Genomic DNA, 69,552 nt, shown 5'->3' on the forward strand with positions numbered 1-69,552 from the left:
TTTGAACCCTCGCTTACAGGCATCTAAGCATATGTATATTTTGTCGAAAACAGGGGGAGCTTCTGGGATTGTCATAAGTTCCAACCTTGCATTAGATCCTGGATTAGTACTTAAAATTTGCTCACAATAGTCCCTTGTCCCTTGTATTATTCCTTCTCGTTTCCCATAATCTTATCCCTGGCCTCAACCACTGCTCTATACACCATCTTAGGATGGGGAGCTAAAGAAAATTCTTCCTTCAGGAATTCAGTTGCCTCCCTAGTGGTCATGTGTGGTTGGGTAGCCATCCTCTTCACAATTTTCCTGCTGATCCAATGCTGGTCAGCTGCGTTACTCCCTAAATCCCTTGCACAACTATGCTTTGGTTGGTATGTCTTAATTTGGTAACATTGCAGAGTTTTGTTATAAGAAAGATGAACCAAGAAATTGCACTCTTCATCCTTGCAGCCCACTCTCACTCTCTCCCTATCATTCTTGATCCACTTAACCTCCCTACCTTCAGTAATGAAGGAGTCCTTCACCACATCTTTAAACCGTTCAACAGTTGCAAACCTCATCCCTAACTCAAATCTGCCCTGACCATGAGCATAGTCATCATCAAACTCTGGAAACTTGTGGCCTTCACCTTCATCCTCTGATCCCATAGGTGTGTGTAATTCTTCGGACTCGTACTCAAACATGATTTCCTCAGGCTCTGTGAGGACTTCACTTACATAGTATCTCCCTACATTATCCATTCCAGGCCTATTGCCACCACCTCCTCCATCACTAGGCCCAGCAGCAGACCCTAAACCACCTTCACCAGCTGCCCCTTTTTTAGTCTGACCGCTATCTTCTCCACTTGGATTCTCCCTTTTACCATCTTGCACATTCTTCTTACCTTTCTTATACTTATCCTTCATCCCTTGTCTCTTTGTGACTTTCTTCTTGGGGGTTATCACCTTCTTTTTTTGGCTCCGTTACTCTTTTCCTCTTACCACCAACAGCCCCTATACTACTGTCAAAATCACTTCCATCACTCTCCAACCCAGCTGGTGGAGGTTTATATAATACATCTTCGGTGCTCTCATACCTATCATCCGATGAAGAGGATGTCTTTAATTCCTTTAATATTTCATCCACATCCACTTCATCGTCACCATCCTTGCCAGCATCATCTACTACCTCCGGAGCATCAACGGGGTGGTCAAAGTAAATGTGGAACTCGAGAGACTGTTGGTCCTTCACTAAGTTATCCCGCATTGCATTGATCCCTGCGTCCCCGGTTAACTCGTTCAGCCCAGACTCAAGCAACCCACTTGTTCGATCATACCAGTATACTGCCTTGTACGACTGGTATCCCAAACCCTTAAATAAGGTTACAAGGTCCCCGAAGTTCACAAAATCTAGGTCCATCTCCGAGAACCTCTCTTCTTTATCATTCTGATAAACAAGAACACCATCACTACCTCTCACAAAGCTACCTCCGTGGTGAAAAACTGGCACCACAAAAACATCCACCATCTGAAATTTACCAACAAACAACTATGTGTCAATACTACATTACATTCAAAATTTATTACATAACCCCCCATTGCCCTAACACAATACCTCCTACGACTACTACACATCATGCTCTAAAAACTATTTTTTGCCCTCATTACACCACTGTTACACACACTGTCAACATGCACGCATGATCACTTCACCCTTAGTACAAACTACAGAAACTTCAGGAGTAAGGAAGGCGATCTTACCTTGAAAGGAAGACGGCAGTGCTAACCTCCACAGTAACCTTCTTTCTTGCCTTCGACAGCTAATTTACCGAACGCCGATTGCTCTTTCACGTAGTGCAATTTTTGGAAGGAGAAACAGGGGGAGGAATTTTGATCGTTTTGGTGTTATGTGTATTGCGTGTGTGAGTTATGCTTAGTTTCGAAAGGTTGGGGAGAAACGGCTGCGTTTTGGGCTCTGAGGACATATTTGTCCTCTTTTGGAAAGCCCAGCCGATGTGGCAGCCCGTTACGGCCAGCTCAGCGCCACGGAGCCACGTCACCATTTTCCGTCAGGGCTAAACGGAGACACTCTAACGGAGGGGTAAAAATGTCTAGTTTTCTGGGGGGTCAGGGACATTAACGTATTTCCCAACCATCGAGGACGAAAAAGTCCGCGGTAAAAAAGGTCAGGGACGAATTTGTCATTTACTCTATTATTATTAATTCATAGTTAGCTTCGAATTCCTCTTCACTGTCATTATTATTTTCTTCCCAATCTATATCCCTGAGCTCATCAACATTGACCTCCTCTCCAACCTCGCCCAACTCTGACTGCTGTTCGAACTCAACGTACAGCTCTATCATCGGCACATGAAATTGAGTTTGTTGATAAATACATAACATCTGCTGCATACTGGCATCGTCAGTGATGGGCATCATTTGAAACTGTATCAGCCCACCAAATACTTGTACAGGATTCTTGTATAAAATATTGCTCACCTTTTTTGAAATGTGGCTTTGAATGTTATTACAAAGTCCATTTTGCAACTCTACAAAACTCATGGTACATGGAATAGCAAATGACAACGGACATTCACAAACAAAAGTTATTCCTCATGTGTGTTTAGTATAACCTCACCGTTATAATATACTCGTAAATTTGCAATATTTTCCATAACTGCAATCTCACCTAATCCGATTTTTTTGACACACCTGACTGCCAAAAAAACTCAGCACTACGACATATGTGTAAGAAAGAAGAATACAATGAGTAAAAATGGAGTAAGGCAAGCTGAATGAGAGTGTTGCTTCGTATTTATAGGCCGGACCCTTGTTTAAAATATTTTTTTAAAACAAAACGCAACATACGTTTTTAGTTTCTCCAAAAAAAAAAGCTGACAGCCCATAAAACGCAACCTGCGTTTATGAAAAAGCTGACACCAAAAAATAAAACACAAGATGCGTTTTGTTACTTCAAAAAAACTTTTTTTTATGCCCACATCAAAACGTAGCCTACGATTAGGTTAAAAGGAAATTTAAAAAAAAAATTAAAATGTTTTGAAAAAACAAAACGCATGCTGCGTTTGTCTTTTTCTCTCAAAAAATAAAATAAAATAAATAAAAACAAAGCTAAGCGTAACCCACGTTTTGAGTAACTTCCATAGCAGTGGAAATATTGGTCATGCATCCATTTTATTGGACAACACCAATACCAAACCCATAATGAAAAAAATGAGCCCTTTCAATTCCCTTCCACAATGAATAATCAATATTTCAATTTAGTTCAAGATCCAACCAAGCCCTATTATATCCATCCAAGTGAAAATCTACCTTAGTCTTGATTATCCCTATTCTCACATAAAACAACTACCATTCATGGAATAAATCATTCACTGTGACTATAATTTTCAAAAATAAATATGAATTTCTTATCGGCAGTTTCGTCTGTACTTCCTTCCGGCAGTTCCGTCCGCGCTTCCTTCCGGTAGTTCCGTCTGCGCCTTCTTCCGGCAGTTCCGTCTGCGCCTTCTCCCCGCAGTTGCCTTCATTCCGGTAGTTCCGTCCGTGCTTTCTTTCAGCAGTTCCGTCTGCACTTCTTTCTGACAATTCTGTCTGCATTTTGTTTCAGCAGTTCCATCTACACTTTTATTGCGCTCTACGTGCGCTCTCTAAAGATTATTCTTATCACACTCTATGCGTTCTCTTTGAAGATCACTCTTACTCTTATCGTGCTCTTTGAAAATCACTCTTCATCTTTTTTTTTTTTCATAGTTTTATTATATATAATAACAACAACAATAATCAATAAAGTCTTATTCTATTAAATAATATCAGGTATATAAATTAAAAAAAAAACTTTAATTGCCATTGAGTTTTTTTTTATTTCTACAATAACTATCTATACAAAAATCTCTTTTAACTATTTTGTATATAATTTTATTTTAACCTTTTTTTATCTTTCAACATTTGTCGTCTTCTATCACATTCATGTTCTTGATTGAATATTCAATTGATTTTTTCTTTATCCAAACTAGATGATTAGATCCTGCTTCATATAACATGTTTTCTGGTCATATTCATTAAAATTTAGATACAATAATGGTCATTGGAGTGAGTGAGATTTTGAAAAATGAAAATATCTCAGAAGCCTACTTTGGTTTGAGTGTTTGACATAAGCAAACACACAAGCAAAACAGTTACACAAAGATATTTATATTTTTAATCACAAAATTGGAAAAGGGAACTGAAACTTGGAGCATTCTGGAGCTGCCACGTTGCTACTTGAGCCAACAAAAATATTTGGTTCCTACTTCCGACACAAAAAAATCTAAACTTTTTACAAATTACTATTTTTTTATCCTCTTTTGTTGGATCAAAAACGATGTTGTGGTGCTTCAAGCACACGCCATATTACGAAAATGACCTTCCCCTTATTACGCTAACGCCACGTGCACACGCTTATATTACCAAATTAAACTCGCTCTGTAAGAGCGACACGTGCCCCTTCCTTGGTTTACGAAAATGACCTTTCAGTTGGTACGCGAATGACACGTCATGGATAATGGACCCCACAGAACCAAAATCCACAATGCCACATCACTATGATGACGTGTCATTGGACAGGTGTCTCTTTTTAACTGGGCCTTGTTTCTTAAGGCGATTCTACCAACACCGTGCACTCTATGATTGAAAAAAATGGATATATTTACAGTTATCGTTGCAAATTGAAATCGTAGCTAGAAAACTATCTTCTTCGTTTTGAAGTTTGAACTCTCTGTTTCTCTCTGCATTTGAAAGTAACTACCTTGTTACCTTTATTTAATTCTTCTATGAAGTTTTTGTTTGACCAAATTGACCCTGCTGTTAGGTGAGTTACTCAACTAACTTGCTTCTTCTTCCTTGGAAGTTCTTATATTTATGTGTGTTGATCTTTGGTGTTTTTCTTAGCTTTGTGTTCTTTTCCGAATGGTTCCGGTGGTGGGTTTTTTCTGGGGTTATAAGGTTTGGAGGCTACGCTGAAAGCAGGGTGAATTGAACTGAGGTGACGGGAATTCTTTTCTTTTATGATTCAAGTTTTTATCTTTTTGATATTTTTGAAGTTGCTGTCACCAATTCCTCTCCTAAGTTCAATGCTTGGGTTTTGGGTTGATTTTTCATCATCTGGGGCTTGAAGGGTTTTGGAAATCTCTAATTTTGCCTGAATTGTAGTAGGAATTCACTTTTGTTTTGTCTCTAAGAGGAACCGTGTTGAAGTTTCTGTGATCCTTTCTTGGCTTTTTTCATGTGTTTGGTTGAGAACTTGAGAAAATGTAGTACTCCTCCATCCATGAATAATTGTTGGGGTGAGAAAATAAACAAAACTGAATGCTATACATTAAGTTTTGGTTGTACCAAATTTCTCTCTTGAATAGTTCATGGATGGACGTTCTAGAATATTCCGTTTTCAAGTTAGGGGTTTAGCATCGTTCGGTATTGGTTTCATTAGTTGATATTTACTTGATTCCATGAAGTAACTTGGTGTGTAGGCTTTCTCATATTCGTTGATATTTGATACCATAAAGTTTTTCAACAAAGAGTTGTTATAACTTATAATAATTTATTGAGAATTTTTCTTGCCAGGTGATGAAAAAATGATCCTCAATAAGCAGTACCGATGCATACACTCGGCTAGCTGCCAATGCACTAAAGGGCATATAAGTGAAGATGTGATATTCTTATTGTTTCATAATTTGAATTGGAATCCCAAGCTAATTGCAACTTTTTCATGTGTGTGCAAATGGTTTGATGATCTTGCCAAGAGAGTTCTATGGAAAGAGTTTTGTCGAACGAGGGCTCCAAGGATGATCCGTGATCTGCAATCCGGTGTGAGCCACATTGTTGATGGGAATTGGAGGGCCCTAGGAAAGCTGCTTATATACTGTACAGGATGCACACATGGTACCTTGTTCGGTCAAATTGGTATCCCCGGTCACTTTGTTTATCAGACTCGGTTTTCTAGAACTTCAGGGAAGAGCTTTCTTTTGCGACGATGCAGAACCGATGTTCTGTATGTGTCCTATCCTTGTGAGCATCCAGACCAAGGTGAAGATAAAAATATAGGATTTTTCCGTGGCGTGTTTAAGTCGTTCGGAACTTCCAAGGTCAGAAAGATGCTTATTAACAAGGCTGCAGAACTCCATCCTACACAAGTTTGCATTTATTGCAAGGCGAAGTTGTGGAACATGCGGCAGGCCAGAATGATCCCTCAAAGTGCTAGTTCCTGGTTGGGTTCCTATGAAGATGGTGTTGAGTATTATGTGTGCCTCAACGGCCACATGCTTGGGACATGCACCTTGTTACCATTGTCTGATTCAGAAGAGGTATCCTCATCAGAGGAGGAATAGTTAACTGATTCTTAGGTACTTTCTCTCTGCTTATTTATGTTTACATATATATATATATATCCATAAGAGTTCTTCATGATAGAAGTATAAAAGGATACTGTGGAAGATTTAGTTGGACAGTGGCATCCTCATTTCAACATATAATCCCTAAATACAATTTGTATTATTAGCACTTCCTCACCCAAGATTTTGTTGTTTCTCTTCTAATGCTAGAACTTGGCCTCACTTTAGGCTCAATTATCATGCTATTTGGTGGGTTTGTTAAATTTTATTTTTATTTTGGATCATTATCATGTTTAGTGCTGACTTTGATGATTGAATTTGAAGGATTTCCTTGCACTAAATTTATACATTTGGTAAAATTAGGCCTTTTTGCTATACCGTATAAGGTCTGATAGTATTGGTCAATATTAATAAACAAATTTTTATAGTTATATGGTCTTATCCATTCTTGAAGGTATATGTGATAACTGCTGTATTGCTCATAGCATCTCTCGTTGTCTTTGAACAGATTGGCAGCAAGTCCTGACAAGAAGGTTGAACTTCTGTGTCAGATTTCTCTTCAAGTGCACCATTACCATTTAGCTTTGAGCTTTAGGTTGTGGTGTGTCAAATCATGCCAGCATTTCCCAGGAAGGACCATGATGCTGAGAACCAACATTTCTTGTGAATTTTGGCATGGATGGTTGTTAGTCATTACTGCTAACTATGTGATATACCATGTATCGAGTGAGATTTTGTTGATGTAACACTTTCTCAGTATACCATGAGGATTCATTAGCATGTTATCAGAATCGCCACAAAATCTTTTCACTAGTTTTGTAGACTTTTATCGAGTTAAAATTAGTTTAGACTGAAAAGTACAAACCTAATCTACTTTCCTAAATGCTCCTTCCATTTCTTTTTATTTGTTGGTGCATTCTTAAATTATTTAAGTTTGTCTTATAAGTTTGTTAAAAATTTTAAAAGTATTTCTAAGAATTTCAAAAATATCTCTAAATAAGTAGGAGGGTTTGAGGTCAGAGAAAAACATATTTTGAAAATGATTATGATGGTGAATAGTTTTTTAAAGGGTAACATTGGAAAAAATGTTGACTATTTTGACCAGAAGAATTTGGATATAGAGATAAGATTGATGCAAATTGAAAACATTAAAAACAAAATTAAAATAAATTAAATTTTAAGAGTAATTTTGAAATTTTGAATAAATTTTAAAAACAAAAAGTATACTTTCTTTATTTATTAATTAAAGATATATTAATCTCACTAGATAAAGCTTTGTTGTTGTTATTAATTGAAAGATATATTAAAAAGTGTAACAAATAAAGAGAATAAGAAAGGACACATCTCAGAAAATGAATATGTTGACAGAAGAACGGGATTAAAAGTAAAGCTGATTATTGCGTAACGGAGTTCTGCAGTCGGGAAAATTTTGACCAAAACCGTGATTTAACATCCAAGTTCGGCACAGCTTAAAAACAAACTAAGCCTTGTTCATATTTAGCACTGTTAACATCACGAATTATGATGGGTTAATTTACTAATCTCACAGTAGATATGTTATTAGATAATATTTACAATACTTTTTGGAAGACAAATGTGAATTATGAAGTGTTGTATTTGTATTGATCATTGGTCACTAAGCAATTTTGTTACTATATATTTGATGCAAACTATACCAGGATCATTATTCAATCGGTTTAACAAAACCAATATACACTCAAATTTATGACACTTAGCATGTGATGCAATAAGGAACTATAAAGCCTTTCAAGATGTCTGTGGAAAAGGTTCCAAGCTGTCTTGAGTGGAAGGTTCTGCTGAATCAGGTTCAATCTTCCTAAAAGTAAGCTTTTGTTGGGGAAGTTGGCCGTTGGAAAATGCTGTGACCTCTGTGTCTATTAAGATTGTGTCTTCATCCTTGAATTCTCCTCTAAGAATGCCCTTGGCAAGTTCATTCTCTACATTCTGCTGAATCACTCGCTTTACTGGCCTTGCACCATAGTTTGGATCATACCCTAGACTTCCAAGAAGTTCAATAGCAGCATCTGTCACCTTGATTTTCATCTTCTTGTCCGAAATTCTCTTCTGCACGCGCTCCAACTGTAATTGACAAGAGGAGGAGTGTGTTAGACCATCGACTGTAACATGAAACTTCGAATTTTAACAGGTCAAGAATGTAGTTAGCATCAATCATAGACTGATCAAGCACGCTAATCCTAATGAGAATCATCAATTAATTTGGATATTAGAGAAATTTTCAAGTGTAGCTGAGAATGTACTTGGTAGTTAAATTACCTGTAACCTCACAATGCTACTAATTTGTTCACGATCTAGAGGCTGGAAAACAATATACTCATCAACTCTGTTCATGAACTCTGGGCGGAAAACAGCTCTTGCTGCGTCCAGTACGCGCTGCTTTATGGTTTCATAAGTTGATTCTTTCGACTCGGTCTCATCATCAGTGTTGATTATGTATTGGGATCCAACATTCGAGGTCATAATGATAACTGTGTTAGTAAAACTCACTGTGCGGCCCTGCGAGTCGGTCACTCTTCCATCATCCAAGATTTGAAGGAATACATTGAAAACATCCGCATGTGCCTTCTCGATCTCGTCAAACAGAATAACAGCATAAGGTCTGCGGCGAACCGTCTCAGTAAGTTGACCTCCCTCTTCATACCCAACATATCCAGGTGGAGCTCCAATCAATCTTGAAACTGCATGCTTTTCCATGTACTCACTCATATCGATTCTTACAAGTGCTTCTTCTGTGTTGAACAAGTAGGAAGCAAGTGCCTTAGCCAGTTCTGTCTTTCCCACACCCGTTGGTCCCATAAACATGAAACTAGCAATTGGACGATGAGGATCCGAAAGACCTGCTCTTGACCGTTGGATTGCCTCGGCTACTGCCCTAACAGCAGGGTCTTGACCGACCACACGCTTATGGAGCACATCTTCCAAATACAACAACTTCTCCCTCTCTGATTGTTGTAGTTTTGAAACAGGTATACCTGTCCACTTGCTTACAATTTCGGCAATATCATTTCCTGTAACTTCCTCCCTCAGCATAGACTGGCCGGAGCTCATGTATTCATCCAACTCCTTCTCTGCAGTTTCCAGTTGCCGTTGCAAGGAGTTCAGACTGCCATACTTTAATTCAGCAGCACGGTTAAGATCATACTCCCTCTCAGCCTGTTGGATCTCAAGATTCACCCTGTCTATCTGCATATGTAGAGATTAACCAACGATGAGTATCTGCTATTGATGTTCAATTACAAGAAAGTAATCTTTTTACATGATTAAATTTATATTCAATTATAATCAACAACACCACCTGTTTACTAACATGTTATTTAAGTTGATATAGACACAAGTACAAAACAAATTTCACATACATTTCATCAATCTATTTTAAACAAGAGAGTGAACACTTGAATAAAAATAACACACCTCTTCTTTGATTGATTGAATTCGAGTCATTACTGACTTTTCATGCTCCCACTGTTCAGTGAGCTCAGCCTGTTTCTCTTTCAAAAGAGAGAGCTCTGTCTCGAGACGATTTAGCCTGTCTCTTGAGGCCTTATCTGTATCATTTGTTAGAGAGAGTCGCTCCATCTCTAGTTTCAAGACTGACCGGTTGATCTCGTCAAGTGCAGTAGGTTTAGAAGTAATTTCCATTTTCAGTTTGGCAGCGGCTTCATCAACCAGATCAATAGCTGCAATTTGACAGTAGCTAGGAGTGAGCGTCTAACGTCTTATACATTATAAGCATCATTGATGCCAGAAAAGAAAATTGACTTAGAAGTGTAATAAAGGAGGATAAGCCAGAAGCATATATTGCTCATATAAAACTAATCTTTTGCGAATGCATAGACTATTATTACCTTTGTCAGGCAAAAATCTTCCACTGATATATCGATCTGAGAGAATTGCAGCTTCCACAAGTGCACTGTCCGAAATTCGGACCCCATGATGAAGCTCATACCTTTCCCGCAGCCCCCTCAGTATTGAAATAGTATCTTCAACTGTAGGTTGGTCGACATAAACTTGCTGAAAACGACGCTCTAGAGCTGGGTCCTTCTCAATATACTTGCGATACTCATCTAATGTTGTAGCGCCAATACAACGCAGCTCTCCCCGACCAAGCATAGGCTTTAAAAGATTACCAGCATCCATAGCACCATTTGTGGCACCTATAATATGATGGATTAAAATTGCAATCAAATCCAACGTTCTACATGTTAATTTCAAAATCACACCACTTGGCATAAACTGGGAATATAAGTAATATATTAGGAAGAGAACATCATCTAATATCATAACCTCCACTAATCTAAAGTCTTGGAAGATAAAACAATTTGTGATTAGGGGTCTACTATAGACCTTTCAAGCAACTTTAAGCATACCTAAAAATCAGCTATCTGAAAGAGGAAAGTTGAAGCTTATTACCTGCCCCAACAACTGTGTGGATCTCATCAATAAAAAGGATTGTCTGACCCTCAGATTCTGTTACTTCTTTAAGGACAGCTTTTAGCCTGTCCTCAAATTCTCCCCGGTACTTTGCTCCAGCAATAAGTGCACCCATATCAAGTGATATAAGCTGAAACAAGAAAAGCAAATAAGATCAACTTTACAACTCCAAGAAATTATGCAAACTTAAACGAGGAGGATTAGGGGGGAAAACATTAATGTTCCTTTTAAAAATGAATTAAACCAATGATGGTAGAGGATACAATAGTGATCATGACATATTGACATCAACATTTTAAACCGAATTAGAAACATAAATGCATTGTTCGGTTCCTTTCCTTCCCCCTTCTTACCGACTCTCAAGAATAGCCCCAGAATTTGGATAAAGCACATACCCTACGGTTCATTAAAGCCTGAGGAACATCTCCTTGCACAATTCTCTGAGCAAGCCTGTTACCAAGGAAGGATTAGGTCAATATGTAGAAGGTAGTAAGTAATATTAACAAGCGCATCCAGACCAAGATCAAAGTGAGAACAGAATCACTTGAATCAATCACAGATGCCAACCTCTTAAACACAGTAACACACACCCTATTTTTAAGAAGTATTTTCACAAGTATTGTGAACTTATAGCCAAGTTTAATTTATTTTCTTAATTTTCAAAATGAATATATACCATCATAAGTTTAAATAAAATTATGTCATTTTCAACGTGATTCACAGGTTCCATTGCCAGTATTTATGAACTATGCTGGACAGTAAAATGAAGGCCTTCAAATATAGCAACTCATTAAAAATATAATTCATTTTCCAGCCAAAGTGACAGCAAAGATGAGACCTAGCACTCACCCTTCAGAAATTGCAGTCTTTCCTACACCAGGCTCACCAATTAGCACAGGATTGTTCTTTGTCCTCCTGGAGAGAATCTGGATGCACCGACGTATTTCGTCATCTCTTCCTATGACTGGGTCAAGTTTTCCCGCTTTAGCCATTGCTGTCAAATCTTTCCCATATTTTTCCAAGGCTTCATACTTCCCCTCCGGATCTACAACAAATAAAAAATTATGCTCGAACAAGATGAAATGCTGACAAGGGTATGTAACGTACAGATCCTAACACCTTAGAGAGACATACATTGTACATTAGCATTTGTCATATGTAAAAGACAAATGGAAAATAGCATTACCTTGGTCAATAACTGACTGGCGTCCCCTAACAGACTCTATTGCAGATTTTAGCGTCTGCTGCGATATTTGGAAATCTCTAAATAACTGCTTCCCGAAACGTTGATCTTGGGTAAAACCAAGAAGGAAGTGTTCAACTGAAACAAATGAATCCCCATATTCTTTCTTGTAGTCCCTGGCTCTCTGAATCAATGCCTCCAAATCACGCCCCAACATTGAACCAGCTGATTCCCCTAGAACCTAACATATTTTGACACAGGTTAAACAACTAAATTCCCAGTATTCAGATAACAGAACCATAAACAATGAACAACTATCTTATCCTCTAATGAGTAGCAAAAACCAGCCAACAAAATGCAACAATACAAGCTATCATATTATAGTTCAAACTTGCTCTACTTTAGTCAATTACCTTGGGTTGCCTCTGAATGTACTTGTCAGTAGCTTCTAGAAGCCGAGTGTTATCAACTCCAGCCTTGGAAAAAATCCTGCGAGCAAGACCATTCTTTTGCTCCAACAAAGCCTTCATCAAGTGCTCAGTCTCCACAATCTGATGCTTGTTCTCCTTCGCCACCTCCGGCGAGGAAACTATCGCCTGCCACGCCATTTCGGTGAACTCTTGCTGCGTAATCTGCCATTACATAAAAGCCAAAAACATCATCCCCTGCATCCCACAAGCTTCAACCAAAGTACCAAATCCCAAATACCATAAAAAAAACAAGATATAACCAAGATTCCACATTAATTTTGATTGCAAAGAAGCTGAGAAAATCACCGACGTGATTAGTTTGTTGAGCTAGGTTAGTTGGTTAGTTAGTTATATTACTATAATTAGCTACACAAGTAGCTCCATTACAATCAATTGCAAGGTTATACACTGAAACTGAATGAAATTTGAAGCAAATATGAAATGTTACCCTTCCACTTGAAGCTTCACAGCGAACAGAGAAACGTTGGGGATTGCTATGAGTTGTTGTCCGAAACCCATTTGCAAAATGGTTCCTTTTGGTGATGGGAAGCGATCTCAGGAAGTTGAAGGGCTTTGAAGGGAAAGCAAGGGAGGAGTAGCGAGGATTAGAAAGAAGAGCACGGTGGTTCCTGCTGCATGAAATTGGAACAGAGTGGGAAAGTGAAGAGAGACCCGGAAACGACGTCGTAGAAGCCATGGGTAGAAAAAAAAGATAGTGTTGGTTAGCAGTTAGTAGCAGCTGAAATGAAGAGTGAAGAGTGAGAGAATTAATTGATTAAAGAAGCTGAGAACTTTAACGTTGCTTGCGCAGTGAGGAGAAGAAAAGAAGAATTAAAAGAGAAAAAGAAGAGAGTTGGAGTGAGTGTGGAGCATTCGGGGAGGTTCCATCACATTCCAAATTTTGGAAGCGTTCTTGTCTCTCTCTTTCACAGTTGAGTCCCGTCGTGAAAATGACGTCAACACTCGCCGAGGATTTCATCCTTTCTGGAATCAGACACGTGGATTCGTGTTTAAGATATCCCGGGCCCAATTTCCCCGCCAAATAAAAGGTCCATGTCATGTGTTTATTTAAAAAAAAAAAAATTGGTAGTCTAATAAAATGGCTCATTTTTTTTTCATATAAAAATATTATTGGTGTTTTTAACGGGAACAGTAGCATATAGGTTCAGTTTAGATACAGTTTAATTAATTTTTTTTAAAAAAATAGTTTAAATAATAAATAACTATATTAAAAGTAGCTTATAAATAAGTTATTTTGTATTTGAATTTTTAGTTTTAAAAGTGCTTATTTTATAGAAATGTGATAACAAATAGTAGTATTAGGAAAAAAGTCATTTTTAAGTCAAAAGCTCAAAAAAATCACTTTTAAAACTTCTCAAACGGACCCTTAGTATATTTGTAGATCACTAAACTTGTCAGTTGGGCAGCTGCAATACATGAAAGATGTGACTCAACACGTAGAGGCGTGTTGTCAACAGTCAACACGTGGAAGGCATGCTGACTCAGCACGTGGGAGCGTGATGTCGACTTGTTGCACTCTGATTAGTTGGCAATGCAACACGTAGTCTGCGTGTTGAGTGTTCTTCCTATATAAGGCAAACTCTCAGTACCATTTCATTGCAAAAAGGAGAGCTGTTTAAATGTGTTTCTGGTGTAATGGAGAGTACCACAAATTTGATAGTGTATCACAACAGTAAAATTATACGGATCGAAATACTCATAAGGAAGTGAGTTTTGTGAGTGAGACTCCATTTTCGTTTGTGGTTCCATGCACCATGACATTCATAGAACTTTAGAACGGTCTTTGTCAAAGTATGGAGAATGATATGTTGAAGAGAGTGAGCAATATTCTGTACCGGAATCCCATTATAATTTTTGGTGGTCTAAATCAATTTGATATTATGCCGATCATTAACGAAGCAAGAATGCAAAATATGTTCCATATCCACCGACTGACTCAAGTACGATAGCCAAAGATTGAGTTGTATGTTGATTTTGAAAATGTAGAAAAAAATGGGATTGAACATGATTCAGATATAGAGGATGATCGAGTTGAAGTGTACGAAGGAATGAACAGTGATAGCGAAGAGGATTTCGAAGCTATTTATGAAGCCGGCAACGAAGACGAGAATGGTGATATGTGGAAAGTGAGGTAGTAATGGAGAATGTAGTGGAGCCGCCCGCAGTTAGTCAACTAATGGACGTTCCACCTTTTATGCGTAACTTAGATCTTAACGCCATGCATGCATCAAAATTTTTTGAATATGCAAACATAGATAGTAAAGTGTGAGTCTCTGACCACCACCTTTCCACGAGAGCAGATAGCAAAGGATAATAACCTTTAATCACTCCAATTCTCGAAACGTGGTAGAATTCTGTTGCTCATAAGGCGTCTTCTACCATCGAATTTTATGTCTCCGGTACATCAAATTTACGGACCATAAGATTCTTATTAAACTGGTGCAACAAAATATATTTATTTATTAAATATATTTATTAGTTTAAAGGAACGAAGATTATAACAAACAATTATTTATTATACTAAAATAAAAATATTATATCATACTATTTATTTACTAGTGTAAATACTTTATTAAAAAATTTATTTATTAATAATTATATTATTTATTATTTTTAATAAACAGAAAATAAAATATAATAATATTATTATCCTCAAATAATTATTGTAACAAATAATCGAAGAAAAATATTTTTTATATTTATATTATTTATTTATTTTCAAAAATAAAAAAATATTTATTAATATTTTTATTAATAATCATAAATAAAAAAATATTTATTTATTAAAATATTAAAAATAAATAAAATATTTATTTTCATAAATAAAAAATATAAATATTTATTAAATAAATACAAGAACAAAAATTTGAAAAATAATAATATTTATTTATTTATTAATATTTAAATTATTTATTAAATCTACAAAAAATAATCACATTATAACAAAAAAATTCAAAAAAATATATACTCATATTTATATTATTTTTTATTTATTAATTATAAATATAAAATAAAATAATATTATACTAGAAAAATAAAAATATTATTCGAAAATAGTTTAATATTTATATTATTTATTAAATTTAATAAATAATACTAAATACAAATAAAAATAATAATACTAGAATAGTAATGCTATATTATCATATGATATTAACACTAAAAAAATAATATTAAATAAAATTAAAAGATTTTAAATACATAAAAAGTAAAATTTATGAAGTAATTATCCAAATAATTGCTAATATGTTATTTGGGTACCATATAATTACGTACTATTTTTAATTAATACAAACTTATAATATTTTTTTTATGTATAATCATTCTTTTTTTTCAACATATTACTAACTCTCTTCCTCTTCTTCGCAGAACCTCCACTGCCAAATCCCTATCTTCTCCTACTTCGAATTTTGTTGAATGCTGAAGGAGGGTTGAGCTCAATTTAAAGAGTTTCAACTCTGCGTTGCTTGTTTCTGGAGAAATGAGATGTCCCCTGTATGCAGACACAGTTCCAACACACCCTCTTCATGTTAAAAAAAAACCTCTACGATTCTTTGTAAACGTGCGAGAATCTCTGCGAAAATTGCGTGGAATCTCTGAGTAGCATGCCTCCGTGTGTTGTTCGATAGTGACGAATTTTGGCTCACACTGACGGCGTTGTGTTAACACGCCTCTGCATGTTGAGTTCACCCACAAATATGTAAAACACCCCAATTATTAATATTGGGCAAATACATCATTTTTGTTCCCTTTCTATATGAAAAGTAAATTCCGTAATAAAATCTATCATTATTAATTTAAATATGGAAAAGTATATGGAACCAAAAGGTTATCAGTCAAAAACTAAACAAAACCACATTAATTTATATTAATAATTAATTTTAAATATTTTAAATTCAAAAAATTTAAAATTAATTAAGTAAACCTAATTAAAACCTATAAAAGCCTTCCTCTTCTCTCTCACATTAACCTAATTAAAACTTATAAAAGCCTTCCTCGCCGGTACATCTTTCGCCGTCGTCGTCGCCGCCACCACAGCCACAGCAACAAATCATGATATCGGTTTTGTCACCTACATTATCACCAATGCACAACCAACACATTAATTCTTCACGTTCTTCATCTTATTCTTCTTCGCTTTGTTCTTCAGCATGTGCAACACCAGAGAGAGATTTTGTTGAAGAAGAAGAAGATACTCATGGTAATGCTGTTACTGAATCACCTTTACTTTCGCCACTTTCATTGCCACCCAATAGAGCTCTGGAGGAGAAAACCCTAATTGCAAATTTGGACTCATCTTCTTCATCACCACAAAGGGTTTCGGAAACATACGAAGCTGCATCACCAAGGAATTCTAATGTCTTCAATGGAAGTAGAAAGTCTTCCTCATCTCAGCATCAGCAAGGGTTTCTAATGGTTCCAATGGAAGTAGAAAATCTTTGTCACGATCAGCATCGTTAGATAGGGTTTTGAAGTAGAAAGTCTTCCTCATTCATTCTCATCAATCCAATCCATTCTCACATGCATTGTGTGTGTTTTTCTTAATATAATACAATATGGATCTTGATGATGATGCAGGTATATTTGTACGGAGGTCAGGTTACATCTTGGAAGAATGAACTTGGGGAAGAATTGCTATTTGTCAGTATTAATTATATAAAAACATTCATTTAATATGAAAAAAACATCCTAATACTTAACAAAAGAAACCTCTAATTATATTTTAACAAAAATAATTAAATATCTATAAAATTTAAAAAAAATAAAAAAAGAAACATTCAATTATATTTTAGCAAAAAATAATTAAATATCTATAAAATTTAAAAAAAATATATGAAATTCTTAAAGAAATAGAGACATTCACATTTGCAATACAAAAAAATTCGAAAAATATATAAAAGAACATCCATTTAGTATGAAAAAGAAACATTCTGATATTTAGCAGAAGAAACATCGATATATATTAACTCGTAGAGATTTTGGATTCACCCAAAGGTATTTGGCTGGTTTTTGGCTAATACCCTTTTGGTTCCCTAGCATTGCTCTTTAAATATAACAAAAATGAGGATTTGTTTAATGAGTGATGCTACATGTACAAATTTTTTTTTACAGTTAAATCCAATTAAGTTGGCTCAACTACAATAAAAATCACTTTCAAAATAAAAAATGAAATGCGTGATACACGTTATGCAGTACTCCACTAGCGCACAATTTAAAGAACTTGCACTACATGTACAAGTTTTTCTACACTTTTTGCAGCACACAAATTTTTGTTGTGAGCACACAAATTTGAAAGCATAACACAATAATTTTTGAAGTATAGCACACAAAAATTGGCATGTAACATAAACTTATCGATATAACACACACATTTTTGCACATAGTATACAAATTTTTGAATTATAACACATTTTTAAAGCACAGCACACAAGTTTTTACTACACTAAAATTTATATGTATATTCTTTTATTGAATTTTGTTATACATTTATTTTTTTCTCTTTTTTTTTCATAGTGTGTAAACCAGTCACCATTCATTGCAAACTAATGTTATTACAGGTTCTATTTTTCAAAAAAAAACACACACACACACAAAAAGGTGTTGTTGACATTCTTTTTAAGTATGTCATCATGACTCATGGTTATTAACTCTGATGTGCAGTTCTAACATTTTTTTGTGGTTAGGATTCATAGAGTGCGGCACGACAATCTTTTAGTGCACCCAACACCTCTCCTTTGTATTTATGGAATGCTACCCTTAAATGCAAGATGTGAAATTTAGCTTTGAATGTAATGGCTCTTGAAAAGTTTAACGATCGCCTCGTCTTTCTTGCAATTGTCTATCAACACTGCAAACACCATATTACATCACATGTGTAAATCAAAATAAAGCGAAACAACACATATCCCTTCATTTTCACAGCACACAAGTGATCGAAGTTAATAGCTTGGTAGCTCACACTAACTTGACAAATATCATTAAATAAATTCTGGTTTATCATAGCACACAAATTTTTAAACGTAACACACATTTTTGTTCAATATAGCACACACACAAATTCACATATATAACACAAAAATCAGAATTATAGAATAACACTAATTTTTCAAACAATTCAATTAAAAAAACACTAAGAACATCATAAATAACCATAATCAAGAAAAAAAAATATATACAATAACACATAAATATTGAGTATAGAAAAATAATACAAGTAATCAAAACTAATAGCCTAGTAACTCACTAATTTATCACAAATCATTAAACAAATTTTGGTTTATTACATCACACAAATATTTAAGCACAGTACACATTTTTATTCAACATAGCACATAAATTCATACATATAGTACACAAATATTGAACATAGAAAAATAATGTAAAATGTAATCATACCTTTTCAATTTCACTTAATAAAGAAGATACATTCGATTCACAAAGAAAATGAAATACAACAACAACAAGAAGACAACCTTAAGAAAAGAAAAAAGAAAAAAACGAAGGCAACGGTGATAATGACAGCAGCGACGACGACGATAATGGTAGTGACAGACTAACAGCAGCAACAATAATGACATTGAATTTTGAGAAAAGGATGAATGCTATGAGAGTTTCAAGAACTCTAGAATAAAAATGAAAGAGAAGCTATTTAGAAAAGTAACGAATGAAAGAAGAACAGAAAAAAAAAACTTATAAACGTAGAAAACTAAAATTACTGCATTGATCATTATGCAGTTCTGTGTTATGAGAGTTTTAGACTAGCACATATATAGTAGTATAGATAACATACAGGAGCCATTAGAGAGTGCACAACATAATAACTAACTCTCATAACTAACTAACTAGTTTTCCTAATTAAATCCCCCCTAAAAATGAGGTACGATTTGGTACGTACCCTCAGTTTGGATCTGAATTTGTCTAATAAGCTTAAAGATGGTGGCTTTGTAAGAAGGTATGTGAGTTGATCATAGGAGAGAATGTGCATCACATAGATATTTTTTTATTGATAAGGTCACAAAGAAAATGCAAATCAAGTTCTAGATGCTTGCAACGTGATGGGGTTGTCTGTTAAGAGACACACTAATTGATTGTCACAGTAGATGGTAGGGGAAATAATTTGAAGAATATAGAGCTCTGCTAGTAGTTACTGAAGAGACATAAATTTCAGTTTTAGCAGCACACACACTGCTTGATATTCTGTCTTTGTAATACTTCTGCTAACTTTTGTCTATTTGTTGTTTCTCCATGATATGAGATTGTCACCAAAATAAATACAGAAGCTCATGATGCTCTTACGTAATCAATATTGCCATCCCAGTTAGCATTTGCGAAGGATATAAGACGAAAATTAGCAGATTTAGTGAATAACAGACCATGATCAAGAGTACCTTTGAGATAACAAAAAATACGCTTAATGCATTTCCAGTGATAAAGAGAGCGATGATGCATGAACTGCACCATTCTATTAACGGCAAAGGTTAAATCAGGGCGAGTTAAGGTCAAATATTGTAGATCACCAATAATTAAGTGATATTCTTTTGGGTTACCAAAAGAAGGAAGAAAAGAAATTTGAATGAAAAAAGAAGAAAGAAGAGGAGGAGGAGGAGGAGGAGGTGATCATGGTGATGACAACGGCGACGATAACGAAAGAGAAATATGAGGAAAAAGGAAAAAGAGGAGGAGAAGAAGAAGAAACAACAACGATATAAGAAGAAGCCTATGAAAAAGAAGAAGAAAAACAACCCGCGTAGATGTGAACCACGTTTAATCAACTTGGTTGGTCTTAGTTAGCTATTTTGCTTAGTTTTACAGCTTTATTATTTGGTAAAGAAGAGACAGAGAGAGCACTAAAAGAAAAATTATTTTTAATGGCCATTTATTTTTTCTTTTAACGGCAATAAAAATAGCCGCTAATACATTTATCGGCAATTATAACATTTGCCGGTAAAGACTTTTTTAATGGCCGCAAAAAGTATATAACTTTTAGCGGCCATTTTCTTAGCAATTTATATGGTTACCAAAAGTAATTCTAAAATTGCAATGTTATTCACTTTTAGTAACCATTACTATTGCCGCCAAAACCTATTTTATTGGCAATTTATATGGCCACTAAAAATTATTCTAAAATTGTAATATTATTCACTTTTAGTTGTCATTACTATTACCGCTAAAATCTTAAGACTTTTTTTAGTTATATCATACTCATTTTCTTAGAAGTAACAAACTATCTTTTTTTTTTCTAGAATCTCAATTATTTTTGCTAACAATTATTATCATTATGCATATATAAATATACTGAAATTAATTAATACAAAATGAGATATTTCATTAAACTCAAATATTGATACATAAATTTCTCTTAAAAAGTAATAAATCATGTTACAAATCTAAACAACAAAAAATGCTACGAGCCTATAATTATGTTAAAAGTAATATTATGAACATTATAGTCACCAAACACATTAACAGAGTAACAATGTTAACTTGAAACTGAAATATTATGCTACAAAGTGGTAAACTTAGCATCTTTAGACTCGAGGGAAGGCCAAAGCTTCACTAGGTTTAGAATCAACAGCCATGTCCATGCGAGCAACAAAGAAGTGTTGATGAACTGGAGCATATAGACTTGGAGCAATCATGGTTCCATATTTTCGAAGCTCTCCAGGCATTATTGCTCCTAAGCTGGGAATTCCAATAAGCTTAACTATTTGGCTTCAATCTTTCCGTCCTGGAGCAACAAAAACCATCACTTTCAACAATGTTTAAAGAGTGATCACTTGATATTAGTGAATTTGTGCAACAAGAAAAAGGCAAATTAAACTGTGATATTCTACTTACCTGATAAAAATGCCAAAAAAAATGCATGCTTATAGTTAGCCACCATGCATATAAACAATACCGAAAGCTTTCTAGACCTTCGAACTTTTGCTAAGCCAGTTTTTCAGTCTTGATGCTTCTAAAGAATTTCATGATCCTCTTCATGCAAACATACACAAAGATAAGAATGAAAGAAGTGTCAACATAAACTTATAAGTTTTTGAGTCTGCAATAAACACCAATAAATTATACTAAAAAGGTAGGAATGAAAGAAGTGCCAACATACACAAAGATGTTTTCAAGAGAATAAATGTGAAGCTTAGATATAACGAAACAATAAGATTCCCAATAAGTTCTTCTGAGATATTTCAATAATCTTTTTCTCCTCTGAACCATCGCTATCAAACCTTTACGAGAATGCACATCCTAAATCATGATAGAATGAATCAAGTAAGGTATATGAGAGTACTATGCTAAGAAAGATTTTCACCATGTAATCCAAGATAAAAATCGAAGGGTCAAGAGACGGGTTGAAATAAAAATAGTGGTGACATTGCACAAGAGGGATCTCAAGGGTGAACTAATAAGATGGATCATGGCAAGACTGCAAAAGTGCAAATTGAATTAAGAAGCAATCTTATGACTAGCAATAATAATACACTATTTTTCATTCATTTGATATACTGGTAGTAAGAATGCATATTTGGACCATTGGTTTTTATCTATAACTTTACATACATACAGCTTAATAGAAGTCCAACCAAACAGATGAAACATGTCTCCATAGCTGAAGATGAAACATGTGGAAGAGCTGAGAGCCACAAAAGAATTCACCTATGCTATGATCCTATGCTAAATCACATTTTATGTTTGAATTGTTTCAATCTATAATGAAGAGTTCACCTATTAGCAAAATCAATAGCCTAAAGAACAGTGAGGATGAGAGTCCTAATGTGAAGTACAGGGCTATTAATTTATGCACGACAGCATATACAACATATTAATGATTGGTTTTATGCCTTAACCATTGTTCTCAAAATGACCAATTCTATAACATATTAACCAAAAAGCACTACCATTACCAATTGAATTTAATTTTTATGCATGTGAGCATGGTCACCGTAGCAAAAATAACTAATTTTCAAAACCGTCATTTAAAAAGTCGTCTAAATACGCGAATATAATTGGATGAATGTGTAAGTTTTTTTAGACTGTCAGTGCATGCATCAAAAATTAACCTTCATTACTATAGAGTGAAAATTAGCAACATTAGCATTTTTTCTTCACAAGAATAAGCTGAATGGTAGCAACATTCACTCTTGCTAGCACTCCCCACAATGACTAAAATATTTGTAAAACTAAAAACATTTGTATAATTCAAAACACGCTGAATTAAGTAAAACAGAAAGGAACTACCAAAGAAAAATGGACACACTAATTAAATTTTCTAAAAGCACAGGTGACTACAAGAAGGAAAATAAATAAATAAAATAAAATAAAATAAAAATACCAGAGGGAGGAGGCTCTTGAATGGGGCATAAATTTCCTCTCCTTGGTAAGATCCCACTCTGATAGCAGAGGCTTGAGTCAGAGACCCAAAGTGATTCGCTTGTTGGATCTTGTCCTTCGTTGCCCATGAAATTCCCCTGAACACAATACACACAATTTCCACACCATTATTTCTCAATAATCATAAAAAAATAAAACAAAAAACTGCTGGGAAATGAAACTAACTATCGATTTGCAATAACGCCACCAGTGAGTTTGATGCCATTGTTTCCACCCCACCCAACAAGCATTACACTGAGCATTAAAAAAAAAATCAGAAATGAAACAAAAAAGTGAAAATAAAATGTTTTGGAATTTGGATCTTGATTATGTGTACCCCAATTTTAGTGTTGTTGAGCATCCATTGAGTCAGGGTTAAGGAGCATGGTGAGCCCATAATCAGTAAGACAGGATTCGAAGTCCGAACCCAGCAAGACATTAGAAGATTTAAGGTTTCCATGAGTTAAGCCAGGGTTTTGGTGGATGTAGAGTAGGGCGGTCGCGAGATCTTGGCGATTTTGAGGCAGGATGTCCAATGAAGAGGCTTTCCTCCACCGGATGTTTTTGATCCTACATTGTTACATTCATCAGAAGATTAACAGAGGAAGAGAACAAAGTAATTATCAGAAATCTAGAGATGAAGTTTACTAATAACACTGCAGTATTAGAAGTATAACTTGCCTTAATTTATCCTAAGTAATCACAATTATAAGCTTAAATAGTCCTTATTTTTCCATTGTACATAGTATGATGGTGTTGTCTATGGTGTCTAGTTGTGTTCGGTACTAAGTGTGGTTATACCAAGTTGACCTGTAATGATGCAACACATGGTGAATTGACTAACAAATATGTGGCTATTATTGAGGCATGGTAACTCTGCTAATTAAGAATGGTAACTTTGAGTGTGCGTAGAAAATTTCACTTTTCACTTTTGTGGGATGTTAAAATAATATTTTTTTTTATTTATAAAATATAATTTTTTTATAACTTTTTAAAAAAAATTAATTTATTTTAAATTTTTGTGTTAATTAATGTTAAATTTATTAATTTTTTAAAAAAAATAAATTATTTTTTACAAAAATATCTTCTAACAAAAATTTTATTTTTTTTGTCATTAAATTTTGGACAATTTACGTAAATAAATTGTTATATCTTCAAAATTATGTAAATGCATTGTTTCCAAAATGAAAATGCAAATACATTTTTTTATGTATCTATAGAAACCGTTACTGGCAGTAGCGGTTTAGGGTTACACAAAATTCGCTGCTGCCAACCGCAGATTATTTTGAAATGTGGCAGCATGGAAACTGCTGAAGCATATTGGGACACGTGAATAAACCGCTGGAGACAGCAGCGGTTTACGTTAAGTATGAGTTGTGTTTTTTACTATTGATTTGCATTTGAGGTTCTAGCTAAATGAATTTTTTTTTATTTGTGCAATTTTGTTGTCTTATACCAAAAGCTAATGTAATGAAAAAATAAAAGTTATAGCTAGTGCCTGCTTAATTTTGGTATGAGCTATTTGGTGCACTTAAAGTTTGGAGGAGGATAATTTATTGAGCAAGTTCAACAGTATTAAGATCAACTTTTCACCTTTATCGACTCAATAATAGTTTGATTTGTCACAAAAAAAATACTACTTTAAAAAAAATAATAGTTTTAATATATTTTCAATAATTTTTAAATTATTAAATTGTGATTTTACCAAAATTTTTGTTAACAATTATAGTTATATTTTACTATTAATTTTCTGATATCAATATATATTATTTTAACATTAAATAAAAAAATTGGTAAGATTATTTTTTGATATCAGTATATATTAATTGTTATACATATTAACCATGGTAATTTTTTTTTTATTTAATGTTAAAAGAATATATATTGATATCGAAAATTAATAGTAAAATATAAAAATAATTCTTAATTAAAATTTTGATAAAATTATAATTTAATAATTAAAAAATTATTGAAGAATATCTTAGAGAAAAATAATTTAATTATTAAATTTTTTTAAAAATATTTTAGTAAAAATACAATTTAATTAATAAAAAAATTTATTAAAAAATATTTTGATAAGTAAAATTTAATAAAAATAAAATAAAATTTTTACTAAAGAATATTTTTATAAAAATAATTTATTTTTTTTAAAAATAAATAAAGTTAACACAAAAATTTAAAATTAATTAAAAATAATATTTTTTAAAAATTATAAGAGAAGATAACGTATATTTTACAAATAATTACTGTGTTTAGATATTTAAATGCAAATAAGAACAACAACATATATTTTACCTGTCACTATTTTATTAGTTAGTCAACCCATAATCACTGCTAGCCGCCACTATCGCGGCCACCGGAATCGCAGCCTAGTATGATATCTTGATTTAGAATTCTAGTTCTTTAAAAGGATCAAAATGACATATAGAAATAGGCACGTGGCTGGTTTCTAATAAGAGGGCACGTGGCTGGTTTCTACATAACATGTTTTAGAAGGGACAATGACAGAACTAAGGTTCTTAATTAATTTACTATATATCATGCTCAACAATACTAATGGTTTAACAATCCATTGATAAGAACCATTCCTGTTCTCATGAACAAGCTCCGTGGTTTCGTAGTTGTACACGGACTGAATCTCATCCTCACTGCTAATAATCTTCACATTTTTTTACCGTATTCATCTTCACTATTAAGATGCAAATAGGCTAAAGAATTAAAAAGATACACCAAATCAATAAATCAATCAAATTTAAAGAAATAGGAGTCCAATGCTAACAATGGTTACAAGGTTAATGACAGTTCAGACATATCATCAATCATTTTGTCTTTTGAAAAAGTAAGTTACTTTGCTCAAATCCAAAATGGAACAAATATTAGAAAAAATAAATTACCTGCAATATAACTAGGATGCAATTGAAAAAAAAAAAGGGATTTTAAAAGTAGCATAAGGTAAAATGAAAGAGACTAATAACCTGTGAAGAGATAATTTTACATTCGTCTTTTTGTTGGCTTAATAGAAAAAAGGAGTATTACATAAATTGATTATTAACTAAAGTACAGTTACAAATAATGCACTTAAAAACTTAAAATTTTACTATAAATTAAACAGAACAAACGACAAATTTTTTTATCTCAATACAAACTATGACTCAATATGATATTCTATTTAGTACCAAGTTATTACAACAAAATATTTTATCAATTCTGCACTTAATTTTCGGATGACACTAACTTTATGAATATTTTGCAGGATAAAGTAAGTACAGAAAAAATAATGAACAACCAAATAAAATTCCATCAAATCTAAAGCTATTTCATTAAATCAAAAGGACTTTTGGTAGGTGATCTCATATACTCATAACCAAAACTAATGACACCAACTTCAAATTTTACATTTAAAACTAATAAAACATAAGAGACAAACATCACCAAAACTAATGACACCAACAACCTCAGATTTTGCATTTAAAGCTAATAAAACATAACAGACAAACATCACTCATAAATATGTAATTTCATTAATCTAAAAATGGTTTAAGTAAAAGTAAAAACACAAACACACATAACACATGCTGAAAATCTCACTTTTTCATAACCATATAAACTAATACCCTACCTATTACTATCTTAGCATCTATTTTCTTATCTGATTTCTGAGTCAAGTCAGTTACCCAACAATTCTAGAAATGCAACTCGAGTCAAGTCTTCAACATATATATATAGTACTTTTTCATCTACTTCAAAAAGCTAATTAATATTTAAGCTTCTTTTAAGTTGAACCATCTTGAGCTAGGAAAAAAAGAAAAAGGAAAACGTTATTCCTTCCTTTTTTTTCTTTCTCTTCTTTTTCTTTGTTGAACAAAGTCAAATAGAATTATGCAAAATTCCCTAAGTCAAGGTACTCCTCTTCGTCCAACCATTTCTATGCTAGCTAAAATGCATTGTAAATTACATGTTTACCTGTTTTTTTCAAAAGCTGATTTTTTTTTTATTTTTTATTTTCATTTTCAATTTCTCTCTCACCTTAAAGTCTTCCTTAATTGTCATTCCACTCAAACTAAGATTCACAAATATAACAAACAAAAAGCATTCAGTGGAGCAATAGCAATAAACATGTGTGAGAAAAGAGAATAGTACCAGTGATGTGGTAAACTCTAACTCTCACTCCTATTTATAGCCATCTACTTCCTCAATGGATGGTTAGGATTAAATCTAATCAACGGTCCAGATTAATCATCCAGAACCTTCTTTATAAATATTTATCCTATCACAACTCTCTAAATGTTTTTAGATTATTCTATATCACTCTTTATACTTCTATATACATCTACACTCTTCTAGAATACTCTATGACCTTCCAGAGTCTTCTAGAACCTTCTAGGGTATTCTGGGACTTTTAGAACATTCTAGAACGTTCCGAAACTATCTAGAGTATTCTAAAATACTCCAAAAAACTATACAAACACTATTATACAAACACTGTTAAATCTAACTTTTTAAAATTGATCGTGACACACAGCAAGCTTCATGTTTATGGGACCCACGGGAGTTGGAAAGACGGAGCTGGCTAAGGCACTTGCTTATTTAATTTGTTGTTCAACACAGAGGAAGCATTGGTGCGCTTCGATATGAGTGCTTACAAGGAAAAGCATGCGGTGTCACGCTTGATAGGGTCTCCACCTGAAGAAGGAGGGCAGCTCACTGAAGCCGTTCGACGCAGACCGTATTCCGTTATTCTGTTTGATGAGATCGAGAAGGCACATCCGGAGCTTCTAGAAGTCTTGCTTCCCATCTTGGATGAAGGTAAAATAAAGGACGCAGCAGGTTGCTTGGTCAACTTCACCAATACTGTTATCATTATGACCTCAAATGTTGGATCACAGAAGATTCTCAGTGACGCCAACGATAACCTACCTTATGAAAATCTCAAGAAGAACGCAATGGAGGCTGCACGCTCCCACGCCCATTTTAAACCTGAATTCATCAATCGCATTGATGAATTTCTTGTCTTCTTGCCCCTCAGCACTGACCAAATCGAAGCCATTGTCACGTTACAGGTAATTCCATCCCCTCTCTCATCACATTATTGCTAATTCTTTTCTTAAAACGAAAAGTAAAATGCTAGGTAGACAATAATCATCTTAAACAATATAAATAATTATTAATTAAATAAAAATATATTATATCTTAATTTAATGTTATTAATTAAATTTAAGAATAATTTATTCTTTTAATCTTAGTAATTCATATTGTTTACAGATTGTTCAAAAATATTATTGGTTATCTATATTTTTCTAAACAAAAAATACTATTGTGACTACCAAAAAATAAATGGACAACTATAGTAAATTATTTAATTTATTCTTTCAACAAAATTCAAAATGCTTTTATAAAATGACAATTTGCATAAATCAGTTAGTTGTTGAAATACCTATTTTGTTATTAGAATAATTAATTCTTAAATAATGAACATAACTCAATAAACAGTCATCTTTTTTGGTACAATAATAATAATAATACCACAGAAATGAGATGCTGTAGAACAAAATATGTTATTTGTGGTGTTTCTTAAAGATTTTTTTTTCATACTCATTGGAAATATGTTGTATATAAACAACATAAATAAACTATATAATTTTGAAATATATATATATATATGAGAAAATCACACTTGTTACTATCTTTCAAGATGTCTGAATAATATTTTCATTCTTTCTATTTATTAAATTGTAAAATTGAAATAACATACATTTTAAGTTATTCAACCAAGATATTTTTTATAATCATTATAATTATATCTATAAATTAGTGATGACTATTATTTAATCGATAATACTAATAATAATATATTTACTATTATTATAATATTCTATCATTAAAAAATAAACCACCTCCACCACTCTGCTGTGTCCCTTATTTAAAAAAAAAAACCATATATTTTTAGGTCTTAATTATTAATATAATTTATTAAATTCAAATAAAAAATTGGAATATAGTTGGCGGAGTTGGAGAAGAGATATGCAAGTCAGCGCGAGATGAAAATTCAGGCAACGCCTGATGCTATCAAACTTCTTGCGAACTTGGAGGATGATGACAAACAATATGGTGCAAGGCCAGTGCGCCGGGTGATTCTGGATAAAGTGGAGGATCAACTTGTCCAACGTATTCTTCACGGAGAATTTCAGAACGGTGACACAATTTCTATAGGCATAGAATCAACATCATCTTCATCCTCTTCCCCCGCCCAACAGCTTTCTTTTCAGAAGCTGAATTAGTAAAGCTACTTCATCTTCTACCACTCAACAAATGTAAAATTCATCTACAAATTTGAGACGCTACTACCAGTGAAAGCCGAGACATTCCCGCTCCAAATATTATTTAATATTATTCAACATCTCGTCAAGGACGATGATACTAAGAATATATATATTTGTTCCGTTTTAAAATAATTGTAACTTTTATTATTGAAAGTATAGAGTTTGCAAATAAAATTAATCTGGTGATACGTGATAAGTGATACCTTTGTTTAAATTACACAACATTTTCGTATCAAATTCGCTAGAAAATCAACTAGTGGTGCAGAACCGATGAAAAAACATGTCTGTTAATAAAAAATACTTCAATAGTGAAAAAAACAAAATAATATCTTAAGAGTTAACCTAATTTCACATTTACTCCTATTCACAATAAAAAAAACAACCACATAAATCTTTATCCTTCCATTTCAGTCGCATGCCGCTTCGAGCCGTCTTCAACGCCGCACGACGGCTGTCCGCAAACCGAAACTGCAAACCACGTAAAGGGTGGCCTCGGGCGATAAAGAAGCCACTGCGTCGCGCCACAAACCGGCGAGGGAGCTGATGCCACAAACCACTCCATGCAACCCATCCGCCAACAACCACCCCTTGCTCCGCGCATTGCTCCGGGGAGAGAGAATAAAAAAATCGTCCGCCACCAACCTTTATAATAAGTGTTTAATAAAATAAATTTATAATGGATTTTATCATAAATTTATGTTTTTTTTAATTAATATATAATTTTTTTAATAAATTTATATATAAATTAATCCTATAAATTAATAATACAAAGTTTATTATCTTTAACATAAATTAGTGAGATATAATTTTTATAATTTCATCGATCTCCTTTTTTTTTAAAAAAAAATAAGACCGTATTTTGTATATATATTAATAACATTAATGTCATGACCATTTGATCATTAAATCAGTAATAATGGTTAATAAAATTATGAAAAAATGATAAATAAGTACTTGATTTTTTGGAAAAATATTTTATTTTTTAATAATTTAAAAATATATTTAAATATTTGACCTTCTTAAAATTTAGACACATCGATTTCTCTATTTACTTGAGTCTGGCAGACTCAATAAACAAAAAAATCAAACATGACTTTTGTTATATTAGTCTGATCGATACACGGATGCACACATAAAAAGATTTTTAAAATTGGACAAATTAGACCTAGGGATCGATATATCCAAATTTTAAAAAAGTCAAGAATTTAAAAGTATTTTTAAATTTTTAAGAATATAAATATCCGCGAGTCGAAAGGTCAAAGACGTATTTATCATTTTCTCTAAAATTATCGATTACAACTTACAATTAAAAATAAATAATAATTAATACCAAGTTATAACTCATCATGACTCATGTACCATAAAAATCTGAGTTATATATATATATATATAATGTAGCTCAAAATTACTCATTTGGAATATTTACAAAATAAAATAGTTCTTTGTAAAATAGTGATATCTTGATTAAAAATATAATCTATGTAAAGTATTATAAGCAGATTAATAGTTAAATTTATCTCTAAAAGATTATTTATTATTTAAATTATTTTTTTTAGTCATATTAGTCCTTAAAATTAATCATTCCATTAGTTAAATGAGGACGTGTTACGTTAAGTGTCACATGGCATAATAATGTGGTAGATCAAAATAGTCCCTAAAAGTTCAGATGTAAGTCACTTTCATTCCTAAATTTTTTTAAATTAATCAAATTAGTTCTCATATAATTTTTTTTTTATTTTTTCTTCATAATATTGAATTTAAAATATTTTTTATAATACTAATTTTAATATTATCTTTTAGACCTTAATAAACAAAATTCTCTTTACATAAAATAATAAAAATAATTAAATTATTATAAAATTATTTTGTCATTTGTATTTTAAAAGTTTACACTTTCAAATTGTAATTTTTTATAATAAAATTTTTTTATTTAAACGAATTTATCAAATTATTGTTGATTATATATTTAAAAATTTAATATTTTAAATCTCACTAAATAATATAATAGTTATTTTAAAATTTAAATCTTTTAAAATTATAATTTTTATTATTGTTTAATTTATAAGGTAAAACTAAATAATTAAAAAATTGATTTGTGAAATTGCTTGTTGAATCTTAATATTTTAATAAATTAGGGATTTAGGGCATAGTGCTTTCTCTTTTTCCTTTGTCCGTTTGAGTTTTAGTGAGTGGCTGTTTGGCTTAGAGTTAGAGAGAGTTTTTTTAATTTTGTACTCTTATATTGTATATAGGTTGGGTTATTTTTTGGGTTTGATTTTTTTTAGCTTGCATAGTTTTAGATTATTGGTATTTGGTCAATTAGGCTTATGGTCCATGACTTATTGACTTAATAATTCTCTAAATCTGTTATTTTTTGTACGGGTTAGATCGAGTTTTTTTGAATGCTGTTTGATTAAAATCTAAAATTTCGATTTAAAAAAAAATCAAAATTTATGCAGACCCCGTTTAATCTGCGGACTAGTCCGTTTAACTCGCAATTTCTTTTTACTTAATCGGACTCAACCCGTTTAGTCCGAAATTTAAATGTGCCTGAATTAAAAATAAAAGCTCACCCATTTAAACGGAAACAGGCCGGCCCAATGAACTTAGCCCATTTTTAGCCCATTTTTATGGCGTACTTTTTAATTTGATACTCTTGTATAGTAGTTGAGGCAGAAATAGTGTTTTTACTTTTTACTACAGTTCTCTTGTAAAATGGAGTTTGAAGCTTGATTCCCCTTGGCTTTCTGTTTGTGTTTGGTTAAGGGATAAAACTGGATTGAATAAGCTAAACTGTTAATAGTTTTTTAAAAATTTCCAAAGCATATTTATTTAATATTCTAAATATAAAAACCAGGCTTGGGTTTTTACTTTTTATTTAAATAAATAAATAATTAAATATTTTTAGGTTTACATAAAGGTGAACAAGTTGCACATCTATGTAACAGGTAGCATTTCGCAACACTCTCTGAGTGTCAATAGAAAACCCATCACTTCGCTATAGGACATTATTGATGAACATTTGTTTAAGATAAAAAATGAGAACTTTTAACACAAGAAATTAAATTAGAATGATTCCCATACATTCCATTTATTGAAACCTGAAGAAAAGAAAGCCAGAAAGGTCTATGCTGAGCCTGGTCTAACCTTCCTGATGGAGAGTTTATTTTCCTCTTTGCTTGTGATATCTCTGTCTATTAAAATTCTGTCGTTCCCCTTAAATTTTCCATTTAGAATCCCCTTGGTGAGTTCGGTCAACACTTTCTGCTGAATCACTCGCTTCACCAGCCTAGCACCATATTTTTGGTCATACCCCCACTCAGCAATAAGTTTCACAGCACTATCCCTTACTGTTATTTCCATCTTCTGACTCTCCTTGGATATCTTCTTCACTTCATTCAACTGTCATAAAGGAACGAAGGATGAGTATTTAAAAGAAACATTCGATATTATTAGAGATATAACCATTCATGTGCTCCTTCCTATCAGATAAGATTTTAGAAGGAGTAGTTTCATGACATGACATCACGGAATAGGGAAAACAAAGAAAAAAAAAAGTTATGCAAAAAATTCATGCAAATCCAAGAGATAATCAATCAATTTACCTGAAGCTTGACTATGTTGTTTATTTGGTCAGGTTCTAGAGGCCGGAACACAATAAATTCATCAACTCTGTTAATGAATTCAGGCCGGAATTCTTTCTGCGCAGCATCCATCACTTCCTTCTTCATGTCTTCATATCCTAACTTTCTTTCCATGGCCACATGAATGACATTGGATCCAACATTGGAGGTCATAATGATGACAGTGTTGGTGAAACTCACTTTGCGACCACTTGCATCAGTCACTCTTCCATCGTCCAAGACTGGAAGCAGAACATCCAAGATGCCGCGGTCTGCCTTCTCAATCTCATCAAGCAGAATAACAGAATATGGCCGGCGGCGAACCCTCTCGGTGAGCTGGCCTGCCTCCCCAGTCCCTCTGAATCCCGGTGGAGCTCCAATCAGTCTTGAAACCATATGCTTATCCTTGTACTCGCTCATATTGATGCGAACCAGCGCTTCTTCCGTGTGGAACAAGTAAGAGGCAAGTGCTTTAGCCAACTCTGTTTTTCCAACACCAGTAGGTCCCATAAACATGAAGCTAGCAATGGGACGGTTAGGAAACGCAAGGCCAACTCTTGAACGTTGGATAGCCTCCGCCACTGCCTTCACAGCAATATCTTGTCCCACAATTCGCTTATGGAGCTCATTTTCTAAATCTAGTAACTTATCCATATCAGATTGTTGTAATTTTGATATGGGTATACCAGTCCATTTGCTCACAATTTCAGCAATATCTTCTACCGTCACTTTTTCCTTCATCATAAGACCGTCGCGCTTGTATATCTCCTTCTCTACATCTTCAAGTTGTTGTTGTAAGGAGCGTTGAGTGCGAGCTAACTCAGCAGCATAGTCATAATCATTCTGACGCTTAGCGACTCTAATTTGAATATTCATCTCACTTTTCTGCATCATAATACAAACTCTTCATTGTGTAAAAGCCGTGCATGAATACTTTTCAAGAAAGAGAAGACTCACCACTCACCAGTTGTTTTATGGTGTGAATTTTAGCCATTAGAGACTTCTCAAAATTCCACCGCTCCGTCAGACGTTTCTCTTCTTTCTCAAGGGAAGCGAGCTCCTTTTCAAGGGAATCTAACTTTGTTTTAGATTCTCCGTTATCATCTTCTTTCTCGAGAGAGCTTCTCTCTGTCTTTTTTGCCTGGATTGTCTCAATTATGTTGGCTAGTTCAGCGGGTTTAGAAGTCATTTCCATCTTCAATTTTGCAGCTGCTTCATCAACCAGATCAATAGCTGCAATTCCACTAGCCTTTAATTAATTCTTTATGGACATTGCTTTCATAAATTATATTTACAGAAACTTAAATGTCTCGTATTTTGAAAAATAAATGACGTTTTTGTGTTTTTAATTAATCAAAAACTTATTTATCTTCAAATTAAAAGATTGGGACTTATTTGTCGTTTTCTAAAGATAAGAAAAACAAGTGTGTGAAGATTGAGGGTGTCAATGCATGTTACCTTTGTCAGGTAAAAATCTTGAAGTAATGTATCGATCTGCTACCTTTGCAGCATATGTAAGTGCATCAGTGGAGATGGGGACTCCGTGATGCTGCTCATATTTTTCTCGGAGTGTCGTGAGTATTAGAATGGTATCATCAACTGAAGATGGCTCAACATAAACCGGCTGGAACCGACGCTCCAAGGCCGGATCCTTCTCGATGAATCTTCGATGTTCGTCCAACGTTGTTGCCCCAATATATTGCAGCTCTCCACCACTAAGCATGGGTTTCAACAGATTAGCTGCATCCATTGAACTATCTACTCCAGCACCTGCAAGTGATATATGGAAGGTTTATATTAAGGTGCATGTTACGCTATGCTATACTATAGTGACTATTATTGTTGTCGCTATATTAGTTATATACTTTAATTTAATTTATCAAAATATTGCTTTTAGAAATCTATTTTTTAATGTCTGTAGAAATAGATTTGTTGGAGGTTGAAAATTCATGTACACGTGAAGTTGTTGAAAATTATTAAATAATTTAACATATTTGATTAAATTATTATTTAACAATTTCAATTAACTTCACATAAAAATAAGGGTATGTAAATTTTTACTTTGTTAAAAAATGTGTGATGAAATTATGAGGTAGATGTCAAAACAAGTGAATTAAATCCAATAACAAAAATAATATTCGTATACCAAAATTAAAATCAATCATTAAAATCTGTCATTAATATATTTATATATAAATATATGTGTAGTTTAATTTATTTTTGATATGTATTTATATTTTAATATATATTTTATATTCTCTAATTTTGATAGCTAATTTTAATTAATAGAACAGATAGCATAGTCGATCAAATAATTATACCTGCTCCCACAATAGTGTGGATCTCATCAATGAAAAGTATAATTTGACCTTCGGATTCGCTTACTTGTTTGAGAACGGCTTTCAACTTTTCCTCAAATTGTCCCCTCAACTCTGATCCTGCAACAAGGCCACCTATATCAAGGGAAACAAGCTGCAAACAGAGAAGGTTTAACTCATAATTAGTTTTTGAGTATGTCATGTGTATATCAAAATCAATCACTAGTATAAAATATATATTTTGAAATATAAAATACACATAAAAAATAAACTAACAATATATGTATTTATTATTTATATATAAATATATCGTAACTGATTTTAGTAGTTAATTTTAATATATAAATAATATTTTTAATCTTTGATGTATGTCTAGTGTGTTAGTTATATTTAGAGATTTGAGTTTAGGACTCAGGTTTGTGAGTTGGGATAGATGTTTCCAACGCATACCCTTCGATTCATTAGAACTTGAGGAACTTCTCCTTCAACGATTCTTTGAGCAAGCCTGTTTCAAAGATAGAGTTAAGTCAAGAATAGTAGTAAAGTATGTAGTTATGGAGCATCGCAACACATTACATACCCTTGGACAATGGCAGTCTTGCCAACACCAGGTTCTCCAATAAGAACGGGGTTGTTCTTCGTTCTCCGAGAAAGAACCTGGATACACCTTCTTATATCACCATCCCTTCTAGAAACTTTGTCAAGTTTTCCGGCTTTAGCCAGCTCTGTTAAATCTTCCCCATATTTTCCTAAGGCTGAATAATCAGCCTTCTTTTCAGGTCCTGTCACACCAAAATCAACCTAGCTTTATAAAATTCAAATGATTACTATTTTACGTACATTAATTTAGTGAATCAATTTTGATAAAGTGAATGTAATTAGTAAACGGAAAAATTGATATAAGTAATAAGGAGTCAATTTTTAGTTTAGTCAATTTTTAGGTTTGACTAAATTATTTTTTAATAACTCTTACCTATTAACTTCACGTCAAGTTAACTGGAGTTGAGTTTTTATGGTGAGACAATCACCTAAAGAAAAATGAAACATACTTAAAAGTTGATGGAGTAACGGGTAGAATTGGAGGCACCTTTTAGAGGGTGATCCCCTTTCTCTGTTTTGACTTGGCGATGGCGCAGATGGATCCCGATTGAGTCCAGATACCAACCACTCCGACCATGAAATCCCACAATTTCTAAATCCTTCATTGCGAAGTCGAATGGTGTCCCTTCTTCAACTCCGTACGGTCCATAGGTTTCTTGGACGAAATTAATGGCACCCCTCTTTTTCTTGGGATCCAGTATACTTTTATTACTTATGAATTTCAATGACCGTATGTACGGATTACCGCCATCCCTAGCTTGCAAGGGAAAATAATGCCCAGAAATACCAACAAGGAATTCACCTGGGTATTTTAGCTTAATCTACAAGACACATATAATAATATAAAATGAAGAAAGGAAGGAAAATAAATAATAGAATAAGCTTGTTAATATATATTATAAGATTATAACCTTTTCCTTTTTGGCCTTGAGTTTTGGATTAGATCCTCCATGTTTTGTTGCTTTGAAACGCTTACCGTGGTTATCATAAACCAAAGTGAGTGACATAATGTAGTCACGATGCTCAACATGGATTTCTCTGACACCGCTGAAACACCCATCGTCCCATCTTTCTCCGCCATTGCCTCCCCAGGGTCCTATTGTAAACACCTTCTCCTCCATATTTGAACTCCCTCCTCCAACTCTTCTCTAGTTCTTCTGAAGTACTAATAAATAATGCATGTATCCATAAGCTTAATATGTAAGCAGAGATATCTATGAGCATAGATGAGTCTTCTTTGGTTTCTTTCTTCTAGTTGACTGAAAGTATTCTCCAAAGTCGTCTTCAAATTAAAAATAGATAAAAACACGTGAACTATTTATTACTTACAAAAATTTGTAAAATATTAAAATAATTTTTTTGTTGAGATTATTTTCTTAAAATTTAAATCTTAAGGGTAAAAAACATATATATGCCAAGGAGAGTTCAAAATTACGCAAATCAGCCAAACGAGATTTTCATTCATCAATCAACCAAAGCATACTTTAATGTAATTTGAATCAATAAAATTCGAATTATATTTCTACATAATTCGAATTGATATAGGTCGAATTATTTCCAAGCATTCTACCAAAATAGTTCGAATCAAGATGCATCGAATTAGGGGAGCATAGTTCGAATTATGTCAATTCGAATTAGTAAGATCACGTGTTAAGGAGGAAGTTCGAATCTTGTTGATTCGAATTACTCTAGTTTGATAATTAAGGCTAATTCGAAATGACTTGATTCGAATTACATATATATAGTGCGAATGAGGATTATTCGAATTACTGTGAAGCAGAGCTCTATATATATGATGTGAACGTGAGTTGCTCTCAATAGAGGGGTCAGATGACTAGTGATGATAGTTTTCTAGTGTTGGTTCACAACAGAGGATCGATTAAGAGAAAAACTCGATCCGGTGTGAAGTTCACCGATAAGGATCCTCTCTATATTATCGTGAGGCCTACGACGAGCTATGATGACCTTGTTAGCTCTGTACTGGTGAAAAGGTTTAAGAAGTTTTCCTATCGCATTCCAACCATGGTACTCCAAGATACTGTGAAGTATGATTGTTTCACGATCGGGAGTGATGAGGACTTGCAGGTCATGTTTCATTGTCGCCGGCAGTTTCCCGAGGTGAGGACACCAAAGCTATTGGCAAAGTTGGTTGATGTGGTATCCAGCTCGGGGGGTTTGAACCGGAATACGCACACTTTAGCCACGGTGGTCGGTTCTAGCTCGAGACCTGCCGTTGCTTCTTCCTCCGTCCCTGCGTACGAGCCACCGATCTAGCCTGTCGCCTCCCCTTCGTTCGCTATTGATCTCAGCGGCAATGTTGGCAATGAGGTTGGTATAGGGGAACATCTTCCGACCTTAGTACAGTGTGCTACACCGGCTGGTGTTGGAGACGGATTGTTTGATGATCCAGATGACGATGATGTTGAGCCGGATATGATTGCTGATGACATTGGCGATGATCTCGGAGCGAGTGACCCGAGAGGGGCTGCAGGTGGATCTAGCTCTGGCACACAGCAGTACCCACCCCATTTTTCATCATTGGACCTGGATGCCATGAGGCAGGATGGGCTTCCTGGGTAGCCTGCTGGATTTGGCGATAGAGATGGAGAAGGGTCTGCTGGTATGACAGAGTTCCAGGTTGGTCAGCAATTTCATGATAAAGATGAGGCCCTGTTGAGTGTGAAGACTTACAGCATCCGCCGAGGGGTACAGTACAAGGTAGTTGAGTCTGACTATCGCCGGTATGTGGGAAAGTGTTCTGAGTTTGGGAATGGGTGCACATGGTTGATTCGGTTGAGTCTCCGGCAGCGCAAGGGCATTTGGGAAGTCAAACGGTACAACAGACCGCATACGTGTCTCGCCACCTCTATCTCCAGCGACCATAGGAGTTTGGATTATCATGTGATAGCGACATTCATTATGCCTATGGTTAGGGCTGATGCATCCGTCAACATCAAGGTGCTCCTAAATGCCACGGCCGCACACTTTGGGTTCAGGCCGACGTACAGGAGGGTCTGGCTGGTGAAGCAGAAGGCTGTTGCTGTCATCTATGGTGACTGGGATGAGTCGTACAACGAGCTCCCTAGGTGGGTGTTAGGAGTCCAGTTGACCATGCCTGGTACTGTAGCAGTCCTTCGGACTAGCCCTGTTCGAGTTGGGGGACAGCTGGACGAGTCTCAAGCTTATTTTCACAGGCTGTTCTGGACGTTCCCACCTTGTATTGAGGGATTCCGTCATTGCAAACCGTTGGTGAGTATTGACGGCACCCATCTATATGGCAAGTATGGGGGAACGTTGCTTGTCGCGATTGCACAGGACGAGAACTCCAACATACTCCTTGTGGCATTTGCACTAGTCGAGGGTGAGAATGCTGAGTCGTGGTCCTTCTTTCTCTCCCACCTCCGTCAGCACGTGACACCGCAGCCAGGTCTGCTAGTTATTTCAGATAGGCATAACGGCATCAAGGCCGCGCTTGAGGCTCCTAATGGGGGATGGCTACCTTCGGCTGCATACCGGACATTCTGTATTCGACACGTAGCAGCAAATTTTGCCCTTACGTTCAAGGGCAAAGACGCTCGGAGGCTTCTTGTGAACGCCGCATATGCCAAGACAGAAGTAGAGTTTGATTACTGGTTTGACATTCTGCGCTCTGAGAATCTGGCGATGTGTGACTGGGCGAACCGGATTGAGTATTCGTTGTGGACACAGTATTGTGATGAGGGGCGCAGATTCGGGCACATGACGACCAATATCTCTGAGTGTGTGAACTCAATCCTGAAGGGTGTCAGGAACCTCCCTGTGTGCTCGCTGGTGAAGGCCACATACGGAAGGTTGGCTGAACTATTTGTCCGCAAGGGGAGGGAGGCCGAGGACCAGCTGGGTACCGGACAACAATTCAGTCAACACCTGGTAAAGTGTATCGAGGCCAATCTGAAGACGGCTAGGTGCTTCACCGTGACTGTATATGACAGGGATAACTCGAAGTACACCGTGGCAGAGACGACTCCGACTGGTTCGTTCTCACTGGGTAGCTATAGGGTCTCACTAGGTTTCAGACATGTGATTGTGGATACTTCCAGGCACTTCATTTTCCGTGTCCGCACGCACTAGCATGCTGTGCCTACTCACGGGTTACTTGGCAGCCATACGTCCACCAGGTGTATCGCCTTAGTTCAGTTTTCAGTGTGTATCGGATGGGATTCACGACATGTCTGTTGGCCACTCGGCACATGCACCGGTACAACCATGCTAGTGCCGCCGACCCCCAGCTATAGCCACCCATCTCCTCAAGCCTAGCCACAAACGGTAGCCATTTGATGTGAATACGATTGCCGGACTTGTCGGCAAACAGATGGGTGCCCAACAACATCATGATATAGGCACGGGCAAAGCGCCTCACCGTCTCCTCATCGGCCCCCTCGGGGCACTCTCCAAAAGTCTCCTGGAAGCAGGTGCAGTTCACTGCGAACTTTTGTATTTGGTTCGCGGGAGGTAACACACCGAACAACTCCTGGAACCACTGCCAAGCTGGCTTGCCACCCTCTATGTATACGTGGAAGTCTGTCAGGCAACCACTGACGTAATGTCCATCCACTGGCAACCCCAACTGGTACGCGACGTCCTGAAGTGTGATCGAGCACTCTCCGAACGGCATGTAGAACGTGTGCGTCTCCGGACGCCACCTCTCCACGAAGGCACTCACAAGGGGCTCGTCCAATCGGAACCATCTGTCATTCAGTCTTGCAAGATGGTATAATCTGGCCATCTGCAAGTACGGAACGTACCTATCATCGAGTCGCATCCCCTGCTGTCGCCGCATGCTCGATATGCAACACCAGGGCTGCGTATTACATGGACCGCATAATTAGAATGATTTACAAAACTACTCACATATAAAATTGACGACAGAAAGAACCAACAGATAACACATGAAATAGAACATATGGTAAACCACTAGCAAAAATGCATACTGAAACGACAAACATAGACCGCTTATAAAACTTACACGCAAAAGCAAAATGTAGTAAACCACTAGCATAACCGTATCATAAAACCGTATCCAAAAAACCACTAGCATAAAGCACATGCATATCCACTAGAGAAAACCACATGCAAAACCACTCAGTTAACCACCTCCGATACCACCAACCTAAACCGCTTAAATAAACCGCTAAAATAAACCATCGACAAAACCGCTTTCATAAACCACTAATACTAACATAAACCACTATCATAAACCACTATCACAAACCATTATCAAAAACCACTAACACTAGCATAAACCACAATCATAAACCACTATAAAAAATGACTATCATAAACCACTATCATAAACCACTAACATAAGCCACTATCATAACCCACTATCATAAAGCATTATCAAAAACCACTATCAGAAACCACTAACCTCGTCGTTGATCACCCCGGTGATATGAGCAACTCCATCCAAACGATACAGCCTCCCCGAATCGTCCCCCATCGCCTGAATATGCCGCTAGAGTCTTTGTCGGCCCAATTCTTGGTCGTTTTCTCTGGGATTTGGTGGGATATGAGAATGCAAAACTGATTTGAATGACCCTGGTTCGAACTCCTTATATAGGCGAAACCCTTGTAATTTGAATCAACTCGTTTCGAATTACCACAAGAAGCAAAAAAGGAGTAATTCGAATCAATATGATTCGAATTCCCTATGTGTCACGTGCTGCATGTAATTCGAATTGATATAATTCGAACTATGTTTATTTAATTCGATGGAACTTGATTCGAATTACTTACAAGCAATGCCATGAATGATTCGACATAGGTCGATTCGAATTACGTTGAAGTGTAGTTCGATTTTTATTGATTCGAATTACATAATATTTGTCTTTGGTTGATACCTGAACGAGAATCTCATTTGACTGATTTGGATAAATATCATCTCCCCTTGGCTTATAACCGTTTTTTACCTTAATAATTATAAAATTAAAGTTGCTTGTTTAATTTTTTTAAGTCATCAATATTATATATATTAATTTAATTAATTTGATTTGGTTGGTTTTTCTTTTAACATATATTATATATATGGAGCAATAATTAATTTTTGTATATATATAATATTTTTTATGTGATTATTGTTTGTGGTTGCATGATTATTCTTTTCATTGTATAATTTGTTTGGCTGAAATTGGGTTTGTTCTCTTTTGTGGATGAGATATACTTCCATAATAAAAAAATTTGCATACTTTTAAAAAATACTCTGACGTTCAATTAAGCTTTTGTATATATTTTTCAAAAAAATGTTCAATTAGATAATAAAAAAATATGCATTTTTAAAGATGAGATAAATGATGTATTTGATAGGTTATCAATTTTTGAGGTAATTATTCATGATGAGTTATTTGTTATCGTCTTAAACACATTTTAACGTTATTGTATCGATACTTGGACTTACTTAATCTCTTAAGGTAGGTCCAAGTCAACCTAATCCTCAATATTTAGCAAAAAAGCTAAGAATAAGAATACAAGACTGACAAGAGAAAAAAAATTTTGGTGGAAAGAATACTTTATTACTCAAGTGTTTGTTACAAATGACTCACACACCACAATACAAACTCTCCTATTTATAGTCATCCACCTCCTCAATAGACAGCTAGGATTAAATTTAATTAACAAATCAAATCGAGCGTCCAGAACTTTCATTCCAAATATTTAACCTATCACATTTTTCTAAATACTTCTAAATTATTCTATATTATTCTTCATACTTCTACATATATCCACACTCTTATGGAATATTTGATGGCCTTCAAGAGTCTTTTAGAACCTTCAAGATCTTCCAAGGCCTTCTGGAGTATTCTAGAACATTCTGAAATCATCATAGTATTCTCAAACACTCTACAATACTATACAAATAACGTTAAACGTAACATCCTAAACTGACAGAGAAGCTGGAGCAGTTCAAGCGGCTGCGACAGTAGATAGAGGAGTATAGTGTAACACCCTAATATTCAAATCCTTATACTCGAGTCATAAGTCAATGATAATAAGGTGGTACAACTCTCAAGGTGAATTTTTATTACATAATTATAAGTGAAATTGAAAGGAGTATTAATCGAGAAACCTGAAAGGAGTAAAAATAAAATCGTGAAGTTGTATCACTCACGCATCGACGACTAAAAGATAAAGCGTGAAGTCGAAAGCGTTATAAGGATAAAGTCATAAAGGAGAATAAGAGAAGGACAGTATATAGATATATAACATAAGTAAATAGCCACTAGTCGCGACCCGCGAAGTTTAGGCCGGCTAGGGTACAGTATAACAGTAGTTGACAACAGAATCTCCTAATCTCTCCCAAAAGAAACATAAGAGCCTCTATAGGCAAGTTCAAAAGAGTTCAATACATAATATAAGCTTTTTAAAATAAAGGTGGAGAGGTTCTAAGCATAATATAAAGTAGAGAATATAAAGATCTTTGCCATCTCTCAGATGAACCACAGCTCACTTCTGAGCACCTGGACCTGTATTTGAAAAACAAGAGATATATACGGAATGAGAACCCCCGACCCATGGGTTTCCAGTACGGTAAAAGTGCCAAATAAATACAATGCATTGTAATAAAAGCTCACTAAGCATCCTAAAATTCCTTTCACCAAATATTCATCCTATGTTCTCGCTAATCCATAAATAGGCAACTGTCATAAGGAAAATACTAAATCTAATTCCTCTTCCCCATGTTTTCCAACTTTCTAACTCTCCAACGAATCAGAATCAGAATCATAAACAGAACCATCACCAGTTATTTTATCTCAGCTATTCTATATCAATACTTCATATCCTCACGTGGAGCAAGTGAAATCACTTCACTGCATCTACCCAGGGAACTCAAATTATCTCATTCTCTACCTGGAGCAAGTAAAATCACTTTACTGCATCTACTCAGGAAACTCAAATTATCTCAGTCTCTACCTGGAGCAAGTGAAATCACTTCACTGCATCTACCCAGGGAGCTCAATTACCTCATTCAATAACCATCATCATTATTCAATTACATCATCAACTCATCTCATCAAGAACAGCCCTCAGCGTCAATCGATACCAGCATGAGGGACCTCTCAGTTGTACAACACACAAGCAATACAGGCAAGTAATACACAATGAGGTACAAGTAGAACAAGTAGCACATAATCAAGTAACATAACATATATGATATAGCAATCCAAAATAATTAGGCAAACCCAAACAATTCAAACATATGCAAATGATGTATACCTGCCCTATGGCTGATGATATCATCTGTCAGTTATATAGCCAACCCGACATGTCCTGGTAGCTAACCATGGACTGAAACACCCATCGCGGAGCAAGTAGGTTTGAGCTACAACCCCCTTGCTACTACCCGCTCAACCCAGAGCCAGTGGAATAACCATTACTGCGGCTACTACCTAGGCGGGTGTTTAAAAGCTCAACCTGGAGCGAGTGGAATCACCACTACTACCGCTACTACCCAGGCATCACAATCTCTGAAAGCTCAACCTGGAGCGAGTGGAATCACTACTGCCGCTACTACCCAAGCGTCACAATCTCTGACCTGGAGCAAGTGGGACGAACCACAACCCTTACTACTATCCAGGTATCTCAAACACTGACCCGGAACAAGTGGGACGAACCACGACCGTTGCTACTACCCAGGTATCTCAAGTGTTCATTCATTTATTCCAAATCAATCATCATTATTACAAAATCTCAAACACTGACCTGGAGCAAGTGGGACGAACCACAACCCTTGCTACTACCCAGGTATCACAAATACACATTCATCCATAATCACTCTTCATTATTACCAATTCTCAAACAATGACCCGAAGCAAGTGGGACGAACCACGACCCTTGCTACTACCCAGGCATCTCAAACATACATTCATCCAAAACTCCATAATTAAACTCATTTATCATAATCCTCCTTTCCCGTCTCATACCCGGAGCAAGTGGACAACGCCACTACCTACTACCCGGGGTCACACGTCACCTTCAACATTTTCCATCATTATTCATTTACCACATTTATTCACTAATCATATATGCATCTCCGGCATACTCGTCGCATGTTCAAGCTTTCTCAATCAATCATAATCATTTAATCATTAATTATCTACATATACATACTCAGTCATAATTCAATGCTTATCACAGCCATCCGGCTCATAACATACCCAGCACTTGCACCATCATCCTCAGTAATTCATACAATCATCATTACTCGTCATTCATCATTGATTCTCACTTTACTTCGTCCACAAGTTACCACATGTCCTAGCTTCTTTTCATTACTAGGCATACTATAAAGATTTAGGACTTAGAGGATGAAAATGGAGGCTTAGAAGTCTGGAATTTAGCTTTCAAAACACAAAAATCAACTTTTGCTAAAAACAGAGTCACGCGTACGCGTCGCCCACGTGCACGCGTTGAAAGTGAAAAAGGAAGTGACGCGTAAATGTCATCCATGCGCATGCGTGGAAAGCAGAAAGATCAAGTGACGCGTGTGTGTCAGTCACGCGTACACGTGGGTGCGTTTTGTGCTCCTCGCACAAAACCAGCACAATACCAGCGCAACTCTCTGGATTTTCTATGGGGCACTTGCATCCCCACATCGACACATACGCGTCGGCCAGGCGCACGCGTGATGGAGCAAAAATATGAGATTGACGCGTGCGCATCGGGGTATGTTTTACCAAAAAATTTACTAAGTTAAAAAGCTGCAGAATTACATTTTTAAACCCCAACTTCCAACACACATAACTTCTACAAAATTCCTTTTTCAACCATTTCTAAACTGTTGGAAAGATCGTTGAATAAACTTTCATAAAAATCCGATTTTTAAGAATTCCAAACTCTGTGGACCGAGTTACAGACCGTCAAAGTTGGTCAAAAATCAATTTTCACCCAAAAATAGAAATCACCAATTTTTCCAATGTTCACAAGCCAAATTTATTTCCACTCATCCAAATGACCACAACCCAACCACATTCACATAATTACACTAAACCAAAACCAAACCTACCTCACCTACATAATTTTACCCAAAACTATCAAATTCCAGACCTCAATTTCTCAAACCTTATTATTCAATAACCAAACCAATTATTCACATATTCAATATCTAAAATTTATCCAATCTCTTATATCATCACACAATACACACATCAATTTACCTTCCTTACCTCTTTCCAGCCTTCGGCCCAAAATTCACGGCCTCTGGCCCAAATTCAGAATTTAAATGCATATTCCACAAATCAATACTCATTATCCAATTCATCAAATTCTCAACACATCAAACATACAATTCACACAATTCTCCATGCAATTCACACAATTCTCAATCCAATCATTAATTTACATTACATATCAACTATGCATATTAGTACCAACCATTTACACAACCCAAACTTAATCCTAGGAGCATCTAGCCTAGGAATTCTCATCACACCACACGGTACTTAAATGAAACTTAAACCATACCTTTTGTAGCCAAAATAATTGAGCTTCTTCTTGAGAGTCTCCACCAACCCTTAGCTCCAAGCCTCACCAAGGCCCCACAACCAATATCAATCTTCCAATTGTGCACCAAAATCACCCAATACTCTAACATCGTCAATTTTCACACTTATAATCAACCTAGGGTTCATGAAATTGATAAATCACAAGGGTTAGAGGGTTTCTTACCTTAACCCACGAAATTAGTTGATGGAACTCACTAATGGCTCATACTAAAGCACTCCAAAACAACAAAAATCACAATATTTCCTCAAAATCCAAACCAAATTCGAATTTAAAGAGAAAAATGAAAATTGGGCAAAGGACAGTAAATTACTCACCACAAAACTTAGATATAATTGTAGAGGACAAGAATAGCGACGCGTGGCCATAAACGGCTCGTCAATCGGAGTCTCAGAGAGAAAGTTATGATGATTTGAAGTTTGATAAAGTTATGATTTTCTCTATTCTTCCTCTCTTTACCATAGCTGCGCCCCACACCCTTTCTTTAAGGTAAAATGAGCTGAAATACTCATAACTAATATTTATATATGTTGGATCTTGGGTCCACTTGAGCCCGGTTCACTTAGTTTAGTCTGTTGGCCCAATTTTAGGCCAACACTTTTAAGATTAGAGTTTTAAATCGTATTTTAAATATTTCTAGCTTCCCAAATTATAAATTCTTATTTCTTAAAATTATTCACTTCTAATTAATTTTCTCAGCCACAGTACCGGACAGATTGCAGCCAGTACTGCCGGTCAAAATTCCAGTGCACGTTCTTTTGCAGAAAACTATGTTTTCCAACTCAGAAAAATCCACTGAGTCCAAATATCATATTTAAATTATCAAATTCCGATTGCTAAATTTTCCAACCATATTCGCTCCTATTTAATTTATTATTTAATTAATTACGGTTTGACCAGGTTTTACATATAACCAGCAGATGTGCGCTGGAGGCAGCGGCGCTGCTGCTTCCAGCGGCGCTACTGGTGGGGCACCGACGGCAGCACTTACTCTGCTGCCTCAACAGGGGGATCATGACGCTGCCACCGCTGCCGACGACAACGATTATCAGAATCTGTAGGGATTAGAGTTTTATGCATTTTTATTTGTTTAGGGTACATTACTTATGTGACATTTTATTGTATTCATACCATTTATTTTTAATAAAATAATTTATCAATTTCTGCTAATTTTAGATTTCTGATAACAATTTCGTTAACAAGAGTTTTATATTGATTTGACTGTTAGTTGTGGCTAAACTGTGCCAAAATAAAAATTAAAAAATAAAAATCCTATCGGCAGATGTACCGTCGAAATAATTCAACGGTAAGTTTTGCGCTATTTGAAGCGAAATGATGCTAAAGTTACCATCGGATTAATTCGATGGTAATCATCAACCCAAGCTCGACAATCCATTGAAAACACTGACAGAAAATCTGCCAGTAATTAGTGTCGGACTAAAAAAATCCGCCGGTAAGGAGTTTTCGGCGCCATTTATACCGTCAACTACAGAACGATGGTAAATCCAACGATAATATACTTAGCAACGATTTTATTTGATTAATCCGACAATAAATCGCATGGTAACCAACATTTTTTTTACAGTAAAAGCAAACTAACTAACACAATTAGTTACTAACCACTTGAACCATTTATTTCATCTTTTAATTTCTGTTCGTCCGCTCGGGCGTTCTGTGGACTAGGATGGACTGAGGCTGGAGCAAAGGCTCGAAGAAGTTAGGACTTGGGTGCGAGCTACTATGCTGGGAGAGGATGCCTGCTTGGATCCACAGAGTGACGGTGTGGTGGGGCCACCTGCAAGGACTCCGACGCTCAAGTCAGTATCCGTACAAGAGGCAGCGATTTAAGGTTAGAGTAGATGACGTACCTCTGGGGAAGGGTAGGTCCCTCGCCTTTTATAGTTCGTACTCGGGTGGGCCCCTTGTGGCCATTCCCACCTTCTTGGAAGCTTCTGCAAGCTATCTAGGTTTCACGTGGATGAGGAGATGAAGGCGGGTCATCTCATAGCTCGAGTCGAGTGACCCGTCAGGTCGGCTGCTCATGTCCGGACCCGGGTTGCTGATGGGCTAGGTCAAAACACTTCCCCCAGCGTGCCAGCTATAGGCATAACTCGTAGTTGGTGCGTTTGTTCTACTCGCTTCTCGACGGAGTTCTCTCGAGATCGGGAGTCCGTGACAGAGTCCATGCCCCCAATGCACGAGTTGCCTTTGTCAGTTATTGGAAACGTCGTCTCGATTCTTGCACCGAGCATTTAATGCTCATTATGGATGATTTGAAATTTGGGTGAAAAACCCATTTTGCCCTTAACTTTCACGCTTCCCAGTGTTAGTTACTATTTTGCATTCTCCCTTTTCGGTCCTTATTCCTTCATACTTCTCCCAATTCACTGCCTTCATCATCATTCTTCTCCTTCTTGACTTCGATCACCGCAAGCTTGGCTACACTTTTCCTAGGATCCATCCTTCCTTTTTCCACAATTTCCTGGTAAGCATCGACTACCTTCATCTTTTCATGGATGATCCTGGTTTTGTTTTTATTTTTGCCATTGTTATTGTGTTCCTTCTTCGTTGTTTATAATTGCTCTTGCTTGGGTTACGCTGCTGTTAGGTAGGTTACAGGAGGTTACCATTAAGTAAATCACTCTTGGCTTCTAATTGATCATAGATTAGTGTAAAATAGAGGTGTAACAGAACGTAGCATTAGTTTGCATTTTCTACCATTTTCCGACCTCCCTGGTTTGACTTTAAGTGGTGCCCCTACTATAGGTATGGCGGAGCACCCTATCCGGAGAGCTCCTGTAGATCGTTATATTTGGGTTACTTCCGATGTTAAGGACACGACTTCTAAGATAACTCTCGAGGAGCTTCAAGAGTTTCGCAACTCTGATCTACTCTACGGAGGGAGTCCTGATGAGGAGCATTATGACACGTTCATTCTTAAAGACCGGGAACATATTTGCCACATAAATATGGACACTCCTCGGGTTGCTGATTGGATGTGGGTGTACAAGCCCATGTTCACCAACTTGGGGATTCGGCTTCCCTTCTCCCCCTTTGTTATCTCTCTTTTGAATCAATGTGATGTGGCACCATCACAGTTACACCCAAATAGCTGGGGCTCCTTTCGCTGTTTCGAGATGGTATGCGACTACTTGGAGCTGTTGATCTTAGTAGAAGTCTTCCTCTACTTCTTTCTCTTGACCAACCCTTCGAAAGAGAGGAAACATAAAAAAAGGTATACGTCATTCCGAGCCGTGTAGGGTCGACGGATCTTCGAGTTGTTCGAAGATTCATTCCATGATTTCAAGGAAAATTTTTTAAAGTACAGCCTGCTGAAGGCTGGCATCCTTTCCGGCTAATCCTAGAGGGGGAACGCTGTATACCGACCTACTGGAGTTTCGGGGCCAGGGCCAATTTTTTAATAAAGAGTACTTATAAAGGGCTGAGTCAGCAAAACTGAGACATCGCCGATATATTACTAGCCATTTTTAGTAAAAATAATCTCAACCCCCATCTGTTGATGGGTGACCGTGAGACGGGTAGAAGTTATGTAGGTAAGTCGTCCGGTTGTCCCGCTTTTATGATCTCCTTTTATTCTGACTTGTATACTTGTTTAACTTGTGGTCCGTAACGCTTGGGTTTTACTTCCTTGTTTCAGTGTCCATGGCTATCGAGCAAGTGGGTATCAGTAACTTAATGGCTCAGTTCCTTCCGGGGAATAGTAGCGACAACTCGGAAACTCCTTCGGCCGTGGCTTCGCCTTCCCCAACTTCCGAGGTTCAATCGCGACCGCCTCCTCAGGAAAACGTTGGCCCTAGTGCTGGCATGACCCTCCAATCTGAGGAGATACCTGAGGATGAGGTGGGTCCCGACCTGACCATCGTGGAGAATCCTAAGAAGAGGAAGACAACATCTAGCCTAGAGGGGGCGCTCACTGTGATGGAGAAGAACTTCGATGCTGGGGGATTCATTGATTCCTAGCTTTTACCAGGAACCGAGGACTTTTTCCATGGTGGTGACTTGACCTCTCAGGCTAGGTGGGTTTATCGTTGCATGCTCCATGCTGCAACCATTGCGAGGAAGGCAGAACTCGTTTTGGCCCAGGCTGGGGTGCTGGATGGCAAGTACAGCTCGACACTACGAAAAATTGGTGATTTGAAAGTTGAGATGGAAATTACCAAGACTAAGTTGGTGGAGATAGAGGAAAAATTGAAGGCTTCTGATGGGACGGTGGCCCGCATTTTTGACTAGGAAATGACGCTAGAGAGCCAGCTTAGTGCCGTTTTTGGGTCGGGCGACAGCAGCGGAGGCCATGGTTGCTGATCTAGAGAAAAAGATGGCTGAAGCCATCATGTCGGCAGATACTGCCAAGATTGAACTCACAGGCCTGAAGGCGAAGGTCGCCGACCTCAAAAAGAAGAACAAGGAAACTGTCAAAAATGCTCACGAGGTGATTGGAGGTACTGAGGAGGCGATCAAAGCGCAAGTCAAGCTGTTGTCTCCCGACTTCGACACCTCTGCAATCGGGGCTTTCAAGACTATCCAAGATGGCAAGATAGTCGATATCATGAGAAAGTAACTTGTAATTTCTTCCATTGGGATTGTACTCTTGTTTTCTCTTTAACTGGGCCGACGTGGACCTTGTCTTGTAATTAGTCTTTTGGACTTGTAGTTTTCCTAGAACTGGCTTATTTTGTCATTAATGGTTATCGTTAGGCCGTTTTCATTCACTTGAATGCGTTGGTTATTTTGTTTGTCGCGTTCTCACTTGGCTTTTAAATCGTTTAGCCGTTATTGCACCTATCCTTTTAACCGTTTTCATTCACTTGAATCCGTTGGTTATTTTGCTTGTCGTGTTTTCGCTTGGATTTTAAATCTTTAGCCGTTATTTGTTGGGTACTTGTGATCCCTTTGGCTCCCAGGGTGATCAGTCCCGAAGTGCCGTTGGGTCAGTGGTAGTTAGTCATGTTAATGACAAAAACAACAATTGAATGAAATACGCATAAGAGGAAACACACTCAAAACATGTGAATTAAACATGCAATAGGGGCAAGACATACAAAGCATGTGAATTAAAATAAAAATAAAAATACTGGGATAGGGGACCAGGAAGTCAGTAGGGCGCATATCACGAGTAGAACCTTTTCAGATTTGCCACGTTCCACGTTATCGGAACTTCGCTTCCGTCTAGCCTCTCCAACTTGTAAGCGCCTCTTCCGAGAACCTCCTTTACTCTTTATGGGCTCTCCCAGTTCGCCACCAGTTTTCCTTCTGCTGGGGTCGATAGCCTGATATCATTGCACCGTAATACGAGGTCGCCTTTCTCGAAACTCCTGCCTAGCACTTTCCTATTGTATCGCAATGCTATTCTCTGTTTCAATGCCATTTCCGACAAATGGGTCATCTCCCTTGTCTCATCAATCAGGTCTTTCTCTACTGCTTCTTCACCACCGCCGAGGAGCAACCTTGGACTCGGCTCCCCTATTTCAACTGGAATCACCGCGTCTACTCCATTGGTAAGCCAGAAAGGCGTTTTTCCGGTAGAGGACTGGGGTATTGTCCTATAAAACTACAAGACCGAGGCTAGATCGTTTGCCCACGAGCCATTTTTCTGATCGAGTCTCTTCTTCAACCCTTTGAGGATGATTTTATTTGCTGCTTCTACCTGACTATTACTCAATGGGTGCTCTACCGAGGAGAACTTCTGCTTAACTCCTAATCCGGAGAGGAACTCTCCGAACTTTTTGTCTGTGAACTGTGTCCCATTATCTGATATCATGGTTTCAGGAATTCCAAATCTGGTGATCTCCTGTCTCCACAAGCATTTCCGACAACTTGCTGCCGATATGCTTGCTAGTGGCTCCGCTTCTACCCATTTAGTGTAGTAGTCGATGGCTACTATCAGATACTTGACTTGCCCAAGGCCTACCAGGAATGGCTGCAAGAGGTCGACTCCTCATTGAGCGAAAGGGTCGGAAAGCCAGCATCGAGCTTAATTCCCCTGCCGAAGCCTTGTACAAGTTGGCATTTTCCTGACATTTCCTGCATTTCTTGGTTAAAACTCAAATTTGTTTTTGAAAAATAATTTATTTTTAAATTAATTTTTAAAAGATTTTTTTATTATATTAGTCCCTAAAAATATAACTGTAAGTCAAATCAATTTTTTTGTCAGTTAGATGAGAACATATCACGTTAAGTACTACATACGTAACATGATAACATGGCAGGTTAATGCCATATGTTATAAAGAGTAATATTATACATTTAAATTTTTTTATGAATCAAATCAACTAAGTTAAACATTGAGACTTTGAATAATGCTAGTCATAGATTTTTGTTATATTCGACTAACTTAGTTAGACTTAGTTAATAAAAGGACTTAGATGTGTAGTATTATTTTGTTACAAAATAATTGATTGTATCTTAATATGACATGACCCGACAATTTATCATTTTGTGACGTATGTTATTAACCAGTCATATTATCATGCCATATAACACCTAACATAACATGTCATCGTCATCTAAAGCTGATGGAAGAATTGGTTTAATTTATAGTTGTATCTTTTAAGAATTAATATAATTTTAAAAAAAATTCGGTAGAAACTAATTTATATATAAGAGAAAGTATGGAAAGTCAATGAATTTAGTGTATAATGTATACAATAGGGATAAAATTAAAATTAACATTAAATGATAATTAAGTTAATTAATTATGAATAATTTTCAATTTGAAATTCAAAATAAATAAGGATTTGCAACAGTTACGTACACACGCAAAAACGGCCTCCCTCTCCCCTATGTGATTTGACTTCCTTCTCGCCCAATCTCTTCCTGTCTCATCGGTGCCGCGCCGCCACCATCAGCAGCTGCCGTCGTCCATATAGCTCCAGCTGACGCCTCTGTGCGCACCGCGAACGCCCGAGCAACACTGTCGCGCAGTTTGCGTCACTCGCGAAGCTCGTGCTCAGACCGTGGCCCGACGCTACGCTGCCACCGCTGCCCAGACCACGGCCTTCCTTTCTTCCCCATTGCTCATAAAGAGAGGTTCAGGCTGACCAAAGAAGATTGGATCCCTCCGCAGGCCTTCCTTTCTTCCTCGTCGCCGCGGCCACGTCCGGTTACCGCGCAATCAGCAATTGTTCAACGCTGCACACCCTGGATTCTGCCAACTTGGCTTTCTTGAATTTCGCTCCCTTTACGTCTTTAAGGTATATACATTAATGGACGAATTTAGATGTTGGATGTTCAATTCACTTGGTATATAGATGGTTATTTTAATTCTTAATTGGATGATTATTTTATTAGATTCAGTTTAAGTATATATAATTAACAAATGTTGGATGATTGTTTCACTAGGTAGTCAGATGATTATTTAATAACTACGTAGATGGTTATTTGATGGCCGGTGAAGGAGCTTCTAATGCTGGAAAGATGGGATGATTGATGAGGGTGAGGTAGTGACAAACCCCAATTTGAGGGTTTATCTTGTACTGATTTCAGGGGTTTTATCAATGATTCCACACACTTTCTATATGAAAATACAAGATTTTGCATTCCTCTCCTAGTTCCGCCTCATGAGTGAAAACATGCTCATTTTGCACTAAAATAGATACTTTTCTAATCTTCTCTTGATGCCATTCGATGCCGTGACTTGTGTGTTAAGTGGTTTCAGGATATAGAGTAGGAATGGACCGAAAGAGAGGAAGAAGACGGGTACAAAGGAAGGAAGCATGAGGATTAAGCTTTGGAAATTTCCGCATAGGCGCGTGCGCGCGCCTTGCGCGCCCGCGTGGATAAGGCAACGTGGAGCCAAAGCCAAGAGCCGGCTTGAGAAGCGGCTAAGCCAGGATCTTCATGGGTGCGCACGCGTACATCACGCCTCCGCGCACATTACAAGACGTCTCAACGGCGCGTGCGCGTACCTTGCGCGTGCGCGCCGATTTGCGAATATGATTTTTTAAGAAGTCACGTGACTTAGGCGTGGAGGCAGTTAAGAATCCCACTCTTGGAGAAACACCTTGGCGGGAAAAGCTTAAGAAGACCAAAGGAACAAGGGTTAAGGACACTTAGTTAGTTCATTTTCTAGATCTAGATATTTTGGTGAGAGAGGAGAGTTAGTTACACTTTTTTGGGAGAAGAAGAGGGAGATTCCAAGCTTCACTAGGGTTCATCCTCATCCAATTTCTGAATTTTCAATGACTTTTTGGTGAGATCCATTACAATTCTCACTCCACTTTGTTCATGTCATAGATTTCCTTCTCTAGTTTCAAGTAGTAGATGTAATTGATCCACTCTCATAGATCTAGGATTCAACTTTGTAATTTTGGATTTCATTCCTATTTTGAGAATTTGATTTCCATTGCTACTCTTTGAGACTTGTTGTTAGATCTTTGTGTTGCAATACTTTCAATTCAACTTTTCTTCTCATTTTACTATGACTTTCCTTCTTGCTCATCACATGTTTGATAAAATGACAACACTAGCTATGGAGTAGAATTTTCACACTTGGCATAGGGTTTGGTCCTTGGAAGAAGTTGAATAGTTGTATCAATAGTTGATTGAGAATTAGGGATTGCTAGTTGGCTTGGAGTGCACTAAAGCTAGGTTCACATAAGGTGAAGCTAGGACTTGTGACTCAAGTTGATTGCTTTCATTTGACTTCCCTCTATACCTAGGGGTTAACTAAATGAAGCAAGGCTTAATTGTTGTCAACATTGAATGGACTATAAGGATAGAATTTCTAATGCCAACCCTAAGCCAAGTCTTTTGATAATTGATTGTTTGTTTCTCATTGCTTTGCTAAAACCTTCAAAGAATTCCAACAAGGCTTACTAAATCAATAAGATGCATACTTTGGCAATTCCAAGGGAGAACGACTCGGGAGACAAGTACTCTCGGATATAGATTGTAGATTTGTTTGATGAAGGATTTTGCGTCGGTTTAGACTATACTACGATTGATCATTTGATAATTTCTATACCGGCAAAAATTCATTTGTCAAAATGGCGCCGTTGCCGGGGATTTTGCTTAGTGTGCCATGTTATTGTTTTGGATTAAGCATGTATATATGTACATAGTTGCACTTCATTGTAAATTTCTCAATTGACTAACTCCACATCGCTACAATGAATTCCATTTCCCCTTCATTGCATGACGCGTTCACAACCGAATCCGAGCTTAGCCCCTTTTGATCCGGAAATAGAACGAACTTTGTTTCATATTAGACAAGCTCGGAGGCGGCTAAGATTTGGAAAGGGTGAAGAGGTTTTCACCACCTCAACCACCTTACTAGAAGTGAACATTGAACCGTCACTCAAAGAAGGCATTAATCATACTCCCATCATTCTCACTAACAACTCTTCTTTTGTTTTAGGTACTAATACCATGGACGCTCCAAGGAGAGTCACCATCAAGGAAGCGGGTGCACCGGATTATGTCCTTCAACCCCTTCATGTAACTCACCCCAATTTGAATGCGAACTTTGAATTGAAGACCGCTTTGATCAATCTCCTACCCAAGTTTCACGGGCTTCCCGCACAAGACCCTATTCGACATCTCAAGGACTTCCATCGCATATGCTCGACTACTAGACGGGAAGGGTCCGATGAAGTTGCTATATGGTTGTTTGCTTTCCCTTTCTCTCTTGAGGACAAGGCCAAAGAATGGTTCTACACTCTCTCTAGTGAAGTTACCTCCGATTGGGACCTACTTAGAAGGGGATTCTTGGATAAATTCTTGCCCCCGAAAAAGATGGATAGGCTAAGGAAGGAAATGTCTTGTATTGTGCAAGGTGAGACGGAACCACTCTATGAGTATTGGGAACGGTTTCACAAACTACTAGATGCATGCCCTAATCACATGATCGACACTCAAGTATTGCTTGGATACATATGTCAAGGGATGCGGGAGCAAGATAGAACCCTCTTGGACACTTCTAGCAATGGTTCTTTGTCCAAATATAAAACCGCGGAGGAGGCATGGCAACTTATTATTGACTTAGCCGAATCCAATCAACATATGAGGCGAAGAGTCAACCGTCCAAGGACCGTGAACGAGGTATCAACTAGTAGTGAAGCCACCGCTCTAACTCAATCCTTGAATGAGATGACATCCGTCTTGAGGTAACTCCAATTGAACCAACAACAACCACAACAACCTCAATCATATCAACAACACCCTCCACCACCTCAACAACACAACCAACAATTGGTCCCTCAAAGAGTATGTGGCATTTGCTCTTGCTACTCTCACCACACGGATGAGTGCCCAAGCCTTCAAGAAGATAATACTTTGGCGGCCACCCATAATTTCTATGACCGCCCTAATCAAGGGTACTACCAAGGAGATAATCCTAACCAAGGACACCCTTATCAAGGAGGAGGCTACAACCAAGGAAGTGGACACAATAATCAAAATTGGAAAGACAATCATCAACAAGGGAATAGAGATAACAACAACAATGGAGGAGGTCAAAGATGGAATAACAACTCGCAAAATTTCTCACAAAACCGACCATACAACTTCCAAAATCAACCATACAATCAACAAAATCCACAAAGAAACTACCAAACATATCAACCACCACATCAAAGACCACCACCCAACCAATCACAAACTCCTCAACTCACATATGCAACCACCCCCTCCAATCAAGACGAAACACTCCGGACCATTATCCAAAGCCAAAAGGAATTACAAAACACACTTGCTTCCGGCCTCACCGGCCTCACCTCTACACTACAAGCTCTTCTTGCACGTATGGACACACCATCGACTCCCACTCCTCAACCCCCAATCCCAAGTGTCATTCCCTCTCAACCTCAACCAAACCCAAAAGGGGGCATCAATGCCATCACCCTTAGATCCGGTACACAACTAAAAGAAAAGGAAGCAAAGGACCCAAGTCCTATCACAACCGGCCAAGAGGAAGAGAGAATAGATATAGAAGAGGTAGCGGAAGAGGAGACACCACAAGCCATAGTTGAAGATGAAGCCCAACCAACAAGGGAGACAACCAAGGCCAAAAGAACCTTGGAAGAAGAAATTGCTCAACCACTTCCATTTCCAACACTTGCAAAGAAAGCTAAAAAGCGCATGGAACTCGACCCCAAAATGGTAGAAATGTTCAAGAAAGTTGAGGTAACCATCCCCCTCTTTGATGCCATCCATCAAGTTCCTAGATATGCCAAATTCCTCAAGGATTTATGCATAAACAAGGATAGAATTCTTGAATTGGAAACCATCCCATTGGGGAGTTCTATTTCCGCTTTGATGGGAACATTACCGGAGAAGTGTGATGACCCGGGCCCTTGTATGGTCACTTGCACTGTCAATGGAGTTCAATTTAGAGATTGTATGTGTGACCTCGGAGCATGCGTTAGCATCATGCCGCTCTCCGTTTATCGGGTATTGAACTTGCCCCCACTAAAAAGGTCGACGGCAAGATTTGTCCTAGCGGATAAAAGCATAATAACCGTAGCGGGTGTTGCGAAAGATGTATTGGTGAATATAAAAAGGTTGGTGTTTCCGATTGACTTCTATGTCCTTGAAATGCCGTCAAGCGAAACCGAGAGAGCATCCTCTATCCTACTTGGAAGGCCCTTCTTGAGAACTTCTAGATTTAAGCTTGATGCCTACTCGGGGAACTACTCATTTGAAATTGATGGAAGAATTGTAAGCTTTAGCCTAGAAGAAGCAATGAAGCATCCACCGGAGAACCACTCTCTATTTCGGTGTGACCCAATCGATAACATAGTGGCCGAAGTGCATCTTGCAAGATTAGATGAGAAGTGCATGGTCAAAGAAGCAAATGAAGAGTCAAGCGAACTAAATACCACACATCATACAAGCCATCCGGAGACTCAAACTTCAAGGAATGACAAGAAGATGGAATTGAAGCCACTACCACCTCACTTAAGGTATTCATACCTTGATGAAGCCCAAAAGCAACCCGTGATAATTGCACAAGAGTTAACTCCTCAACAAGAAGAAAAATTGCTAAATGTATTGAGGAAAAACAAAAGGGCAATTGGGTGAAGTTTGGCGGATCTAGTGGGAATAAGCCCCCAAGTATGCGAGCACCGCATATTTCTTGAAGAAGGAGCAAGACCGGTCCGACAACCTCAAAGGAGACTTAACCCAACCATTCTTAAGGTGGTAAAGAAAGAAGTCACTAAGCTACTTGAAGCGGACATCATCTATCCTATCTCGGATAGTAAATGGGTAAGCCCGGTCCAAGTAGTACCAAAGAAGTCCGGAGTGACAACAATCAAAAACGAAAGTGGTGAACTTATAGCAACAAGAGTGCAGAATTCTTGGAGAGTATGCATAGACTACCGAAGATTGAATGCGGCCACAAGAAAAGATCACTTTCCACTACCATTTATCGATCAAATGCTTGATCGGTTAGCCGGTAAATCATACTATTGTTTTCTTGATGGTTACTCCGGATACTTCCAAATTCATATTGCTCTAGAAGACCAAGAAAAAACCACATTTACTTGCCCCTTTGGAACGTATGCTTACAAGCGTATGCCATTTGGCCTATGCAATGCACCGGCAACGTTTCAAAGATGCATGATGAGCCTATTTGCGGACTTTCTAGAGCAATCGATGGAAGTTTTCATGGATGATTTTAATGTGTATGGTGAGTCATTTGAGCATTGCTTAGGTAACCTTGAAAAAGTCTTAGAAAGATGCACCAAAACAAACCTTGTCTTAAATTTTGAAAAATGTCATTTCATGGTCAAACAAGGCATTGTTTTGGGACACATAGTATCAAAGGAAGGCATCTCCGTAGATCCGGCAAAGATAAGTGTCATATCCAGTTTACCTTACCCCTCCTCCGAGAGGGAAGTCCGTTCTTTTCTTGGACATGCAGGATTCTACCGGAGATTCATCAAGGACTTTAGCAAGGTGGCCTTACCTCTCTCTCGATTACTACAAAAAGACACTGAATTTGAGATGAGCAAGGAATGTATGGAAGCATATGACACACTCAAGGTAGCATTGACACAAGCCCCTATTGTACGAGGACCCAATTGGACTCAACCCTTTGAAATCATGTGTGATGCTTCGAATTATGCGATAGGAGCCGCGTTAGCACAACGCGAGGGTAAGACTCCCTATGTCATAGCCTATGCTTCCAAAACATTAGACGGAGCCTAATCCAACTACACTACTACCGAAAAGGAACTCCTAGCTATTGTTTTTGCTTTGGACAAGTTCCGAGCCTATCTTCTTGGTTCCAAGGTAGTAGTGTACTCGGATCACGTGGCACTAAAGTACTTGTTGGCAAAAAAGGAATCAAAACCGAGATTAATTCGTTGGGTGCTCTTATTACAAGAATTTGACTTGGAAATCAAAGATAGGAGCGGTTCCCAAAACCTAGTGGCGGACCATTTAAGTCGCCTCGAACACACAAAAGGCGACACCACTCCTATCAATGATTCCTTTCCTTTAGATGCCTTGCATGCAATCTCGGAAGTGGTTCCTTGGTACGCCCCAATAGCAAACTATTTGGTTTCACACACTTTCCCTTCTAATCTCGACAAAAACAAAAAGGATAAGCTGAAAAGCGAATCCAAATACTATATTTGGGATGATCCCTATTTGTGGAGGTGTGGAGCGGACCAAATAATGCGACGGTGCATACCTCAAACCGAATTCCAAGCAATCTTGGACGCTTGCCATGCTTCCGAAGGAGGTGGTCACTACGGACCCCAAAGAACGGCAAGAAAAATCCTTGATTGCGGATTTTGGTGGCCAACTCTTCTCAAAGATGCTTCTCTCTATTGCAAATCTTGTCCCCAATGTATTAGGTTTGGAGATATTTCCAAGAAGGATGAAATTCCCCAACAAAATATGCTTTTCTGCGAAATCTTTGACGTATGGGGAATCGACTTCATGGGACCATTTCCAAATTCCAATGGCTTTCTTTACATCTTGTTAGCCGTCGATTATGTGTCAAAATGGGTGGAGGCAATCCCCACCCGAACGGATGACGCTAATGTTGTGTATTCTTTTGTGAGGAACAATATCATTTGTCGCTTTGGCGCCCCAAGAGCAATCATAAGTGACCAAGGATCCCACTTTTGCAACAAAAGAATAGACGGCCTCATGAGAAAATATGGCATCATCCACAAAGTCGCCACAGCTTACCACCCTCAGACAAACGGCCAAGCCGAAGTCTCTAACCGGGAAATCAAGCATGTGTTAGAAAGGATTGTAAAGCCAAATAGGAAAGATTGGAGCATCAAACTCTCCGATGCACTGTGGGCCTATCGAACGGCTTACAAGACACCCATTGGCATGAGCCCCTTCCGGCTTGTATATGGCAAAGCATGTCACCTACCGGTGGAAATTGAACACAAAGCTTATTGGGCCGTAAAGGAGTGTAATATGAGCTTGGGTGGGGCCGGAGTAGAGAGAAAGCTTCAATTGGCTGAATTAGAATGTATGAGATTGGAAGCTTACGACAACTCCAGACTTTATAAGGAAAAATTGAAAGCCATCCATGACAAGAACATTAGGAGAAGGGAATTCGGACCCGGTGACCTAGTCCTTCTCTACAATTCAAGGTTGAGACTACTACCCGGAAAGCTTAGATCAAGGTGGGATGTGCCCTACCAAGTGGAGAAAGTAGAACCTTATGGAGTCTACCACTTGCGCCACCCATCGAGCCCGAACATCTTCAAGGTAAACGGGCACCGTCTCAAATTGTATCATGGTGAGCAAAGAAAGAACGCCAAGGAAGTTGAAGTGTTCCTCTTGAGGGATGCAACTCTTGAATAAACACTATAAGCTACTGAAAGTCCAACTTAAGGACGTTAAACAAAAGTGCTAGGTGGGAGACACCCCACCATGGTAAGATCTTCTTTTGGGATTTGTACATAGACACTTGACTTCATGTTTGTACATAGACACTCCCCTTCATTTGTTGACTTCATTGATAGTTTACCAAGTAAAATGCCCTGCTATAGTGCTTAAGTGGCTGTATGGGGGGGGGGGGGTTTGAAATGCCAAAAGTGGTGTAAACACTTGCAAATTTAGAAAAAACCACCCTTCTGCGCATGCGCGCACCTGGCGCGTACGCGCCATTCTGGCACTCAACGATCATCTACGCGGACGCGCACCGTGCGCGGATGCGTGGATTGCGAATCATAGCCCTCCATACATTTATCCGAGAGTTGCGCCCACACCATGCCAGGGCTATGCCTGAAGCATAGGAAGCTCGCGCGCACGCGAGCATGGCGCGTCCGCGCACATGGGCGAAATCTGCCAATCGACGCGCAAGCGCACTGTGCGCATCCGCGCCGATTGCCTTGCTGCCCCCCTAGTACATCCTACAGAGAGTTAAGCCACTCTCAAGCCTACACTAAGCCACAGGCCCAGCACCTTTGCCGCGTGCACGCACCTGGCGCGCACGCGTCCATGCAAGACGAGCACAAATTGCGCGCGCGCGCCGCAGCCGTGTACGCGCCCTTTTATTCTGCACTCCTCTCTGGGCCATTTCACAGAGAGTTGAGCCCCCTCCAGGCCCCTCTCATGCCTGGGGCACAACCACGAGGACGCGCGCGCGCACTGTGCGCGCGCGCGCCAAAGAGCGCTGAAGCATCTCTGGTACTTCGTCCAAAGAGTTATGCCACCCCTGTGCCTCTCCTGTGCTGCCAGCCCAAGCGCATAGGCGCGCACGCGACATGTGCGCGCGCGCGCGCCCCTAGTCACCTTAATCCCTGCGCGAGCGCGCACCGCGCGCGCACGCGCCGGTGATCGACGCCTTCTTTGAACAAAAAGGGGCACACTCACCCCTTCATTCTCATTCCACTTCTCTTCTTCTCCCATATCCTTCTCCATCTCACAAGGTATTATACTAGGCCCCCTCTTAGTCCATTAATCTCTCATTTAGTTGCACCACCTTTTAGGTAGCTTCTTTCTTCTTTTTCTTCTCTCTTCCCTCCTTCTCTAGTTGCTCCCTTGGGATGTCTTTGCCCTCTCTTCTCTCTCAATCCAATTCTTCATGAGCATTTGGGTCTCAAACTAACTTACATGCATAGATGAATGGTGTTGCTTTATTTTCTTGCAATCAATATGCACTATAATCATTAATAATGGATTGTGGAAAGTTACATTGCTCTCATTTTCACATAATCACACACTACTTGAAAGATGCACACCAAGTGTTCGATGAAAGGCACACTTGAATTTTGGACTCATTGTGACTACCTTGCCTCTCATCAATCACTTTTGAGTGCATCCCCACTTTCCACAAACCATTCTTTCTCATTTTCTTAGCTTGCCTCCCATTTATGGTCCCTAAGGGTGTATGCTTCTCATGCCTCTTCCTTGCATGCTTAAACTACCCTTGCACTACATGAAAATAATTTGCCTTGCTCTTCACACATTATCTTAGTTACATGTTGCAGCTGTCATGTAACAAAGATACCCATATTTTATGGCATAACTTTTCATTACATAGAGCTCATGTACCTCCACTTCTTTGCGTTTGATATCTTCCCTTTCTTGCTTCCACAGGATGGTCATCAAAAAGGACAACGGGAAAGGCCCCAAGAAGCCAGCTTCCAATAAAGCGCGCCAAGAACTAACGGCCAGGCCCCTCCTGAAGAAGACCAAGGGCCCCGTTGACGTTCTAGAGAAAGACAACCCTCCTAAGGATTCAAACAAGTTTCCCAACCGTTACTGCGAACTTGTTTACTCCAGAATGATTGAAAGGAACTACCATCCGGAACCCCTCCTAGTCTTACCGGCCCACCTCAGTCCGATTGTGATGCCACAAATTGACCGAAGGCAATGGAGGTTCCTCTTGAGGCAAACAACGGAGGCCAATCTCTCATGGGTGGTGGAATTCTACTCCAACTTCCACTCACCTCTTCTCACATCCATATTTGTGCGCCGAAAACAAGTGTCGGTCACAGTGGAAACCATCCGAGAAGTCCTTGGGATTGCACCATCACCGGATGCATATGACGCCTACCAAGAAGTCTTAGCTACATGCGTTGACCGCGCATTCGATTGGAGTGCGATCCTCCGCGTCATTGCTTTACCCGACGCATATTGGATTCGGGGGACCATAAAGCGAAGACCCAAGGGTTTAGATGTCCGCCACCTCACTCAAGAAGCCACGGCATGGGCCCAAATTCTAGCTCACTACGTGCTCCCGAGCACACATGGGTCATCCATCACCGCCGAGCTTGCCTTATTGATATGGTGCATCTTGACCGAGAAACCGGTCAACGTTCCGCATGCCATCCGCCAATCCATGGGGCACATTCATGCCAAGGGAAATCTACCATTCCCCGCTTTAGTGACGGCATTAGTTGCGAAAGCCGGCGTCAACCGGGAGACTAAAGATAGGCGAACCTCAATACCGGTCGATGGTGATATCATTCCGACCAAGAGATGCCTCAAACCTCCGGAAGTCACCAAGGACTTTGAACTGCCCACACCGACCGGCAACGCTACTACTTCATCTACATCACAAAAATCGGCCGCCCAACGCCTTGAAGACCTTCACAACAAATTAGACCGCTATGCGCACCGCGAACGCCCGAGCAACACTGTCGCGCAGTTTGCGTCACTCGCGAAGCTCGTGCTCAGACCGTGGCCCGACGCTACGCTGCCACCGCTGCCCAGACCACGGCCTTCCTTTCTTCCCCATTGCTCATAAAGAGAGGTTCAGGCTGACCAAAGAAGATTGGATCCCTCCGCAGGCCTTCCTTTCTTCCTCGTCGCCGCGGCCACGTCCGGTTACCGCGCAATCAGCAATTGTTCAACGCTGCACACCCTGGATTCTGCCAACTTGGCTTTCTTGAATTTCGCTCCCTTTACGTCTTTAAGGTATATACATTAATGGACGAATTTAGATGTTGGATGTTCAATTCACTTGGTATATAGATGGTTATTTTAATTCTTAATTGGATGATTATTTTATTAGATTCAGTTTAAGTATATATAATTAACAAATGTTGGATGATTGTTTCACTAGGTAGTCAGATGATTATTTTAATAACTACGTAGATGGTTATTTGATGGCCGGTGAAGGAGCTTCTAATGCTGGAAAGATGGGATGATTGATGAGGGTGAGGTAGTGACAAACCCCAATTTGAGGGTTTATCTTGTACTGATTTCAGGGGTTTTATCAATGATTCCACACACTTTCTATATGAAAATACAAGATTTTGCATTCCTCTCCTAGTTCCGCCTCATGAGTGAAAACATGCTCATTTTGCACTAAAATAGATACATTTCTAATCTTCTCTTGATGCCATTCGATGCCGTGACTTGTGTGTTAAGTGGTTTCAGGATATAGAGTAGGAATGGACCGAAAGAGAGGAGGAAGACGGGTACAAAGGAAGGAAGCATGAGGATTAAGCTTTGGAAATTTCCGCATAGGCGCGTGCGCGCGCCTTGCGCGCCCGCGCGGATAAGGCAACGTGGAGCCAAAGCCAAGAGCCGGCTTGAGAAGCGGCTAAGCCAGGATCTTCATGGGCGCGCACGCGTACATCACGCCTCCGCGCACATTACAAGACGTCTCAACGGCGCGTGCGCGTACCTTGCGCGTGCGCGCCGATTTGCGAATATGATTTTTTAAGAAGTCACGTGACTTAGGCGTGGAGGCAGTTAAGAATCCCACTCTTGGAGAAACACCTTGGCGGGAAAAGCTTAAGAAGACCAAAGGAACAAGGGTTAAGGACACTTAGTTAGTTCATTTTCTAGATCTAGATATTTTGGTGAGAGAGGAGAGTTAGTTACACTTTTTTGGGAGAAGAAGAGGGAGATTCCAAGCTTCACTAGGGTTCATCCTCATCCAATTTCTGAATTTTCAATGACTTTTTGGTGAGATCCATTACAATTCTCACTCCACTTTGTTCATGTCATAGATTTCCTTCTCTAGTTTCAAGTAGTAGATGTAATTGATCCACTCTCATAGATCTAGGATTCAACTTTGTAATTTTGGATTTCATTCCTATTTTGAGAATTTGATTTCCATTGCTACTCTTTGAGACTTGTTGTTAGATCTTTGTGTTGCAATACTTTCAATTCAACTTTTCTTCTCATTTTACTATGACTTTCCTTCTTGCTCATCACATGTTTGATAAAATGACAACACTAGCTATGGAGTAGAATTTTCACACTTGGCATAGGGTTTGGTCCTTGGAAGAAGTTGAATAGTTGTATCAATAGTTGATTGAGAATTAGGGATTGCTAGTTGGCTTGGAGTGCACTAAAGCTAGGTTCACATAAGGTGAAGCTAGGACTTGTGACTCAAGTTGATTGCTTTCATTTGACTTCCCTCTATACCTAGGGGTTAACTAAATGAAGCAAGGCTTAATTGTTGTCAACATTGAATGGACTATAAGGATAGAATTTCTAATGCCAACCCTAAGCCAAGTCTTTTGATAATTGATTGTTTGTTTCTCATTGCTTTGCTAAAACCTTCAAAGAATTCCAACAAGGCTTACTAAATCAATAAGATGCATACTTTGGCAATTCCAAGGGAGAACGACTCGGGAGACAAGTACTCTCGGATATAGATTGTAGATTTGTTTGATGAAGGATTTTGCGTCGGTTTAGACTATACTACGATTGATCATTTGATAATTTCTATACCGGCAAAAATTCATTTGTCAGGTAGCAGACGGTTTGGAGGGAAAAAAGATGGTGTTTGAATAAATTCCTTTGGTAAATTAGGGTTAGAATATTAATTTTTTGAAATAATTGTTTGAGTTTTTTTTTAATTGGCCTATTGGACCAAATTCAAAATTCATTGTACACATTGTCAAGATTTTTTATTGTCTCTCTTATAAAGTTCATTAGATAACAAATTATCTTTTAATGACAAATTTAAGTACTAGCTCTTCTTTCTATTTTAACTATTTTTTATACTCTCTATCTTATAGGGACTAACTTGGATAACACGTTAGTGACATAGAGCCGTTTGGCAACAGGCCTATTGTCCGTTTGCTGATGACGAGGCGTGTTACCTCAATCATCCTAATCTATATAGTTTTTAAACATATTAGAGAGAGTGACTTATATTTAAATTATGGAAAGATTATTATAAAAAAATTATAATATTAATTTAATATCTTAATTTCTAAACAAATATGCTGCAAATTAACATATATATGTATATAAAGTATAAACATCGACATCTTTATAAAATAATTGATGAGCATTGTAACAGAAGTTTTCAAGAAATAATGTTGGTTGACTTGACCATAAATAAAAATGTGGTAGTGAGAAGAACAAAGTTTTTGCTCTTATTCTACTTAAACTTAGTATGATAATTTGCCAGTGGCTATGTTAATTAATACTAATTCACATACATGTCATAATCAGACAGGAGGACATAACCACATTCACTTAACACAAGAAGACCTGTATAATTAAGAAAGACCATGTAGATGTGTCCAAGTTAAAAAAAGGACAGTTGTATAGTCTCAATATATATATAAAATAACAAAACCTACGTTCTTGTTCTTGTTGTTTTCCGAACCAAAGATAGACCTACATATTTCTTAAAACTTGCATAGTTGTAACTAAAGAAATAATATAAAAATACTTGCATAGTATATACAGAGAAAAGAGAAGACTTCGAGAAATTAAGAATGTAACAAAACCCGTGAATTTTGCTAATGGAAATGAATTTCTAGTGGCAACAAATTAAAATATAACGACAACGACTTATTATTATACGAAGTCTTTGTTTACATGGAGAAAATTCGGTGAACTGGGGCAGAAGAACCTTACATGAGGAAAAGCTATAACCAATCGCAAAGGATCAGAACATAAAAGGTAATCCGAAGTCTTCTTGATGTAAATAATTGTAAATTTGAAAATTAATCATTATGAAGCCTGACTTTTATAGAACCTGCTGTGAGGAAGGAAGCATGGATTCTTCATCAGCCTTAGAGAAATATGGGAAAGATTTAACAAAGTTGGCCAAAGATAAAAAACTTGATCCAGTCGTAGGAAGACAAAATGAAATTCAGAGTTGCATACAGATCCTCTCGAGGAGAACTAAGAACAATCCTGTGCTTATTGGTGAGCATGGTGTTGGAAAAACTGCAATTGCTGCAGGGTAAGATTCAAGTCTTATGTCTTCTTCCTTGCTTTATTTGTTTTTGGTAACTGTTTTCTTCCTTGCTACAATTTTTTCCCTTGTGTTTTGTCTTTACAACATATGCCTTCATTTTTAAGGTTAGAAGTTTGAGTTTTGTTGTAATTTTTCTCTTAGTATTTATTAGTACTTATTTGATGAGTAACGGTAGAAAGACAAAAAAAAAAATATTAAACTTATCTTATTTAATATTTATTAGGGTAAAAAACGTATATGTGCCAAGGGGGTTTAAAATTACTCAAATCAGCCAAACGAAATTCTGATACATCAATCCACCAAAGAATAAATATATGTAATTCGAATCAATACAATTCGAATTAGTTTTCAACGTAATTCGAATTGATATAACTTGAATTACTCGAAACAATTGGCAACACGTAATTTGAATCAATATGTAACGAATTATAAACTTATAATTCGAATTGATTCAATTCGAATTAGTAGGGAATCGTGCTTTTAAGTTAGTTCGAATCAAGTTGATTCGAATTACTCAATTTTGCAAACTAGTAGTAATTCGAAACGAGTTCATTCGAATTACGTGGGAGTTGCTTATATAAGGAGTTCGAACCAAGGTCATTCGAATCACTTTTCCATTCTCAAACCCCACCAAATCCCAGAGAAAACGACCCAGAATCGGTCCGAGAAAGAGTGGAGCGGCAAAGTCAGGCGATGGGGGACGATCCGGGAAAGCTGTCGACTGGATGGAGTTGCTCATATCGCCGGGGTGATCAACGACGAGGTTAGTGGTTTATGATATTGGTTTATGTTAGTGATTTATGATAGCGGTATTGATAGTGGTTTATGTTAGCTGATTTGCATGCGGTTTTATTGGCTGTTTATGTTAGTGGGTTGGGCTAGTGGTATTGCATGCGGTTTCTTCTAGTGGTTTTGTTTGCGGTTTTGATGGTGGTTTATGTAAGTGGTTTATGTTAGCGGTTTATGGTGGTTTATGTTAGCGGTTTAGGATGGTGGTATTGATGGTGGTTAATTGAGTGGTTTTGCATGTGATTTTCGTAAGTGGATTTGCGTGTGGATTATGTTAGTGATTTTTGTATGCGGTTTTAGTATGTGGTTTTGCTAGTGGTTTACCACCATTATTTTGTGCATGTGTTTTCCAGAAAAGGTTTATGTTTGCGGTTTTCGTAAGAAATTCTGTTAGTGGTTGACTATATCTGTTATTGCTAGTGGTATATTTTAGTTGTTTACGTTGTGAGTTTTATCTGTTAGTGGTATTGTAAATCATTTCTAATTATGCGGTCCATGTAATGCGCAGCCCCGGCGTTGCATATCGAGCATGCGGCGGCAGCAGGGGATGCGACTGGATGATAGGTACGTTCCGTACTTACAGATGGCCGGATTATACCATCTTGCGAGACTGAACGACAGATGGTTCATATTGGACGAGCCCCTTGTGAGTGCCTTCGTGGAGCGGTGGCGTCCGGAGACGCACATGTTCCACATGCCATTCGGAGAGTGCACGATCACACTTCAGGACGTTGCGTACCAGTTGGGGTTACCAGTAGATGGACGTTACGTCAGTGGTTTCCTAACAGACTTTCATGTATACATAGAGGGTGGCAGGCCAGCTTGGCAGTGGTTCCATGAGTTGCTAGGTGTGTTACCTCCCGCGAACCAGATACAGAAGTTCGCAGTGAACTGCACCTGGTTCCAGGAGACTTTTGGAGAGTGCCCCGAAGGGGCAGATGAGGAGACGGTGAGGCGCTTTGCCCGAGCCTATATCATGATGTTGTTAGGCACCCAGCTGTTTGCAGACAAGTCAGGCAATCGTATACACATCAGATGGTTACCGTTTGTGGCTAGGCTTGAGGAGATGGGTGGCTATAGCTGGGGGTCGGCGGCACTAGCATAGTTGTATTGTTGCATGTGCCGAGTGGCCAACAGACATGTAGTGAAGTTAGCTGGGCCGTTACAATTACTTCAGTCATGGATCTTTTGGCGTTTTCCTGGTTTTAGGCCTGCTGGGTATGATGCGTTTAGCTGGCCCCTTGCCTCGAGGTACCACTATCGTATTGTACTATTTATCTTTAGTTTAATTATTGTCAATTTCTCATGCAATTTTATGCCTTTTAGAATCATTAATGACCGCAGTACCATGTTTAATTTCCTACGTAGGTGGTCA

At 37.5% G+C, this 69,552-nt stretch overlaps 10 protein-coding genes across 18 annotated transcripts in view; 4 read left to right on the plus strand and 6 right to left on the minus strand.

The window, feature by feature from the left end:
• Nucleotides 1–75, minus strand: part of LOC112743358 (uncharacterized) — a 1,310-nt gene extending 1,235 nt beyond the window's left edge. The window contains exon 1 of the mRNA XM_025792570.1: nucleotides 1–75. This exon is cut by the window's left edge and continues 231 nt beyond it. Within this exon, the coding sequence (XP_025648355.1) occupies nucleotides 1–75 (75 nt within the window).
• Nucleotides 76–4,670: 4,595 nt separating this feature from the next.
• LOC112744536 (EID1-like F-box protein 2) lies at nucleotides 4,671–7,174 on the plus strand. Of its 2 annotated transcripts, XM_025794198.3 has the most exons (4): nucleotides 4,671–4,842; nucleotides 4,923–5,016; nucleotides 5,595–6,373; nucleotides 6,870–7,174. In XM_025794198.3, exon 3 carries the CDS (start codon nucleotides 5,606–5,608, stop codon nucleotides 6,356–6,358), a length of 753 nt encoding a protein of 250 aa, XP_025649983.1. In that variant the 5' UTR covers nucleotides 4,671–4,842; nucleotides 4,923–5,016; nucleotides 5,595–5,605; the 3' UTR covers nucleotides 6,359–6,373; nucleotides 6,870–7,174. The 2 variants fall into 2 exon arrangements, with proteins under 2 accessions (XP_025649983.1, XP_025649982.1); XM_025794197.3 differs by lacking the exon at nucleotides 4,923–5,016 and having other exon boundaries at nucleotides 4,708–4,842.
• Nucleotides 7,175–7,958: 784 nt separating this feature from the next.
• On the minus strand, nucleotides 7,959–13,464 carry LOC112744537 (chaperone protein ClpB3, chloroplastic). Its single transcript, XM_025794200.3, has 10 exons — nucleotides 12,933–13,464; nucleotides 12,428–12,646; nucleotides 12,018–12,255; nucleotides 11,681–11,876; nucleotides 11,227–11,281; nucleotides 10,811–10,961; nucleotides 10,246–10,554; nucleotides 9,812–10,077; nucleotides 8,657–9,583; nucleotides 7,959–8,461 (listed from the first exon to the last, which is right to left on the minus strand). The coding sequence occupies exons 1-10, from the start codon at nucleotides 13,179–13,181 to the stop codon at nucleotides 8,129–8,131; spliced, it is 2,943 nt and encodes a 980-aa protein (XP_025649985.1). The 5' UTR covers nucleotides 13,182–13,464; the 3' UTR covers nucleotides 7,959–8,128.
• Nucleotides 13,465–20,810: 7,346 nt separating this feature from the next.
• Nucleotides 20,811–23,640, minus strand: LOC112744538 (uncharacterized). 4 transcript variants are annotated; one of them, XR_011871482.1, is made up of 5 exons: nucleotides 23,552–23,640; nucleotides 23,208–23,440; nucleotides 22,833–22,968; nucleotides 21,344–21,481; nucleotides 20,811–21,233 (listed from the first exon to the last, which is right to left on the minus strand). XR_011871482.1 is itself a non-coding variant. In XM_025794201.3 (4 exons), the coding sequence occupies exons 1-4, from the start codon at nucleotides 23,328–23,330 to the stop codon at nucleotides 21,732–21,734; spliced, it is 345 nt and encodes a 114-aa protein (XP_025649986.1). In that variant the 5' UTR covers nucleotides 23,331–23,467; the 3' UTR covers nucleotides 21,620–21,731. The 4 variants fall into 4 exon arrangements, 1 of the variants encoding a protein (XP_025649986.1); XR_003172827.2 differs by lacking the exon at nucleotides 23,552–23,640 and adding an exon at nucleotides 23,057–23,125 and having other exon boundaries at nucleotides 23,208–23,404; XR_003172828.2 differs by lacking the exon at nucleotides 23,552–23,640 and having other exon boundaries at nucleotides 23,208–23,470.
• A 3,780-nt stretch (nucleotides 23,641–27,420) lies between these two features.
• LOC112743360 (chaperone protein ClpB3, chloroplastic-like) lies at nucleotides 27,421–29,237 on the plus strand. Its single transcript, XM_072216134.1, has 2 exons — nucleotides 27,421–27,930; nucleotides 28,870–29,237. Exons 1-2 carry the CDS (start codon nucleotides 27,502–27,504, stop codon nucleotides 29,146–29,148), a joined length of 708 nt encoding a protein of 235 aa, XP_072072235.1. The 5' UTR covers nucleotides 27,421–27,501; the 3' UTR covers nucleotides 29,149–29,237.
• Nucleotides 29,238–32,126: 2,889 nt separating this feature from the next.
• On the minus strand, nucleotides 32,127–37,022 carry LOC112744539 (chaperone protein ClpB3, chloroplastic). The gene is made up of 9 exons (XM_025794202.3): nucleotides 36,643–37,022; nucleotides 36,219–36,552; nucleotides 35,712–35,913; nucleotides 35,582–35,636; nucleotides 35,135–35,285; nucleotides 34,272–34,583; nucleotides 33,778–34,046; nucleotides 32,796–33,698; nucleotides 32,127–32,592 (listed from the first exon to the last, which is right to left on the minus strand). The coding sequence occupies exons 1-9, from the start codon at nucleotides 36,850–36,852 to the stop codon at nucleotides 32,317–32,319; spliced, it is 2,712 nt and encodes a 903-aa protein (XP_025649987.1). The 5' UTR covers nucleotides 36,853–37,022; the 3' UTR covers nucleotides 32,127–32,316.
• Nucleotides 37,023–38,333: 1,311 nt separating this feature from the next.
• LOC112743361 (uncharacterized) lies at nucleotides 38,334–39,841 on the plus strand. Its single transcript, XM_025792571.1, has 3 exons — nucleotides 38,334–38,351; nucleotides 38,690–38,980; nucleotides 39,047–39,841. The coding sequence occupies exons 1-3, from the start codon at nucleotides 38,334–38,336 to the stop codon at nucleotides 39,839–39,841; spliced, it is 1,104 nt and encodes a 367-aa protein (XP_025648356.1).
• Nucleotides 39,842–39,851: 10 nt separating this feature from the next.
• Nucleotides 39,852–40,550, minus strand: LOC140178777 (protein MAIN-LIKE 1-like). The gene is made up of 2 exons (XM_072216027.1): nucleotides 40,099–40,550; nucleotides 39,852–40,023 (listed from the first exon to the last, which is right to left on the minus strand). Exons 1-2 carry the CDS (start codon nucleotides 40,548–40,550, stop codon nucleotides 39,852–39,854), a joined length of 624 nt encoding a protein of 207 aa, XP_072072128.1.
• A 10,953-nt stretch (nucleotides 40,551–51,503) lies between these two features.
• On the minus strand, nucleotides 51,504–52,227 carry LOC112743362 (uncharacterized). Its single transcript, XM_025792572.1, has 3 exons — nucleotides 52,177–52,227; nucleotides 51,933–52,076; nucleotides 51,504–51,836 (listed from the first exon to the last, which is right to left on the minus strand). Exons 1-3 carry the CDS (start codon nucleotides 52,225–52,227, stop codon nucleotides 51,504–51,506), a joined length of 528 nt encoding a protein of 175 aa, XP_025648357.1.
• Nucleotides 52,228–66,825: 14,598 nt separating this feature from the next.
• LOC112744541 (chaperone protein ClpB3, chloroplastic) overlaps nucleotides 66,826–69,552 on the plus strand; it is a 10,316-nt gene continuing 7,589 nt past the window's right edge. The window contains exons 1-5 of one of the 5 annotated variants that reach the window (XM_072215204.1): nucleotides 67,034–67,087; nucleotides 67,161–67,373; nucleotides 68,030–68,151; nucleotides 68,686–69,428; nucleotides 69,546–69,552. The exon at nucleotides 69,546–69,552 is cut by the window's right edge and continues 81 nt beyond it. In XM_072215204.1, coding sequence (XP_072071305.1) covers nucleotides 69,295–69,428; nucleotides 69,546–69,552 — 141 coding nt within the window. In that variant the 5' untranslated portion in view covers nucleotides 67,034–67,087; nucleotides 67,161–67,373; nucleotides 68,030–68,151; nucleotides 68,686–69,294. Of the gene's footprint in view, nucleotides 67,088–67,160; nucleotides 67,374–68,029; nucleotides 68,152–68,685; nucleotides 69,429–69,545 lie in introns of all 5 variants that reach the window. The other 4 variants (XM_072215205.1, XM_072215202.1, XM_072215203.1 and 1 more) reach the window with 4 other exon arrangements.

The sequence above is a fragment of the Arachis hypogaea genome, chromosome 14 (assembly GCF_003086295.3).
Source record: "Arachis hypogaea cultivar Tifrunner chromosome 14, arahy.Tifrunner.gnm2.J5K5, whole genome shotgun sequence".
Taxonomy (NCBI): Eukaryota; Viridiplantae; Streptophyta; class Magnoliopsida; order Fabales; family Fabaceae; genus Arachis; species Arachis hypogaea.

What these genes read in the sequence shown, in the direction of transcription:
- LOC112744536 (XM_025794198.3), top strand. Translation starts at nt 5,606, where the DNA reads ATGATCCTCAATAAGCAGTACCGATGCATACACTCGGCTAGCTGCCAA.
- LOC112744537 (XM_025794200.3), bottom strand. Translation starts at nt 13,181, where the DNA reads ATGGCTTCTACGACGTCGTTTCCGGGTCTCTCTTCACTTTCCCACTCT. An exon ending in GTGAAGCTTCAAGTGGAAGG is followed by an intron (nt 12,647 to 12,932) that starts GTAACATTTCAT and finishes ATGTAATGGCAG; the next exon opens with ATTACGCAGCAAGAGTTCAC. An exon ending in AAGACTGCAATTTCTGAAGG is followed by an intron (nt 11,282 to 11,680) that starts GTGAGTGCTAGG and finishes CCTTGGTAACAG; the next exon opens with GCTTGCTCAGAGAATTGTGC.
- LOC112744538 (XM_025794201.3), bottom strand. Translation starts at nt 23,330, where the DNA reads ATGGAAACCTTAAATCTTCTAATGTCTTGCTGGGTTCGGACTTCGAAT. An exon ending in TCAACAACACTAAAATTGGG is followed by an intron (nt 23,126 to 23,207) that starts GTACACATAATC and finishes TTTAATGCTCAG; the next exon opens with TGTAATGCTTGTTGGGTGGG. An exon ending in GGCGTTATTGCAAATCGATA is followed by an intron (nt 22,969 to 23,056) that starts GTTAGTTTCATT and finishes TATTGTGTTCAG; the next exon opens with GGGAATTTCATGGGCAACGA.
- LOC112743360 (XM_072216134.1), top strand. Translation starts at nt 27,502, where the DNA reads ATGAGTGCTTACAAGGAAAAGCATGCGGTGTCACGCTTGATAGGGTCT. An exon ending in AAGCCATTGTCACGTTACAG is followed by an intron (nt 27,931 to 28,869) that starts GTAATTCCATCC and finishes ATTGGAATATAG; the next exon opens with TTGGCGGAGTTGGAGAAGAG.
- LOC112744539 (XM_025794202.3), bottom strand. Translation starts at nt 36,852, where the DNA reads ATGGAGGAGAAGGTGTTTACAATAGGACCCTGGGGAGGCAATGGCGGA. An exon ending in CCACACTATTGTGGGAGCAG is followed by an intron (nt 34,584 to 35,134) that starts GTATAATTATTT and finishes TATCACTTGCAG; the next exon opens with GTGCTGGAGTAGATAGTTCA. An exon ending in AAGATTTTTACCTGACAAAG is followed by an intron (nt 34,047 to 34,271) that starts GTAACATGCATT and finishes GTGGAATTGCAG; the next exon opens with CTATTGATCTGGTTGATGAA.
- LOC112743361 (XM_025792571.1), top strand. An exon ending in TCCGTCATTGCAAACCGTTG is followed by an intron (nt 38,981 to 39,046) that starts GTGAGTATTGAC and finishes GCGATTGCACAG; the next exon opens with GACGAGAACTCCAACATACT.
- LOC140178777 (XM_072216027.1), bottom strand. Translation starts at nt 40,550, where the DNA reads ATGCGGCGACAGCAGGGGATGCGACTCGATGATAGGTACGTTCCGTAC. An exon ending in GCCCGTGCCTATATCATGAT is followed by an intron (nt 40,024 to 40,098) that starts GTTGTTGGGCAC and finishes GTTTGTGGCTAG; the next exon opens with GCTTGAGGAGATGGGTGGCT.
- LOC112743362 (XM_025792572.1), bottom strand. Translation starts at nt 52,227, where the DNA reads ATGAGGAGTCGACCTCTTGCAGCCATTCCTGGTAGGCCTTGGGCAAGT. An exon ending in GTAGGCCTTGGGCAAGTCAA is followed by an intron (nt 52,077 to 52,176) that starts GTATCTGATAGT and finishes TTGTGGAGACAG; the next exon opens with GAGATCACCAGATTTGGAAT. An exon ending in ACCCATTGAGTAATAGTCAG is followed by an intron (nt 51,837 to 51,932) that starts GTAGAAGCAGCA and finishes TCGGTCTTGTAG; the next exon opens with TTTTATAGGACAATACCCCA.